The 72,089-nt window shown below is 41.9% G+C and overlaps 1 protein-coding gene across 1 annotated transcript; it reads left to right on the top strand.

Moving 5' to 3' along the window:
• The first annotated feature begins 12,069 nt into the window (after positions 1-12,069).
• On the top strand, positions 12,070-23,962 carry LOC146525589 (uncharacterized). The gene is made up of 4 exons (XM_085161205.1): positions 12,070-13,372; positions 13,853-14,440; positions 15,423-15,620; positions 23,957-23,962. The coding sequence occupies exons 1-4, from the start codon at positions 12,503-12,505 to the stop codon at positions 23,960-23,962; spliced, it is 1,662 nt and encodes a 553-aa protein (XP_085017331.1). The 5' UTR covers positions 12,070-12,502.
• The last annotated feature ends 48,127 nt before the right edge of the window (positions 23,963-72,089 follow it).

Raw genomic sequence — 72,089 nt, 5'->3', positions numbered from 1 at the left:
CTCTGTTTATCCATTAGCCTCCTCAGTCCAATCAGTTCACACTCCTGCTCCAGTCCAGCCTGTAGTCCAGTCTGCTCCAGTCCAGCCTCCTGCAGTCCAGCCTGCTCCAGTCCAGTCCCCTGTAGTTCAGTCTCCTCCAGTCCAGTCCCCTGTCCAGTCAGTCCAGTCTCCTCCCGTCCAGTCAGTCCAGTCGTCCCCTGTAGCTCAGTGTCCTGTTCTCCAGTCGCCTCCCGTCCACTCAGTCCAGTCGCCTCCCGTCCACTCAGTCCAGTCGCCTCCCGTCCACTCAGTCCAGTCGCCTCCCGTCCACTCAGTCCAGTCGTCCCCTGTAGCTCAGTGTCCTGTTCTCCAGTCGCCTCCCGTCCAGTCAGTCCAGTCGCCTCCCGTCCAGTCTGTAGCCCAGTCAAATTCAAATTCAAATTTTTTTATTTGTCACATACACAGTCATACACAGTACGATATGCAGTGAAATGCTTAGACAACTGCTCTTGACCTAAAGAAAAAAAAGAAAAGGCTATGAATAAGATAGGAAATAAATATGAAAATTAAAAAGGGTAAATTTAACCAGGAAGGAATAAAATAAAATATAAAAATTAAGTTAAGAATGAGATAACTGTACAACACAAATTAGAATGAAGGGTAAATTTAACTGGGAAAGAATAAGATAAAATATATAAATTAAAGTTGAAAATAAAATAACTGTACAACAAAATACACAGTATAGAAATATATAAGAATGTATGAAGAAATATAAATATAAATATATATATACACACAATAACAGCAGCTGTACAAGAATTAACTGGAAATGAGGAATATAATGTCCAGTGTTGTGCAATCCACATTATTTAGTGTCTTGTGCAGTGCAAATATGCTTAAGTGGTTTAAGTGATGAAGTGAAAACAATGTCCAGAATGTCCAGTGTGTGTGTAAGAACTATATGTGTGGGTCAGTACTGTTTGGTGGTGTGATTGAGAGACTGTATCGCCTGCGGGAAGAAGCTCCTCCTCAGTCTCTCTGTGTTGGTCTTCAGGGAGCGGAATCGCTTTCCTGACCTCAGCAGAGAGAACAGTCCGTTGTTGGGATGGCTGAGGTCCTTCACGATCTTCCTGGCCTTGGTCCAGCACCGCCTGCTGTAGATTGAGTGCAGGTCAGGGAGCTCTGAGCGGATGGTGCGCTCAGCTGATCGCACAACCCTCTGTAAAGCTCGTCTGTCCTGCATGGTGCTGTTCCCGAACCAGGTTAAGATGTTTCCCGTCAGGATGCTCTCTATGGTGCAGGAGTAAAAGTTCCTGAGCACCTTGGGGGGCAGTCGGAAGTCTCTCAAGCGTCTGAGGTGGTAGAGACGCTGACGGGCCTTTTTCACCACGGTGTTGATGTGACAGGACCATGACAGGTCCTGCGTGATGTGAACTCCGAGGTATTTGAAGCTGTCCACTCTCTCCACTGGGCACTCGTTGATGACAGGGGTCTGGTAGTTCCTCTCCTGCTTAGTGCTGAAGTCCACTATCATCTCCTTTGTCTTACTGACGTTTAGAAGGAGGTTGTTCCTCTGGCACCAGTTCTCCAGATTCCTAATCTCCTTCAGGTAGGGCGTCTCGTTGTTGTCAGAGATCAGACCCACTACGACGGTGTCGTCAGCAAACTTGATGATGGTGGTGGAGCTGGTAGTGGCCACACAGTCATATGTGTACAAGGAGTACAGCAGAGGGCTCAGAACACACCCCTGGGGGGCTCCAGTGCTGAGAGTGGTGGAGGCTGAGACATGTCCGCCCATCCTTACTGCCTGTGGTCTGCCAGTTAGGAAGTTGGAGATCCACTGACACATAGATGAGCTGAGTCCCAGATGCTCCAGCTTGGTGGTGAGTGTGGAGGGAATTATGGTATTAAATGCAGAGCTGTAGTCTATGAAGAGCATTTTAACATAATTCCCCCTTCTAGTGTCCAAGTGAGTGAGTGATGTGTGGAGGAGATGAGAGATGGCATCGTCTGTGGAACGATTTGGACGGTAAGCGAACTGTTGTGGGTCCAGTGTGTCTGGTAGTGAAGAAATGATAAAGTCTCTGACCAGGCGTTCAAAGCACTTCATCACTACTGCGGTGAGGGCTACAGGGCGATAGTCATTGAGAGAAGCAGGGTGGAGTTTCTTTGGGACAGGAACAATGATGGACTCTTTGAAGCATGTGGGGATCACCGACTGAGATAAAGAGATGTTGAATATCTCAGTGAACACAGGAGCTAGCTGGTATGCGCAGTCTCTGAGGATACGACCTGGGATGCCGTCTGGTCCTGCTGCTTTCCTGGTGTTCACTCTCTTGAAGGCTCTCCTTACTTCATGCTCGGAGATGACGAGCACGTTTCCGGTGCTGGCAGTATCTTCCTGTCTGCAGCCGTTAGCGCCGCTAGCACTAGCATCGTTGGAGTCCTTAGCTGCAGCCTCGAAGCGAGCATAGAAAGTGTTCAGCTCGTCTGCCAGAGTCACGGCCATGTTCGTCATACCGGTTGTTGGTGCTTTATAATCCGTTATTGTCCTTAGTCCCCGCCACAGGCTCCTAGAGTCCCTCTGTTGGAGTTGTGACTCTAGTTTCCTCCAGTAGCGCTGCTTCGCCTCTTTCACCGCCTTCCGCACGTTATATGACGCGGCTTTGTATGGGGCCATGTCCCCCGTCGTGAGTCCCGTGTTGTAGGCAGCGGTGCGGGATCTCAGAGCGTCGCGGATGGTTTTATCCACCCACGGCTTCTGGTTGGGAAACGTTGTGATAGTCTTTGTCTCCACGGTATCATCCGCTAGTTTCCCGATGAATCCCACAACCGCTTCCGTAAACACGTTGACATCATCGTCGGAGCTGTTTCTGAACATGTCCCAGTCTGCGTCGTCGAGTGTGTCCTGTAACGCGGCCACCGATTGATCCGTCCAGCGCGCGACCTTCCTCTGAACCGGAGCTTCCTGTTTCAGCCTTTGTTTGTATTTTGGCATGAGGAAGATGGCGGCGTGATCGGATTTGCCAAACGGAGGGTGGGATTGTGCCTTGTAGCCGTCCTTGACCGTAGTGTAGCAGTGGTCCAGTGTCCTTTCACCTCTGGTGGGGCAGGTGATATGTTGATAAAAGTTCGGCGCTACGCGTTTGAGGTTGGCACTATTAATTCAATTCAATTCAATTCAATTTTATTTATATAGCGCCAAATCACAACAAATGTCGCCTCAAGGCGCTTCATAGATACAGAGAAAAGCCCAACAATCATATGACCCCCTATGAGCAAGCACTTTGGCGACAGTGGGAAGGAAAAACTCCCTTTTAACAGGAAGAAACCTCCGGCAGAACCAGGCTCAGGGAGGGGCTAAGGGAGGATTCAGGGAGGATTCAGGGTCACCTGGTCCAGCCCTAACTATATGCTTTAGCAAAAAGGAAGGTTTTAAGCCTAATCTTAAAAGTAGAGATAGTGTCTGTCTCCTGAATCCAAACTGGAAGCTGGTTCCACAGAAGAGGGGCCTGAAAACTGAAGGCTCTCCCTCCCATTCTACTTTTAAATACTCTAGGAACAACAAGTAGGCCTGCAGAGCGGGAGCGAAGTGCTCTAATAGGGTGATATGGTACTACAAGGTCATTAAGATAAGATGGGGCCTGATTATTTAAGACCTTGTATGTGAGGAGCAGGATTTTGAATTCAATTCTGGATTTAACAGGAAGCCAATGAAGGGAAGCCAAAACAGGAGAAATATGCTCTCTCCTTCTAGTCCCTGTCAGTACTCTTGCTGCAGCATTTTGGATTAACTGAAGGCTTTTCAGTGAGTTTTTTGGACATCCTGATAATAATGAATTGCAGTAGTCTAGCCTGGAAGTAATAAATGCATGAACTAGTTTTTCAGCGTCACTCTGAGACAGGATATTTCTAATTTTAGAGATGTTGCGCAAATGGAAGAACGCAGTCTTACATATTTGTTTAATATGTGCGTTGAAGGACATATCCTGGTCAAAAATGACTCCAAGGTTCCTCACAGTGTTACTGGAGGCCAAGGTAATGCCATCCAGAGTAAGAATCTGGTTAGATACCATATTTCTAAGCTTTTCAGCGCCGAGTACAATGACCTCAGTTTTATCTGAGTTAAGAAGCAGAAAGTTAGTGGCCATCCAAGTCTTTATGTCTTTAAGACATTCCTGCAGTTTAACTAATTGGTGTATGTTATCTGGCTTCATGGACAGATAGAGCTGGGTGTCATCTGCATAGCAGTGAAAATGTATGCTATGTCTTCTAATGATGCTGCCTAGGGGAAGCATGTATAATGTAAACAGAATTGGTCCTAGCACCGAACCCTGTGGAACTCCATAATTAACCTCAGTGTGTGAAGAGGACTCTCCATTTACATGCACAAATTGGAGTCTATTAGATAGATATGATACAAACCACTGCAGTGCAATACCTGTAATACCTACAGCATGTTCTAATCGCTCTAATAGAATATTATGGTCAACAGTATCGAATGCTGCACTAAGGTCAAGAAGGACAAGCACAGAGATGAGTCCACTGTCAGAGGCCATAAGAAGATCATTTGTAACCTTCAATAAAGCTGTTTCTGTGCTGTGATGAACTCTGAAACCTGACTGAAACTCTTCAAATAAACCATTCCTCTGCAGATGATCTGTTAGCTGTTTGACAACTACTCTTTCAAGGATTTTTGATATGAAAGGTAGGTTGGAGATTGGCCTATAATTAGCTAAGACTGCTGGGTCTAGAGATGGCTTTTTGAGTAAAGGTTTAACTGCAGCCACCTTGAAGGCCTGTGGTACATAGCCGATTATTAGAGATAGGTTGATCATATATAAGATCGAAGAATTAATCAATGGCAGGACTTCTTTGAGCAGTTTTGTAGGAATGGGGTCTAAAAGACACGTTGATGGTTTGGAGGAAGTAATTATTGAAGTTAACTCAGAAAGATCGATTGGAAAAAAAGAGTCTAACTTAACATCAATGGAACTAAGAGTAGCTGTAGATAATATTACATCTGTGGGATGATTATTGGTAATTTTTTCTCTAATGATAAAAATTTTATTTGTGAAGAAGTTCATGAAGTCATCACTAGTTAACGTTAAAGGGATGGTTGGCTCAACAGAGCTCTGACTTTTTGTCAGCCTGGCTACAGTGCTGAAGAGAAACCTGGGGTTGTTCTTATTTTCTTCAATCAGTGATGAGTAGTAAGCTGTTCTGGCTTTGCGGAGGGCTTTCTTATAAAGCAACAAACTATTTCTCCAGGCTAAATGATGATCCTCTAAATTTGTGACACGCCATTTCCTCTCCAGATTACGAGTCATCTGCTTTAGGGTACGTGTTTGAGAATTATACCACGGGGTCAGGTACTTCTGATTAGAGACCTTAGTTTTCACTGGAGCTACAGTATCCAGAGTCGTACGTAGTGAGGAGGTGAAATTATTAACAAGATAATCGACCTCTGTTGGGGTAGCGTTCAGATAGCTGCTCTGCTCTGTGTTGGTACAGGGCATTGACGATGATAACAGTGGCTGGATTATATTCTTAAACTTAGTTACAGCGCTTTCAGAAAGACATCTACTTTGATAAAGTCCACTCTCCACTGCTGTGTAATCAATTATTGTAAATGTAAATGTTATCAAGAAATGATCAGACAGGAGAGGGTTTTCAGGAAACACTGTTAAATGTTCAGTTTCTATGCCATATGTTAAAACAAGATCTAGAGTGTGATTAAAGTGGTGGGTGGGTTCTTTTACATTCTGAGAGAAACCAATTGAGTCTAACAACAGATTAAATGCCATGTTGAGGCTGTCATTTTTAGCATCTACATGGATGTTAAAATCACCCACAATAATTATTTTATCTGAGCTCAGAACTAAATTAGATATAAAGTCTGAGAAATCAGACAGAAACTCTGTGTAAGGCCCAGGTGGACGATAGATGATAACAAGTAAGACTGGTTTCTGAGTTTCACAGCTGGGGTGGACAATGCTAAGCATCAGGCTTTCAAATGAATTAAAAGTCTGTCTTGGTCTTTCATTAATTAATAGACTGGTGTGAAAAATTGCTGCCACACCACCCCCTCGACCTGTGCTTCGAGATTTCTGGTAGTTAGAATGACTCGGGGGTGTTGATTCATTTAAACTAACATAATCATCCTGCTGCAACCAGGTTTCTGTAAGGCAGAGTAAATCAATTTGTTGATCAATTATTAAGTCATGTACTAACAGAGACTTGGAGGAGAGAGACCTAATATTTAATAATCCACATTTCACTGTTTTACTCTTTGGTTCAGATGTGGATACTGTATTGTTCTTTCTTTGTGATTGTTTAAGTTGTTTGTTGCTGGTTTTTAGTTTGTTTTTTGTCTTTTTGGAAGCAGACACAGTCTCTATGGAGATGGGTTTTTGGGGGGGGTAGCAGGAGGAGAGAAGCTGCAGAGAGGCGTGTAAGACTGCAACTCTGCTTCCTGGTCCCAACTCTGGATAGTCATGTTTTGAGGGGTTTAATAAATTTGTCGATATTTCTAGAAATGAGAGCTGCTCCATCCAAAGTGGGATGGATGCCATCTCTCCTAACAAGACCAGGTTTCCTCCAGAAGGTTTGCCAATTATCTATGAAGCCCACATCGTTTCTGGGACACCACTCAGACAGCCAGCAATTTAAGGAGAACATGCGGCTAAACATGTCACTCCTGGTCTGATTGGGGAGGGGACCAGAGAAAACTACAGAGTCCGACATTGTTTTGGCAAAGTTACACACCGATTCAATATTGATTTTAGTGACCTCCGATTGGCGTAACCGGGTGTCATTACTGCCGACGTGAATTATGATTTTATTGAATTTACGTTTACCCTTAGCCAGCAGTTTTAAATTTCCTTCAATGTCGCCTGCTCTGGCCCCTGGAAGACAATTGACTATGGTTGCCGGTGTCTCTAGCTTCACATGTCTGAGAACAGAATCACCAATTACCAGAGTTTGACCCCCAGCGGGTGTGTCACCGAGTGGGGAAAAACGGTTAGACACATGAACGGGTTGGTGGTGTACCTGGGGCTTCTGTTTCGGACTACGCTTCCTTCTCACCGTTACCCAGCCTTTCCCCAGCTGCTTGGGGTCTGCCGGGGAACAGCTAGCGGGGCCTACGCTATCTTCGGCTGCACCAGCTACAGGGGCCTGGCTAGCTAAGGGTGAGAGCAGGGTGCAAAGCCGAGTCTCCAATTCAGTAATCCTGGCCTCCAGAGCTGCAAATATGCTACATTTGTTACAGATATCATTACTGCTAAAGGAGGCCGAGGAGTAACTAAACATCTGACACAATGAGCAAGAAAGTGCAGAAGGGACAGGTGAAGTAGCCATGGTGCTAACGGGTCGGCTACGAGCTAAGCTAGCGAAACAGTACAGAGACAGTGAGTGAATACTATAAATTAGGTAGTGAGTACACAGAAAGTGTGCTTCGGATGAAGCACGTGAAGATTATACTGTGAAAAAAGAATGTATTTAAAAGTTGTTAATTAAACTGCTAAGCAAATAAGCTACTCAGAAACACCACTGTGTTTGAGCAGGAACAGGAAGCGATACTATACCACAGAGCGAGCGAGCGAACACCAAGTGACAGCGCCACCGACTATTAAAGTCCCCCGTTACAATAAGCGCAGCGTCCCGGTGTTGTGTCTGGTGCTGTGTGAGTGCCTCATGCAGCTCGCATAAGGCGGTGACCGTGTCCGCTTGTGGTTAGGGATGGGTATCGAAAACCGGTTCTTGTTGAGAACCGGTTCCCACTGTTTCAATTCCTTGGAATTGTTTGCCATTTTTGCAAACGATTCCCTTATCGATTCCAGTCGCCCCGAATGACGTCACCACGTTGCGGAGCGTCATTTACCTGGTAGGAAACATGGCGCGTAAGCGGCTCAAACGCTCAAAACTTTGGTTATACTTTACGAGAACGGATGACAACAGGGCAACTTGCAATACTTGTAAAGTAGATATTTCATTTAAGGAAGGAAACACTACGAATATGCAAAAGCATTTGCTCACAAAACACGCGATAACCTTAAATGAATGTCGTGTTTTTAATTCCGCTCCGGACTCGTGAATCTCAACCCAGCAGCAGCGGTAACGTTTGCACGTCCTCTCCCGTTAATGCGGCAGGTAAATAATCAACTAACAGTGCATATTATGTTAGCGCGATCTGCCTTATTACAAAACCTGCCATTACTGTGCGTTTAGGTGACCATGATGAGAGAGAGAGACAGAGTCTGGCTCAGATGCTGGCAGTTCTCGCTGCAGTCTACCGGTAGCGTCTCCTTTCAGGCCAGGATAGACGAATGTCCCCGAGCAGTGACTAAGTTTGTGGTCAAAGGCTTGCACCCATTTGCCACAGCAGATGATTTTCAGTAAGTGAATGTGTTTAATTGTAGGCAGGGACATTACTGGATATTCTTGTGTAATTGCTACTGAATAATTTATGTTATACTTTGTTATTGCTACAGAAGAATATTTATTTTATTATTTTACATTTACAATTTTTTTTTTCCTGGGGGCCCAGTGACACCCCATTGAAGAGCTGTAGGCTGTGGATCTCTTAAGATCTCACTGTTGGGTTTGTAAGGCCATGTTACTCCTAAATTTCTATCTTGTTCAAAGAGAAGATATAAAACAAAGTTCTAAGCTATTAGACCGTAGTGTTCTCCTTTTTTTTTTAAAAAGAATCGATAAGAGAATCGATAAAGAATCGAATCGTTAAACAGAATCGAAAATGGAATCGGAATCGTGAAAATCTTATCAATACCCATCCCTACTTGTGGTGGAATATAAACGGCACTTATAATGACCGATGTAAACTCTCGAGGTAGATAAAAAGGACGATACATGATGGACAGTAGTTCCAGATTTGGTGTGCAGGAGCGTGTGAGAGGAACAACGTTCGCACTGTTGCACCAATTGTTGTTCACCATTAAACACACGCCGCCTCCCCTTGACTTCCCCGAGTCCCGTGTCCTGTCCATGCGGTGAACCGAGAAGAACTCGGCCGGCTGGATGGCGTGGTCCGGCACCGCTGGGTTCAGCCATGTCTCGGTGAAGCAGAGGAGATTGCAGTCCTGAATGTCTCTCTGGAACTTTATCCTGGCCCTGAGGTCATCAAGCTTGTTCTCCAGTGACTGGACGTTGGCGAGCAGGATGCTAGGCAGAGGTGTGCGGTGTGCACAAGCTCTCAGCCTGTTCCTGACGCCGGCTCATTTCCCTCGAGGCCGCCGCTTCGCGTCGCGTCCTTTGTTCCCCCTCAAGATCTCACTCGGCCAGCTCGGATCCGGAGTTAAAAACTTCGAATTGTGAGTACATTGTATACCAATAGAAACAAGAGTGTCACTGTCATACCTAATGTACCCAATGGTGATGATTTTGCCGATTTAGAAACGCTGAAAACTAACTTAAAAAGCAAAAACAAAGAAAAGGTGGTCGGAGCAGTCGTGACGGCAGCCGACCTCACCGGCGCCATCTTTTCTTTTCGCCTCCCGTCCAGTCTGTAGCCCAGCCGCCTCCCGTCCAGTCTGTAGCCCAGTCACTCATCCACCACCCTGTTCAGTTCCCGGACCTGCAGCCACAGCACCCAGAGCCAGCTGTGAGCCCTCCTGCTCTCCAGCCAGGGGCTTCCGCGCCCGCTGGCCCGGCCTGTCTCCAGCCAGGGGCTTCCGCGCCCGCTGGCCCTACAGCTGTGGCTCCGTCACCCCCGGCTCCTGTGCCGTCGCCTGGTCCAGCCTCAGACTCAGCCTCAGCTTCAGCTTCTGTTTCGCCTGGTCCAGCCTCAGACTCAGCCTCAGCTTCTGCTTCGCCTGGGCCAGCCTCAGCCTCAGCCTCAGCCTCAGCCTCAGCCTCAGCTTGTGCTTCGCCTGGTCCTGCGGCTGCCGCGTCGTCGCCCCAGCCACGTTCTGGACATCATCGCCGGCGTGGCCGCCCACCGGACCTGCTCAGCGGCCGCCGCCGCCGCCTTTCTCGCGGCCCCCGCCGCCTTCCTCGCGGCCGCCCACCGGACCAGCTCAGCAGCCGCCGCTGCCTTCCTCGCGGCCGCCCACTGGACCAGCCTCGTCTCGGCCGCCTTCCTCGCGGCCGCCCACCTGACCAGGCTCGTCTCAGCCGCCGCCGCCTTCCTCGCGGCCGCCCACCGGACCAGCCTCGTCTCGGCCGCCTGTTTTTTTGTTTTTTTTTTCCCCGTGTCAGGGATCACACAAAGTGCGATCAAAAAGTTTCACAACTGTGAAAAATAAAAAGCAGAAACTATAGGTACATTTCATGAGTCCATTATCCCTCTTAAACAGATATTCTTATGAAGCGCGGCGTCTCCAGCACCCTTGTTATGTTTAGAATCGCACCCTGGATCGCACTGACCATTTGCACCTCAGCACTGAATTCTGAATGCCATCTGGTGAGTTAAGTAATAGTATAGACTGGGACAGTAACTGTAAAGTTACACAGGTTATCCAGATGAAATTCAACTTATCAGGGGGAACTTTTCTGTTGTAAATATATTCTTAATTACCCTTAAGGCACTTTATGTGTTTTTGTAAAAGTGCATTCAGAACATCTTTTTTTCTTATTATTTTTTGAGCCAGCACCATTTGGTGCACTGTGAATTTAAATGACAAGCACATTGCATTATATGCAGGAAAATGCATACATTCAATACCATCATTCATTTAAGTGCTGACTGCAAACATAAACTGGCACAAGAAGCTGCAATGCAACCAGAGTAAACCCACAGACTTCTACATTAACAGCTTCTCTTAAACACCACAGCAGTTACTACTTTTTTGTGTACCCAATTTAGTGACCTTGCACTTGCTTGACTACTCTTTTTTTTGTTTGTTTCCATGATGAAGAAATTCTGTCACGGCTGGCGGGGTGAGCCGTGTGGTGTGGAGGAAACGGAGGACCCAAAATGCAGACAGCCGATATGAGGATAAGAGTGAGGGTTTAATTTACAGTGTACAAATAACAGAACTGAGGGCAGGACAGAACATAAACCTAAAGTGGGTGAGCTAAATAACAAACCGGATCATACAAATGGGGTGGGAGGCAGAGAGACACAGACGAGGAACAGACACCATGAAACACAGACGAGCCGACGAGGAGCACAGGCAGACACGCACTATAAATACACACACCAGGTAACTAGGAAATGGCAGACAGGCGGGGACACAGCTGGAACCAATGGACATAACGAGATACAACCCTACAAAGTAAAACAGGAAACACACAGACTGTTTTACATAACAACACGGGGACATGAACAAAGCACCGAGGACAGACACAGGTAGGGCTGAATATACACCAAACTCCAACAACCAATACAAAATCAGAACAAACTAGAAAAATGATAATCATCAACTTAAAGCGCTGGGTCACCGACCCAGGACCATGACAAATTCCTTTTATTCACTCACTACATGCAATTTCAGTTTAACAGCACCTGGCACTCAGAGCATCTCTACTGTTTGCATTATAGGATAATTAGTGGTCCATGAGCAAAAGGGTAATCAACAAGATAAGGCACAAGGTGCACAGGGTGTGGTGACTATGTTAGGTATTTGTGTACCCAGAGGCATATGGCGCACCTGCGGCACAAGTGGTATTGTATTACTATCAATACAGTGTGGTGTTTACTGTTTGGTATCTAAATCAGGCTTGCATATTCACTTTAAAAGGACTCTTAGCAGTCCTTTGAAAAACTAAGTACACCCCACGATTCAGTAGATTGTACTAGTTTTAGCAATAGTAGCTTGATGTTTTCTGTTTACATTTATCTTTCTCTGATTTTGTTGTGGAGAAATTTTGGCCTCCTCTTCTTTATGATGTTTCAGTTCACTGAGGTTTGCAGGGGTTCATTTATGCACAGTTCTCTTAAGGTCCTGCTGCAGCATTTCAATCAGGTTGAGGTCTGGACTTTGACTGATCCATTGCAACACCTAGATGTCATGGTCCTGGGTCGGTGACCCAGCGCTTTCAGTTGATGATTATCACTTTCTAGTTTATTCTGATCTTGTATTGGTTGTTGGTGTTTGGTTGTGTTTATCTTCCCTACCTGCGTCTCTCTCGGTGCTCTGTTCATGTCCCCGTGTTGTTATGTAAAACAGTCTGTGTGTTTCCTGTTTTACTTTGTAGGGTTGTGTCTCGTTATGTCCATTAGTTCAAGCTGTGTCCCCTCCTGTGTGCCATTTCCTGATTACCTGGTGTGTGTATTTATAGTGGGTGTCGGTCTGTGTTCGTTGTCGGCTCGTCTGTGTTTCATGGTGTCTGTTCCTCGTCTGTGTCTCTCTGCCTCCCACCCCATTTGTATGATCCGGTTTGTTATTTAGCTCACCCAGTTTAGGTTATGTTCTGTCCTGCTTTCAGTTCTGTTATTTGTATACTGTAAATAAACCCTCACTCTCATCATCTTATCGGCTGTCTGCATTTTGGGTCCTCCGTTTCCTCCACACCACACGGCTCCCCCGCCAGCCGTGACAGTACGAGCCGACCAAACATGGACCCAGCAGCATCCGCACCCTCCCAGGAGTTTCGGGAGGAATTGGTTGACTCTGTTTCAAGGTTAGTCAACCTGTGGCTTGAGCATGAGGGGGAGGCATTTCACCGCGCCGTAGAAGCCAGGCTACAGCAGCTAATCCTTGCTCACTCCTGGCTATTGGACTCACTTCACCCACTCGCACAGAACTTCATTCTGAACGAGCTCCGTCTTCACCCCCCGGCTGCTACCACCCACCCTGCAACTCATGCTTCACTTTCGACAGAGGATGTTCTGCCCGGCCCGTCAACCCAGCCTTCAAGGGGGAAAAGGCGCTCACGCCGCCGACGCTCCTCGCCACAGTCGGACCTGGGGATTTCTGAGCGGCCGGCTGTGGTGAGTGGACAAGACACTCTTTTGGTTTCACCAGAACTTGTGACGGTTTATACCGGGGCGGTGTTTTTTGAGCCTGCTGCACAGCCGCAAGCTCGTTTAGCTGCACAGCCGCAAGCTCGTTTAGCTGCACAGCCGCAAGCTCGTTTAGCTGCACAGCAGCATTCAGCTCGGCCCCCGGTATCCCCACTAGCCCAGTCATCTATGCCATCTTCACCGACTCCCTCTGTACAGCAGGCTGCGTCTCTGCCTCCCGTTTTGGACTCTTTTTCTAGTACATATTTTTTGCAGAGAGACAAACCACACAATCCTGAAAACACTCCTCAAGAGCTGGCCAGTTCTGAGGTGCACTCCAGGGCCTCCCCAGAGGCTGGGTTTCAGCCCCCAGCAGACTCTGGACCCCTGGAGGTAAAGAAGCCAGCCGAGGACTGCACCCGGCTGTCGCTGCCTGAGCTGAGTCAATGCTCGGTGCAGCTGCAGTCAGCCTTGTGTTTGCCAGAGGCCCGTGCGCCTGCTGGTTCCGATCTGTTCCTGCCAGAGGCCCGTGCGCCTGCTGGTTCCGATCTGTTCCTGCCAGAGGCCCGTGCGCCTGCTGGTTCCGATCTGTTCCTGCCAGAGGCCCGTGCGCCTGCTGGTTCCGATCTGTTCCTGCCAGAGGCCCGTGCGCCTGCTGGTTCCGATCTGTTCCTGCCAGAGGCCCGTGCGCCTGCTGGTTCTGAATTGTTCCTGCCAGAGGCCCGTGCGCCTGCTGGTTCTGATTTGTTCCTACCAGAGGCCCGTGCGCCTGCTGGTTCTGATCCGTTCCTGCCAGAGGCCCGTGTGCCTGCTGGTTCTGATCCATCCCCGCCAGAGGTCTCCGCGCCTGCTGGTTCTGATCCGTTCCTGCCAGAGGCCCCCGCGCCTGCTGGTTCTGTTCTGCGCCCACCAGAGGTCTCCGCGCCTGCTGGTTCTGTTCTGCGCCTGCCAGAGGTCTCCGCGCCTGCTGGTTCTGTTCTGCGCCCGCCAGGGGCCCCTGTGCCCGCTGGTCCTGGGACTATTCTCGCTGGAGGGCCCGAGGAGCCCGTCCAGCCCCCTGTCCCGTCAGCTGGAGGGCCCGAGGAGCCCGTCCAGCCTCCTGTCCCGTCAGCTGGAGGGCCCGAGGAGCCCGTCCAGCCGCCTGTCTCGTCCGCTGGAGGGCCCGAGGAGCCCGTCCAGCCTCCTGTCTCGTCCGCTGGAGGGCCCGAGGAGTCCGTCCAGCCGCCTGTTCCGTCCGCTGGAGGGCCCGAGGAGCCCGTCCAGCCGCCTGTTCCGTCCGCTGGAGGGCCCGAGGAGCCCGTCCAGCCTCCTGTCTCGTCCGCTGGAGGGCCCGAGGAGCCCGTCCAGCCCCAAGACTCGTCCGCTGGAGGGCCCGAGGAGCCCGTCCAGCCCCAAGACTCGTCCGCTGGAGGGCCCGAGGAGCCCGTCCAGCCCCAAGACTCGTCCGCTGGAGGGCCCGAGGAGCCCGTCCAGCCCCAAGACTCGTCAGCTGGAGGTTCAGGAGAACCCAGCCAGCTTCCTGCCTCGTCAACTGGAGGGCCCGAGGAGCCCGTCCAGTCTTCTGCCTCGTCAGCTGGAGGGCCCGAGGAGCCCGTCCAGTCTTCTGCCTCGTCAGCTGGAGGGCCCGAGGAGCCCGTCCAGTCTTCTGCCTCGTCAGCTGGAGGGCCCGAGGAGCCCGTCCAGCCGCCAGCTGCAGCCTCATCATCCTCGCCGGCTGCCGCTTCATCCACACCGCCGGCAGCATCAGCGGCTTCATCCTCGCCAGCTGCAGCCTCCTCCGTGTCTTCATCCTCGCCAGCTGCAGCCTCCGTGTCTTCATCCTCGCCAGCTGCAGCCTCCGTGTCTTCATCCTCACCAGCTGCAGCCTCCGTGTCTTCATCCTCGCCAGCTGCAGCCTCCGTGTCTTCATCCACGCCGTCGCCTGGTCCAGCTCCGGCTTCCTCCGCCTCGCCTGGTCCAGCTCCGGCTTCCTCCGCCTCGCCTGGTCCAGCTCCGGCTTCATCCGCCTCGCCTGGTTTAGCTCCGGCTTCATCCGCCTCGCCTGGTCCAGCTCTGGCTTCATCCGCCTCGCCTGGTCCAGCTCTGGCTTCATCCGCCTCGCCTGGTCCAGCTCTGGCTTCATCCGACTCGCCTGGTCCAGCTCCGGCTTCATCCGACTCGCCTGGTCCAGCTCCGGCTTCATCGTCGCCTGGTCCAGCCTCTGCATCAGCTTCCGTTTCGCCTGGTCCAGCCTCTGCATCAGCTTCCGTTTCGCCTGGTCCGGCCTCTGCATCAGCTTCGCCTGGTCCGGCCTCTGCATCAGCTTCGCCTGGTCCGGCCTCTGCATCAGCTTCGCCTGGTCCGGCCTCTGCATCAGCTTCCGTTTCGCCTGGTCCGGCCTCTGCATCCGCCTCGCCTGGTCCAGCCTCTGCATCCGCCTCGCCTGGTCCAGCCTCTGCCTCCGCTTCGTCTGGTCCAGCCTCTGCCTCCGCTTCGTCTGGTCCAGCCTCTGCTTCCGCTTCGTCTGGTCCAGCCTCTGCTTCGTCTGGTCCAGCTTCTGCCTCAGCTTCGCCCGCTTCGCCTGGTCCAGCCTCAGCTCCTGCCTCGTCTGGTCCAGCGAAGGCCACGCAGCCTTCAGGTTCCCAACTGCCGCCTCAACATCGTCGGTCATCTGCCGGGCCGCATGTTGGGCATCTTCGCCGCCGCGGCCGGCCTCCGGAACGGTTTTCTCGCCGCCGCCGCCGTCCGCACGGTCGGCCGCCTGACCTGTTTCCCCGTCGCCGCCGTTGCCGTCCGCACGGTCGGCCGCCTGAACTGTTTCCCCGTCGTCGCCGCTGCCGTGTGCATGGCCGGCCTCCTGAACTGTTTCCCCGTCGTCGCCGCTGCCGTGTGCATGGCCGGCCTCCTGACCTATGTTTTGGGACCCTGTTCAGGAACTCCAGTATGTGTTGTGTTTTGGACAATTCGTTTGGCCCACTGGAGCTTGTTTTTTGTTTGGTTGTGGTCCCTCCGTCCTGGTCCCCCGCCACCCGCCCTGGTCGGGTCGTTTTTGGGTTTTGGGGGGGGGTTTTGTGTTTCTGTTGGGCTGTCTGGAGCCAGCCCTTGAGGGGGGGGTACTGTCATGGTCCTGGGTCGGTGACCCAGCGCTTTCAGTTGATGATTATCACTTTCTAGTTTATTCTGATCTTGTATTGGTTGTTGGTGTTTGGTTGTGTTTATCTTCCCTACCTGCGTCTCCCTCGGTGCTCTGTTCATGTCCCCGTGTTGTTATGTAAAACAGTCTGTGTGTTTCCTGTTTTACTTTGTAGGGTTGTGTCTCGTTATGTCCATTAGTTCCAGCTGTGTCCCCTCCTGTGTGCCATTTCCTGATTACCTGGTGTGTGTATTTATAGTGGGTGTCGGTCTGTGTTCGTTGTCGGCTCGTCTGTGTTTCATGGTGTCTGTTCCTCGTCTGTGTCTCTCTGCCTCCCACCCCATTTGTATGATCCGGTTTGTTATTTAGCTCACCCAGTTTAGGTTATGTTCTGTCCTGCTTTCAGTTCTGTTATTTGTATACTGTAAATAAACCCTCACTCTCATCATCTTATCGGCTGTCTGCATTTTGGGTCCTCCGTTTCCTCCACACCACACGGCTCCCCCGCCAGCCGTGACAGTAGATTCAGATGACATAGGTGACTCTAGAATACTTTGTTATGCAGAGGAGTTCTTAGAGACATCTTAGAGCCACATCTGGCGAGTTGGGTAATGGTGTAGATTAGGACAGTCATTGTTCTAGTCTATACCAAATTACTGTATTCAAGGGAAAACTCCAACAATCAGACAACATCCTAAGAGCAAGCGGTTTGCAGTGGTGGGAAAGTCCATCCATCCACAATATGAAGCTTGTCATTAATATACTGCAACAACATGGGAATAGAGCAGCTTTGAGAGAATTCAACATTAATGAATCAATGGTACAAAGAATGAGTTGAGTAAAGTTTGACTTATCTGACTTTTGTTTCGTTTTGTTTCGCTTAATGCGCCTTATAATCCGGTGCGCCTTATGGTCCAAAAAGTAAATAACATGTTGGAGTAGTATATAAACATGTGGAGAGTGAAAAGACACACATGGAGAAAAAGTGCTCAATGAACAAGTCCACAGCAGTCTGAGCCAATACCAACACAACTAAGAAATAGGTTAGGGTCACCTGATCCAATCCTAGTAAAAAACTTAATGAAAAAGGAAAGAATCTGGAGATGATGTGTATCTCCTGAATCTAAAATGGAAGCTGGTTCCACAGGAGAGGGGCCTGAAAGCTGAAGCACCCTTGTTACCCTTGTTAGAGTTTCTACTTTTAGAAACTCTAAGAACCACAAGTAAGCCAGCGGTCTAAGAGTGAAGTGCTCTGTTAGGATTATAAGCTACTATGAGGTCTTTAAGATATGATGGGGCCTGATTATTCAAGATTCTGTATGTGGGGAAAAGGATTTTACATTAAATTCTGGATTTAGTAGAGAGCTAAGGAAGAGAAGGTGATAGAGAAGAAACATGGCCACTCTTTCTCGTTCTTGTTAGCAGGCTCAGTACGGTGTTTTGAATCAACTGAAGCTTTTCACAGAACTTTTACAACAATCTGATAATAATGAATTAAAGTCGTCCAGCCAAGAAGTAATGAGCTCATAAACTAGTTTTACAACATCAATCTGAGACAGGAGGTAAATTTAAAGATATTGTGCAGATGATAGAACAGCCCTACATATTTGTTTGATATGGGCTCTGATGGACAAATCCTGATCAAAAATGACTAAAAGATTTCTCACAGTGTTGCTGGAGGCCAAAATAATTCCATCAGAATTAAGTATCTGATTAGAAAACATGTTTCAAATAAATTTAGGGTCAAATATAATAACCTCAGTTTTGTTGAATTTAGAAGAAAAAAATTACAGGAATTCCAGGTATTTATGTCTTTAAGTCAGGCTCGTAGTTCACCTAATTGATTTGTGTCATCTAGCTTGATGGATAAATAAAGCTGGGTATCATCTGCACAGCAGTGAAAATATGCACAGGGTTTTCTAATAATCTTGCTGAAGGGAAGCAGGTATAGTGTAAAAAAGAGTGATCCCAACACAGAACACGATGTAACTCCATGACTAACTTTTGTGTGTGAAGAAGACTTCCCATTTTCTAGAACAAATTGGAATCTATCTGATAGATATGGCTCAAACATGACAGCTTAGTAACAACAGTGTATTCTCTTCTCTGTATTAAAAGGTTATCATTAGTGGTACTGAATGCTGCACTGAGGTCTAACAGGACAAGCACAAAGACTTCACTGTCAAAGGTTATAAGAAGATGATTCAGAACTTCAGTAGTGCAGTTTCACTGCCATGGTGAACATCTGGATTTAGGACACTGATCCAAGAGTCTTGTGGTTTGCTCAGATCCAGCTTTGCAAACCTAATCCATGCTTATATCTTCTTTTTAGAGAGAAGAGTTTGGCATGCTAACCAAGGCCTCTAGAGTCTGAGATGTAGCTCTTTGGTTTATTTGCAGTTTCTCTGTACATTGCACAGCCTGACCTTGGTGTCAGTTTGCTGGGGCATTCACTTCTGGGAATATTGTGGCATTGTATAAATGCATACCTGAATCCTCCAGACCAGCAGACACTTATTGATAATCAGTTAATCAAGTGAATTTGATTAGCAGCACTACCCTCCAATTCCTATGGAAGCACGAAGGGCGTACTGTAATTTTTGTTGTTGTTGTTGTTTTGACTATCCTTTTTTCAGGACTGCAGATTCCTGTGAAAATGTTTTGTTTTTTTTCAGGTGATTATATAGGAAGCTATGGACCTCACAAAGATTAACTTCACCTGAAGCTGCAACTTTATGAGCAATGTATTTTCTATTGAATTTGTGAAAAAGTGATTATTTAACATCTGCACACTGTAATTACAGGCTAAGTTCTCATGCATGGTATCTAATTGACTAAGAAATTAGGCTGAAGGTCAAAACACACTTAATTTACTTCTAGACTAAGGTTATTAATTTTAGGCAGTGCTGCAGAGAGTACACTTTTCAATGTGTACTTTTCTTTTGTTCTAATACTTCCCGAGGACATTGCAGGAGGAGGCCTGAATTCTAGTATTATGTTCATTAATATGACATTAAAAAATAATGTGCGGAAGTGTAACTGTAAACAATATTACTGAATAGGAGCACTATTTACTGAGAGTTTGCAGAAAGAAACATTGAGATCTGCATTTATTTTATACGTCCACACAGTAGAAGTCCATGTACTATGACATTTCAGTCCAAGCAAAGAGAGGTGAGCTGAAAGTGCATATTATTTTTATAATCTTTTCTTTATCAATGTATTTGTGGGTGTAGCCGAATTCTTATGAAGAGAAACACTACCCCACAGTGGTTAGAGTTTCTCAGTGCTCCAAACTGTTCCTGTCTCACACTAGTGGAAAGACTTTTGCCCACCGCAGAAGGATTCAGTAAAAGGCAAAAGTGCATTTTTATATACATCATTTGAGCGGTTTAAATTAAGCTATATGTGTAATAAATGTAACCTCCACTGCCAGAAAAGATCTCATCTGTCTTTAAAAAGAAAATAAACAATGCAAGAGGGAAAAGAATGCTTTCATTTTTAACAGCACACAGCCAGGATAAACAACAACAAAAAAGATCTAATAAAACAGTTGATCAAATGAGCTATAACAATAAATGAATTAGCTAATTGCAGTGCTGAAAGTACATTTACCTACTACAAGTTTTAGTGCATTCTTTAACTATATGTCATATAATTACTACATTACACACATTTAAAGTGACTGTTCATGATGAAAACCCACAAAAAATCACAATCACAATGCCGTCAGTTCCCCTAAGCTCTACACAGCTTTATAGCTTCTCATCAACACTCTCATCAGCACAGTTTTCAACCACAGGAGGCAGCAGATACAGTAAATGACTAGCTGGTAAACACAATAGAGCATTTAAGAGCTGAAGAGAGCCACATATTTCCCTCAGGAGTTACTGTTGACAAAATCAAACCCACAAATGACAGTGAATAAATATTGAACCTGCATTGATTTGGCTGTCTGAAATATGACTGCAAATAAAGGCCAATGTTTCCTTTGTGTGTGCTGGATGTGTAAAACTGCAACTTTCACCATATTAACTTCCCAAGGTAATATGTCAGCAGTCTGTTTACAGCTTGGGGCATCCCCAAAGTGTCAAAAACTAACAATTACAGCTGTTTAACATGAGCCGATGTTTCATTTGAAAATGAAACCATGTGATTAACATGAGGTTGGCTAGTTACTCTAAGAAAAAGACTAGATTAAGTGAAAATATACATGCATTTAATTTTATTTTAATTTTCATTGTTTTCTTTGTTAAAATAGAAGTGTTTCTGTTTAATGAGGGGGTTATGTGTTATGTCTCTTTAACACTGTGGATCAAAACTGAAAAGCTGTTTTCACAAATAAACTTTGTTCTTCTTCTTTAGCCTAAGGCTAAAGGGCTAGACACCCCATATGGAAAAGAAATAGGAAAAACTATATGAAGCAAGCTTTAGCTTTTACTAACTTTTACTATAAAGGCAAAGGATCTGCATTTCCAGCTTGTCCACACTTTTCACAGCTCAGCAAGCAATTTGTGAGTGTTTGCAGATAAATCTCCATTTTCCATTCAATCTGCAGGTGACTACAGCACCCTTCTATCGCCCTTGCAACGAGTTTTTCTGTACAGCATATATATCTCTTTGCAACTGATTTTACCCAGTTACTGGAAGCAACCTCTAGCAACCACCAACCAGTTGGAAACCAGTCTTTTCCTATCATGGCCCTGACCAGTCTCTAGGCCAGTGCAACTGGTTTTTAGTAACCCCCAACAATCACTATTTGGCGTGTCTGGTCAATTTGGATGGAGGACATATTGTTTTGTCTCTGTTTTCCATTTGAACAGGCACTGTGCAGAACATCCAGTTCCCTATTATGGCTTTCACATTACTAAGATTCCAGTATCAAATGATTATATAATCCTGATTTGTTGTTCCTGCACTCCATAACCTTGGATTTGATTCAGGGTTATCTTTTTCTGCTGAGGTTAAGTAGAACTTATTTGTTCCATTATCATACAAGATATGTAGCTTCACTGTATGCTGTGAAAAGTGTCAGTGATTTTCACTTTTTGTGTCTCTTGGCTACCCTCTATCTTTTAGCTCTGATGCTCAATATAAAAAAATGGCCAGCCCTAAGGGGCAATTTGATGCTAAGGCTTGAACTGTCATTAGGAAGTCAGAGATAGTGTGACCATAACGCCAGATGACAATGTCCATCTGCCCTCAGAAAAGTGTCAGTAGTCACAATAGTCACCTTCTTCTAAAGCAGCTTTATATATCCGATGTTCGTCATTCCCAAGCTATTATAATGCATCTTTTGTCTTCTGGCCAAAGCTGAGACTAAAGAGCATCTCAGACAAGGGGTCATAGAAACAGCGAATGAAAGTAAAGCCTTCATCGGCCTTTCAAGGTAATAAAACACTTGTCATTTTGTTCCAACAGTATTATAAATAAATTTGTGACACTGCTGTTTTCAAGCCTTGAAAAGGGTTTCTGAGGACATACACAACTCCAGTCATTTATGGTGTTGTGTTGTTGCTTCTAAGTGTCGACAACACCAATTTTATATTGTCCAACCAAGACCTACTACATTTACTGCAAAACTGTGGTCATGGAACTAAACAGAAAGCTGGCTGAACTGACTCAGAGGAGGCTTGTGTTTATGATGACCTAGAATTTTTAACTATTAAGGCTTTCAGCTAACAGTCTTATATTAAAGGTTACTCATGGATATAATTCCTTCGCAGCAATGGAGGACAGCCTGCTCTAAAGAAGCATCTAAGTATTAAGGCCTAAAGCACCTGCCCTCATTAAAAGGTTACCCATGGATATAGTGCCTCACAAGCAAAAGAGGGCAAAATGTTCCAGGTTTTTATATATATAAAAACAATTTGTATACCTTAATACAAGCACCTTCGTGGATTAGTGCATATTTCCTAGTTGTCACTCTGTTGAAAGGCTGTTAGTGAAGGAACACTGGGATACAAATTATCTGTAAGTTAAATGTTTTATCTCCAAAATTCCCTTTGAAATCTTCCAGAGTGCATGCCCTGTGATCGCATTTTTGCACGATCAGCCTATGTGGTCTTGTCATTCATCCCTTTTATCTGTATAAATGCTCATTGTGATACCATCCCCTCAAGCTATATTCTAGTATCTAAGTATGCTAGCATCAGCACAGTGCTCACTGTTGTCTGTGACAAGTGGCATATGTCTGATATAGAGTATTCTCGCAAAAGAACAAGAATGGTCTTCATCAGACTGAAATCTGTAGATGTTCAAAAGTGGCAGTATAATCCACGATCCCATTTACTGGCACTATAATGCCCTCAAATATAATTATAAATATATTTTCCATCACTTAACTTAATTGACTTACAATTTCCACTTTCATTAATAAGTTGTTTTTATTGTCTCAGCATGGCACCTGGCAGTTGTTTGAGATGTGGTGGGGTTTTTTTATATACCTAATTATCTGTGCTTGAAATCAATTAGCTTTTATTCTCTTTAGATTTGGCAGTAGGATAGAATATATTTTCAGTATAGTCCTGGTATACAGCAAGAAAAACAGCCAGCTGGTGAGGGAATAAATGTGGATCCTTTTAGCCACAAAGACTAGCCCTGTGTGAAACTCTACCTCAAACAGTCCCCAAACATAATAATTGAAAACCACAGAGGCAAGAGAAACATAGAAACACATATTAGCCTATGTGTGTCCTGTAGCTGCAGGCCATCTTTTGAAAGCACGCTGTCAAATTAATTTTCAACCTCTCAATCTGAAAGTCCTGCTGATGGCGAGGTTTGGTTTATCCTGCCTGTTCATTGTGGAACTACATTTGCAACTGATAGAGCACCAGAAATCCATGCTGTTTTCCTTTTGTATGCCCACAAAGTCTACTGGGTGTGGACAATGAAGAGAAATGGTGGTGTAGTTTAAACAGTGTGATATGTAGGAGGCAGTGAATGAAAATCAGTTAAAAGGTTGTTACATGTTTAGGCTAAAGCAACTGACAAATAAATACCATCTTAGTCAGCTGTTAACTATTGATGGAAAGAGTTATAAAGCAGTGCTGCCTAACAGACTGATTATATTCTGTTATACTCTCTGGAGGATTTCCTGCTTTTTCTGGGAACACATGAATTGGGCTCATTAAGATTCATGTTGGGATTGGTGTCTGCTTTTCTTACTCAATATCTAACGACTTTTCAGCAATGACTTGTCATCTCTCTGACTCTTAGAGTGACCGTAATTGACAAAATGGATCAGATGTTCTATTCGATATGACCTGAAACTAGTCACTAGGCCCATAAAGTCATCATCAAAGTATTTACTGAGATCACAGAAAAGGGAGCTGACGGCTGTTTTCCCATTGACTTCTGTACAGTCTGAAGTATTGTTGTCACCCATGTTGGTCTTTAGAAAGAATTCATGTTTTAGCACTTAATTAACATACCAGACCCAGAAACTGCGTCCCTATCATACACCGTTTCTCCTAGAAATACTGGTTAACAGAACAGGCTTGCTAGCTGCTATTCTAGAGACAAATGACTAGCAATGTCAGGTAAGCATTTGAAATGATAATATTCTGAAACTCTGATAAGTCCATTTTAGTCATTATAATTTTTCAGGATATGTACTGGATTGCCAGATTTTCAATCTATTTAGTGGATGTGGTCGTATTATAGTGTGGACCAAAGAGCAACCAAGTGAATGTCACATCGACATCCATAAAGCAATTACACAACCATGTTCAAATATGCTGCGCCTCTGACCTGTAAATGGCACTGCTAGTGATCCTGGTTCTGCTGGTGAAATTATGCAGTTGATATAATGCAATTGAGCAAAAGGAAGCACAATGTGATGCACATGATGCACCAAAATTCTATCATCATTCCTAAATGACCGTGACACACATTGCATAAGACAATTCCTTCTTGTTTCTCAGATCACCCTCTTTCTTTTTTTGTCCTTGCAGAGTTAACAAACTCCCCAGTGAGAGAAAACAAATGATTTTCTATTAGTTTTCAAGATTCAAACGGTGAGTGTGACTCACCATTGGCTTATACAACACAAACCTTCGTAGTTCTCAAAGCTCTCCTATCCTATCCTCCTCCTTCTGTCACTCCTCTCATTCTGTCTTTCTCTCTCCATTTTCTTCACCATCATGCTTAGTCTCAAGGGTAGACGAATGTCCTCTTCCATTTGGCTGCTATTTTGGTCTCCATGTCAACAAGATATGAGTCACCACACCCTCCAAAAATGTGGACACAATCACTGAAACAAGCTACTAATAATACAGCAATCAACCAGTTACTTCACTGCTCACACATGACCGTGCGTCACTCAAGCTCCATCTGAACAGCTGGCCCAGTGATAAGAAGATGAATAAAACCATGTGAACATTTGAACAAAGCATCGCACTGTAAGCATTTTACTTATGAGCCTATTTTTACATGCTGCAGTTAAAGCACTTTCTACCAAAAAAAAAACACAGGACCACAGACTCTCTGTGCATGTGTCTATCTATCTATCTATCTATCTATCTATCTATCTATCTGTTGCCTACTGGCAAGTAGCATTCCAGATTAACCCAATTTAGTATAATTAAGGCCATTTAAATTTGTTTAAGGTAGCTGATTTGATGTAATTCATCTACTAATCAGTATTAGCTCTGCATATTAGCTTAGCAGTCTCACCTAATTTATAAATCATCAGAAGTATGCACAATGTGTCAGCTTTGTTTGGTTGCAGAATGCAGTTAAACATTCTGATTAATACATTATGATAATGATTGCGTGCGTGCTAAGCAGTCAGCTATTTAATATTACAGAGGGAAGCCTCAGGGGTTTAGTCAGCAGATGATGCCTTTTGTGTGCGTTTAAAAAAAATTCCTGGTTTTCCCTCTGTGACAAAATACAGTGATGTTCAAGAAAATAGCGGGTAAGCCATTTCACTCATGAACTGCTTGAGAATATTGGGAGCTGTCCAGAGTTGTCCTTTGTTATTCTGAGGATGAAGTCTAAATGATATATAAATGGTACATAGCAATTTAAATGATAAAAAGGTTTCATTTGGACTTTTTTACTTTATTTTGATGGCTACACATTTGGTATTTACTTTTGACCAAAACCTACAAATAATGACAACTAAATAAGACATGTCTCAAGATGGTTTTTCTAAAAATACAATTCCAATATTAACCCCACTGAGCTAATCTGTTAACCAAAAGACCAGAGATATGATGACAGAGGAATCTAATTTTTATAATAAAATGCAGTCACCAGCCATTTTATTACACACAACTTGGTAGCAACAGGTTGGACCCCCTTTAATTATTCATGGCATAGATTCAACAAGGTACTGAAAATATTTCTCTGAGATTTTGGTCCATCGCATGGCTGTCTCATCACAGAAACTAATGGACAAACTCTCCTTTCCAGCACCCTGGCATAGACTTTCCCAGGGAGGCTGAGGAGTGTGATTCCCCTGTAGTTGGAACACACCCTCCAGTCCCCTTTCTTAAAGATGGGGACCACCACCTAGGTCTGCCAGTCCAGGGGTACTGCCCCTGATCTCCATGCAACATTACCATTCAGTCCTTATATGACCATTGCAAGAGCTTGGTACGCTTAGCCGGCAATAAGTCGGACTCGTTCCTGGTGGGTGATGGGCTCCGCCAGGGCTGCCCTTTGTCACAGATTCTGTTCATAATTTTTATGGACAGAATTTCTAGGTGTAGCCAAGTGGCGGAAGGCTTTCACTTTGGTGGTCTCAGGATCTCATCTCTGCTTTTCGCAGATGATGTGGTCCTGTTGGCTTCATTGGGTGATGGGCTCCAGCTCGCCTTGGAACGGTTCACAGCCCAGTGTGAAGCGGTGGGAATGAGAATAAGCACCTCCAAATCTGAGGCCATGGTCCTCAGCCGGAAAAGGGTGGAGTGCCCACTCCGGGTCAGGGACGAGACCCTGCCCTAAGTGGAGGAGTTTAAGTATCTAAGGGGCTTGTTCAGGAGTGATGGGAGAAGGGAGCCAGAGATCAACAGATGGATTGGTGCAGTGGCTACAGTGATGTGGACGCTGTACCGCTCTGTTGTGGTGAAGAGAGAGAGCTGAGTGTAAAAGCGAAGCTCTCAATTTACCGGTCGATCTATGCCCCTACCCTCATCTATGGTCACGAGCTGTGGGTAGTGACCAAAAGAACCAGAGATCGTGAATACAAGCGGCGGAAATGGGTTTCCTCTGAAGGGTGTCTGGCCTCTCCCTTAGAGATAGGGTGAGAAGTTCGGCCATTCGGGAGGGGCTCAGAGTAGAGCCGCTGCTCCTCCACATCGAAAGGAGCCAGTTGAGGTGGTTCAGGCATCTGACAAGGATGCCCACTGGGCGCCTCATGGGCGAGGTTTTACGGGCATGTCCCACCAGGAGGAGGCCCCGGGGCAGGCCCAGGACACGCTGGAGAGAGTATATCTCTCGACTGGCCTGGGAATGCCTTGATGTTCCCCCGGATAAGCTGGAGGAGGTGTCTGGGGAGAGGGAGGTCTGGGCTTCTCTGCTTGGGCTGCTGCGCCAGATAAGCGGAAGAAAATGGATGGATGGATGGATGGATGGATGGATGGATGGATGGAGGGACATTCTTTTTCCTTTTTTTTTTTTTTTTTTGCCTGTCCATTTGGTTCTTTAGCCGTCAGAATTGTTGTCTGAAGACCAACAAGGATACCCAATGGATTTACTTTGCCAAATGGATCATCACGGACTTACCGTATTGGTCCATTTGATCGACCTTTGTTGTTTAACTATTAAAATTTATTTTATTTTATTTTATTTTCAGTTGTTACAGATGGGACAGATATGACCTAGGGATAGGAAAGGGAGAAAGAAAGATGAAAGAAAAGAAAAACAGAAGGGAAGAGGGACAGTGAGAAAGGGCACTTAAAATGAGAAAGAAGAAAAAAAAATCTCCTGGATCACCTGTTGAGAGAAAAAGAAGAGAAAACAAGCAAAAAAACAAAAACAGAGCAACATACTAAACACAACACCATCACATTAATCTAGCTAAGTGTAAACAGCAGTAAATACTAAATATTGAATGTTGTTGTGTAGCAAGCAGGACCGACAGCGCACAATGTGCTTGGAAATAGCAGCCAATAAAGGCCTAGTTTGTCTAGGAACAGTGAACACCCGTGTGCACACCTGTGTGGATCAGCGTGCTTGTATTCAAAAGGTTTCCCCATGTAACGGTCTGCTAGAGGGTGTAGAGAGCCATAGCCCCATCCCCCAGGGCATGAAGCAGGCATGGAGGAGATCCAGGCTCCAGACATCCAGAGGCCCCAGAGTGCGAGAGCCCAAGGAGGACCACCGGAGGGGCATCCGTGCCACCCTCCTGGGAAGAGCTGAGGAGAGCCCCAGATGAGGGGTCACCCAGTAGCCACGGAGCAGAAGCCAGAGGGGGCTGCAGTGGCGTGCCCGCCGGCTCTGCCGGCAGCCAGCTGTGCCAGAGTGAACCGAGCCGCAGGCCAGGATGCCAGAGGCCCGAGGGCCCCCTTTGCCCCGGAAGAGGCCTGACCGAGCAACAGGCACCAAGCCCCGTCAAGTAGTCACCGGGAGTGAGCTGGTACATACCTGAGCGCCCAGCCCCGGACACCAAGAACCACCAACGCTCCGACCCCTGAGGGCATCAACTACCGGCAGGGAGTGTGGTGAGGGGAGATAGGCCTTTGGAGGGCCTGGGAGTTCCCAGAGAGGTGGAGTGTAAGACCCGACCTGACATATAGACACAGACAAACAGGCACACACAGACACAAACATGCATTCCCACCCTCATGCACCCATATACAAATACTCACACTCCCCAAACAAACTCCAGGTACCCTCGCCCCTGGAGGGGGAAACGGCACCTAGACCCAGGAGATGTTACCCTTTCCCCCGGGATTGAGGCAAGCAGACCGCCCCAGGCTCCGCGGCAGCAGGGAGGCCCTGCATCCCAGATCCCAATCCGACGGCCAACACCTCCTTTCAGCCCCCCCGCCCCAATGGCCAGCAGAGAACAGGGGTATGTGAAGACCCCAAACCTCCCTCCTCTCACTCATGTGTAGTGTTGCTGTGTGTTGTTCTAAGGTGCATTTAAAACACGGGAGAGCATGGTGCTGCTGCCAGAGAGCAGCAGGTGTTATCACGGCCCCTCCCGAGAACCCTCAATGTCTACATGGATTTAAAATTGAGAGGTGGGCACTGGCGCCAGAGGTGGGGTTGAATACACAGACCATCCACTGGACGCCGTTAACCGTCTCAGGCTCAAATTAAACTTTTTGTTGCTAATGCACAACCAAGTCCTGCAGTGGTACTTCTGAGTAACTCATAAAATATGTATGTGGGGTTATCAGGTTGTTAGTTCTTAACTGTTGCAAATCGGCAACGCCTGCCTCGGCAATGTGCCCACCCTCAAGGCCCTATATGTATGTGTTATGAGAGTGTGAGTAATATGGATGTCTAAGATATGGAATAAAATTGAGGCACAGGTGGCCAGAAGGGGACGGGGGGGATGCCTCCTCTGCACAAAAATGCACATAAATGTCCACAGCACAACAGTATGGAACACGTGACAAGCCACAGGGTCGGGTGGGGGGTGAGGAGTAATCCGAAGCAAACACAGCAGCCATCCTGCCCAGCGCTACCATTCCAGCGCGGGCTCAGATCCGCCGTGTTCCCGGGAGGGAACAAGTATCGAAGGCGTTTGGAAAGGGAGGGGGGATGAGTGTGTGCATATCAGTGTATATGTGTGTGCGTGTCCAGAGTTCAGCTGAGACAGTGTCCTTCGCCCTGCTAGGTAGTAAGTAAACAGTCTTCCAGCCAACCCAGGGGGCCTTGCATGGAATGGGAAGGAGCACACTAAACACAGTCGTTATCAGGGTGTTTTTGTTTGACTCCAGCCTTGCGACCGCAGCTGGCGCCGAAAGGGTATCCGCATGAAGTGATGGTGCTTTTTACTTTAGTGCGAACAGCTCATATGAATTTCAAAGCACTTCTACAGTCCAACACTGGTCTCTCAATCTCCCGTTGGAGAGCCGCGAGCTTCGCCATACTTGCGCTCTGTGATGTTGTCATTCTTGTGATCAAAGAGCTGATTCTGAGAACTCACGACAGTGTGCCTCCCCAAGATGTCATCCAATTTGCGCTCAGAGATGTTATTCCGAGCGAGCCCTTTCGAGATGTAATCCAGAGATCTTATTCTGAGTATTCACGGCAGCCGTCAGCCTTTCCAAGATTTTATCCGTGCTGCACTCAATGAGCCCATTTTGAGAAACTCACGCCTCTTCCCATCGTTTCAATCCCAGCGGGCAGCCTTGTGGGGGTTTGAACAGCCGGTTCCGCTTTTTTAATTCTTCGATAAGTCAGGGCCAAGCCAGCTCCAGAACCCTGTTACCATGGTTCCAAATAGGTAGATATCTTCAGCACTCAGGGTCACCCAAGCCCAAACTTCTCATTGAGAAAGTGGTGTCAATTGCATTTAGGCACCAGTTGATCAAATCAATATCATTTTTCTCAGAAACAAAAATTAGGTTAAAAAAAATAAAAATCTGGTAATTCTTTGTTTTTACATTCATCAGGTGCCAAGCAGCCCAAATATCAAAGATAAATTTAAAATGCATACCATGGAAGAGTTCGGGTCTTAGCAGGTTAATGGATGCTTGCACTGTGTGGGATTTTGGCAGAATCACCATGGCAGCCAAAGTGCGAGGACTGTCACCATTGGCTTTTGTTTTGTGTTTTTCATCACTGTAATTAAACTCACTGTCTGCATCGTAAGAGTCCTGCGTTTGGGTCCTACTTCAGCCAGACCCTGACAGGTGTGTGCCTTTTTAAATCATGTCCAATCAACTGACTTTATCACAGGTGAACTCAAATTGAGCTGTAGAAACATCTGACAGATGATCAGTGGATGTACCTGACCTTAAACTGTTTTAACTTTGTTATTATGATGTGTTGTGTGTTGAATTTTGAGGAGAAAAATGAATGTAATCCATTTTGGAATAATGCTGTAACACAACAAAATGTGAAACAAGTCAAGCGCTGTGAGTACATTCTGGATGAAGTTATTCGAGCACAAAATATGGACTAATTTTTACCTTTGGTTATTTGGCTCATTTACCTACCTTGTCTGAGGTTAATATCCTTTATCGTTAGTTGTTATTTTGTCTCATAGTAACACTTTAATGTTACACCAATATAATGGATGTATATATACAGTTTAAATATAAATCATGTAAACAAGCCACACTGTGTACCAAGGAAAAACATAACACTGTATAGAAGCCAAAGTTTATAGCCCTAAGTATAGAAGATAGTATTTCTAGCTCACCACTCATGTGCAAAACTAATTAATAATTTCTCAGCTGATGTCCTTCATGAGAGACATCAGAGGATTGAATCACGTCACTGGGTCTCTCTTGCGTGGATATTTCTGCCAGCACAGTTAAGCAAGGCTTTCCCAAAGACCTCTAGGCATTTCTGTGATGAGATTCTGTTAACAAAGCAGCTGTGAAGCAAAGAAATGGAGACTGCAGACAGACTGCAGCAGTATGAACCTTGTTAAATAGGGAGAAATGATGAATAATGTGACATATTTTACATGTTAGATTAGTCAACTGTACATCAACAATAAGAGAGAGCAGAAATGCTTTAATCCATATAATTTCAGCTATCAGTCACAAGGAATCCTGTTTTTTCTTATTTCCACAACATTGCTTGAAGTTGCTTCACAACTGATGATCTGCATCATTCAATACAAAATACATTCAATGCAGAGTGGCCTTTGAAGACACAAATCACAATTTTGGGGTGACTGTGGCTCAGGAGATAGAGCAGGTCATCTCCTAACAGGAAGGTTAGGGGTTTGATCCCTGACTGCTCCAGTCTACAAGTATCCTTGGGCAAGATACTGAACCCCAAGTAGCCCTAAATTCATCTGCGTTAGAATGTATGTGAATGTTAGACATAAAGTAGTTAGATGTAGAGAAAATTACTTGTATGTGTTGCATATGTATACGTGGGTGAATGGGGCAGTTTAAGAAGCAGTCCATTTACAATTTTCTGTGGGTTTGTCTATGCACTACCAACTCTTTTCACATTTATAGATTTATGATCCATTGAGAAATATCGATTATTTCCTGTTTTAAAAGTGACCTGTTTCTGAAGGTAATGCTGAACATCAAAGACAGCTAGTAACTGATTATGAATGAGATCGCTTTATGTGAACCAGTGAGAGATTGAAACATTTTACTGTGCTGAAAATATCAAACAGTGAAGCTTGCAGCACTTTGCTATCGTAAAAAAAGAAAGAAAGAATTAAAGAGATTTTGATTGTGATCACAAAAAACTAATAGATATATTATACAGTAGTCTCCTGCTTCTTGTTTCTGCTGTCCTTTTCAGCTCAAACTGTTCTTTACTGCCACTAATATTTGTGACTTAAATTCTGAGATCTTATTCAAATGAACTTGGATGGGATTAAAATTGAAAAGCTTCAATTCCCACATGGCTGACATTACAAGCAACAAATAATGAAGAGTGCAAAGTTAGAAGTCACAGCATACAAACAACAGATGTAACAAGTCCCAGTGTCCCCAGAACAGGCATAAGCAAGCTGGTAAGCTAGATCTGGCCTGCTAACATTTCTTTCTTACCCAAGCTTAGCATGGTTTGTATAACTCCTGAAAATATATGCACAATTAAAACCACTAAAATCAATGAAGAAAATATGAATATTTTGATAAATGAATATCATTCATAATCTTGCATCTAAGAAGAGAAGGAACATAAGGTCACACTAGTACCATGTGTGACCTTATGTTCCAAATGTCGAAGGCATTAAATACGATATAAACAGACTCAATTAAAAAAACAACAACTGAATTTTCACATGAATGCGATGGCTAGCAGACATTTTAAGAATAAAAAGTTTGACTCAAAGATCATGATAAAATGAATGGACGTGAATGGATGAAATTAATTTTATTCATAATCTCTTCCAAATCACACAGATGACACCGTCTGCCCTCCTCTGGGACTTAATGGAAGCGTCCAGTTTCCACAGCTAGAGGCAGGATGCCAGGTTTTAGCTGAGCACAAACAGACCACTGAGCTCTGCCCAGGTTCAGGGTGACATATTGCTCAGGATGGTAAATGTGTGGAATAAACACAATATGTTCTCAGTTTGCTTAGTATTTCTTCTGAACATCTTTCCTAATAAACACTACAAATACTGCTAATATGAATCCCTTTCACTTCTATAGATACTGAAGCAATCACTAAACTTTTGCTTAGTGAGTAACTTTATTGTCATGCAGTAAATAACAACATTAAGTCACCCTTCACATGGTTCCCAGATCACTGTATACAAACTCAAAGTTTGTTCAGCTATCACCTTCCAGCTGCAAGGATCTTTACAGAGCTAACCCTTAACAAAAAAAACAAACAAAACAAAACACTATACACCCATAAAAACAGTTACAAACCAAGGTAAAGCCTAAATATTTAAAATGACCCACTGAAATGCAATTTGTTGTCTAGAATGCATGATCTGACCCATTTACTAGCAGGAAGTAAACTGTTAAATTATTTACATGAAATCCAAAGAGTGTAGGGGAAAGCGCAGCCAGTCTTTACTCATTAATTTGCTTGATAGCTTTTGCAGCTTTATAAAGTATCCAATCAATACCAGATTTCTGTAGATTGAATGTCATGATTTACACTGTCAATAACCTTCAAATCCATAAAGCAAAAAGTCGAAGTCCCTTCCTGCATTCTTGCATGAATGATTGTGCAGAGAAAGTATAAACTGATGAGGTAACAGTACACTACGGATGATCTGATATCCTCGTGTTGGTGTTGTTCCCAGATCATCATGAAAATGTTGTTCCAGGTTCAACATTGCAAGTGACCAATCACATTATTGTGACGTTATTCTTTTGCGCACCAACCCATTCGTGCATTTATGAAATTCCAATGTTGCAAGGACAATATCAATTCTGCTTAGCGTTTATTAAAGGGTTAGGGTTAGGGTCAGGGTCCGTTGATCGGCGGACAAAGGCGGTTTCTCGCAGCTTAAGTACAGTTTTTTGTTTTACGCTGGTTTTTCCCGAAGTCGCAAAAGTATGACATCACAACATTCTGATTGGTCACTTGCAATGTTGATCCTGGAACAACCTTTACTATGATGATCTGGGAACAACACCAACACGAGGATATCAGATCGTGCATACACTACCTGCTTAAGAGTGTGTTGTCTAGCATCAGTTAATGCATGCAGAAAAATGTGAATAGGTTGGAAATTATTCTGGGAAAAAGCTCAGCCGCAGTGTTCAAACGACCAAAATGAATGAGAGAAAAGATTGTTGCTTTGTCAAACTCCCAAGTTACAGACAGCCCTGATGGCAATACCAGTGCTAGTTAGCATTTTTATCTGTCCCTTTCCAAAACTGATGATACAATTTAAGGAAAGAAAGAAAAACATAAAAGTGTATCTTTTTATGTTTGTTACTCTGATAGGTTAAAATGTTTATTCTATAAATCAATGTACCAAGAAAAAAGTTTTTAAAGGCAATTTAATTTATATAAAAATGAAAAAATTAAAATTGCATCAAATATGTGTACTCAACAAGCTAACTACAATGTAAAACCTGAACTGTTGTCATCATCTCTATTAATTTAACTGTAATAAGAAAGAATAAAAGTCGACTCACTCTCTTTTGCTTATCCAGTTTAGTTGTTGCTGGAGACCATCTCAGCTGCCACAGCGTGGTGATACACCCTGAACAGATCACCAGTCTGTCCAAGGCCAACAAAGAGAGACAGACAACCATTCACACTCACACCTATGGACAATTTCACTCGCTGGGCCCATGTCCTCATTTTAGGTTTGACAGTGTTTTAGTAGATGAAGGTGTACGGCTTAAACATAGAGCTGCGATTTGGGAAAGGCCTCAAAGGGGACTGGCGGCAGCTCCTAGGCCTGGCAGATCCCAAAGAAGGCATCCCTTAGAAGCAGAAATTACTCTGCGTTATGAAGGTCAAAGACTTCTGCAGTAATAATAATAATACAATCACATGACCCCCTATGAGCAAGCACTTTGGCGACAGTGGAAAAGAAAAACTCCCTTTAAACAGGAAGAAATCTCAGACAGTACCAGTCTCAGGGAGGGGCAGCCATCTGCCACGACCGGTTGGGGTGAGAGAAGGAAAACAAAACAAAACACATTTGCAGAGAGAGCAAACGCCAAGTGACATCACCACCCAAAGGAGAGGGATATAACTGGTAGGCAGGCTAGCGAAGATAAACAGCCCATGGACTCAATAAGGTGGTCAAGGATTCCATAGAGTGGAGTGGATGAGCTCGGAAAATTAGGAAGGAACGGCGGGAGAAGAGATCAAGGGAAATTCGAACAATGAAAAACCTTAATAGATGAATGAGGGGAATCCTTAGTCAGGTAGCAATGTGGCTCGACTCTGAACTGAGCTCTGACAGTGACGCATGCCGGGATTTTAAGACAGCTCATAAAAGCTTACGTAAGCTTGTCTTTCAGTAGAAGATGTAGAGGGGGTGTCTAGCTGGTTAATTCACTTTGGGTAAGGTAGCGATAATTACTGTGCCGATTTCTGAAACGAACAGAGGTGATGGTGAGCAGTTTTGGAAGGGTTGGTTGAATTGAAAAACTGATTAGAGAAGAAACGCCTTTTATAATGATAACCCCCATAACCGGCAGAGAACAGAGTATGATTCCACCGAACCTCATAGAACACGTGTCAAACTGCTAATGTGGCTGTAATTAAGGAATTTAATTTAAGACGGCACTCCGAGACAAAACATCAGGATACGCTGAAAAGCTTAAATGCAGAGCAGAAGCTACAGAAAGTAGAAGAGGTAAAGAAGAATCTAACATTTCAGCAGACATTTGTCACCAGAGCAAAATCACAAAATGAAGCTGGTGTGAAAGCAAGTTTTATTGTAGCAGAGGAGATAGCCAAATCAGCCCAGCCATTTACAGAGGGAGAGTTTCTGAAGAGCTGCATGATGAAGGTGTGTTATACCTATACCCCAGTGTACACATGCGAATGCTTTGGGAAAGGGAAACCACCACACGTGCCTAGCCTCCCACAAACAGCCGGACCTTCTCCAAAGAAAAGGACAAAAGAATTACACAAAACATACAACTCAAATAAACAACAAACACGGACTCTATCCTAGAGTCTCCTTTAAACATCACCATCAAGCGTAAAATACCATCACACTAGGGGCAAATAAATGACGACCCTAGTTAGGTATAAACCCAATTAAAGATAGCAACAGGACAAATCAGTGACAATACAAAACAGGGGTTCACAAAACAGCAGTAAAAAAGACCACAAGACAAGACAGCAGCAGTGTGGCACAATCCTGTAACGAAACAGAAGCAGTCATCAGGGTCCACTCTAATATAAGCCAGATTTTAACAAACCCGTAAGAGTCCCACTTACCACTCTTTAAGGGTGATACTAAATAAGCAGCTTTCCTGAAGAAATAAAACTGCTCTGCTGTGCTTAGCCGCCTAACGCTCTCGGCCACCTTGGATGGGGAAAGAATGCCAAATGCCTCTGTATGGTAGTGAAGCACAGCTGTTTCTTAAAATGGCCTCTAATTATCAGCAGGGGAGGAGTGGATGTTCGCGCTGCATTTGTGGACATCATGTAAAAACCAGCCAACCCAAAATCTAAATCACTACACTAGGGAAGCAAGAACCTGGCATCCCGGTGCAAAAAGCTTTTTTCTGCATTTGCAAATGAGGGACAGAGACAGAGAACCTCGCATCTTAGTGCTGAATGTCTGCTGCCTAGCATTTGAGGGATAGATGCAAAGAAACTGGCATCCCAGTGGTAGAGAAAACATTCTCCTGCATTTTGCGAATGAGAACCTGGCATCCCGATGTCAGGAGATTTGCTGCTTCATATAGGAAAAGGATGGATAGTAGAGCTTTTTTTTTTTAATTTACAAATGATAGATGGCAGAGAACTAACAGCCTGAAGGCAGAATGGTTCCCTGCTGCATTTTGCAATGATAGATGCAGAGAAGCTAGTTGTTGCTGCATTTTGTGAATGATGGCAAGAAAAATTATCTGGCATCCCTGTGCCAGAAGGGTTCACTTCTGTTTTGCATAACAAGGACCAATGCAGAAAAATAAGTCAGTGGCAGAAAATTTGCTGCTGCATTTGCAAAGGAGGGAAAGAGGAAGAGAAACTGGCATCCCGGTGCCGAAAGCTTGCTACTGCATTTGCAAAAGAGGAATAGAGAAAGAGAACCTGGCATCCCAGTGCCAAAAGCATGCTGCTGCATTTCCCAAAGGGGGACAGAGGAAAGGGAAACTGGCAACTCGTTGGTAGAAAAGCTTGTTGCTGCATTTGTGAATGAGGGAAGAGAACCTGGAATCCCAGTGCCAAAGTTTGCTGCTGCATTTGTAAAAGAGGGATAGAGGGAAGGGGAACTGGCAACCCGGTGCCTTTTTCCCCACATCTATATAGAGATAGTGGCAACTCTGTGGTAGAAAAGCTTGCTGTTGCGTTTGCGAATGAGGGATAAAGAAAGAACCTGGCATCCCAGTGCCAGAAGGGTACAAAGCTGCTTTTTGCAATGATAGATCCATAGAAACTGGCAACTCGGTCATAGGAAGCTTGTTGCTTTTTGCAAGTGACAGATAGAGAAGAGCCTGGCATCCCAAAGCCAAACATACTTGTGCACTTTGCAGAAGGACGAATAGAAAACATCAAAACTGGCATCCCATGGCTAGCCAAGGTAAACGGCAATGGAGGAGCAGCAGAGCAGTAGCTTTTGCTGTTGGAGCTGCAAATTTGTTTCTGCATGGAAGAAGATTTTGAACTGACATTTAGATGTGCGAAGTTAAGAAGCTACGAGTGTTAGAATGCTGGTGAATGGAAGCTGTTGAACCCGGGCTATGGTTCAGTCTTAATTCTTAATGAAAGGAAATTGAGAAGACTTTATGGAAGCGTGGGTATGGCGTGCCTTCTTGGTCTGGCACTGGTGTCTGTCAGCTTTTTGGCAAACTCGCCCAGTCTGTGGGCCTGTTTCAAAGCAACATAAGTTGAGCTGTTAGCTTTGCTGGTGGGTGATCTTGCTTAATTTCTTGGAGGTGGTGAGCAGCCGGAGTTACTTCATAACTGGATTTAGTGGAGAGAAGATGACTGAATGGATCAACGTAGCAGACCAGATTGTCAGCTGGCAAGAAAACTGCTAGAAAGTTCCCCGGGGCAGCCAGCAGCATTTGGTCTCTCTGAAGCGCCGCCTTGACATTCAGTGTGTTTGAGTTTCTTGGATTGCCTGGAGGGAAAGCGATGAATCAGAGCTGAGAAGTTCTTCATCTTGTGTGTTGACAGATGAGAGGGCGATTGCAAGCAAATAAAAGGGTGAGTAAAATTATGTTACCCTTGTAAAATAAGCTGTGTTAAAGACCTTGTCGAAATGTGTTCGCATGAAAACGGGAACAAACAGCTTGTAGAACTGTGGGATCATATATAGATAAGAACCGGAAGGAGCATGTATGGAGGCGTGGTCCCGGTCCTGAAATTTAGATACTTTCGCTGTGTCCCAATTCATAGGCCGCATTCTTCGAAGGACCCGGCCTTCGTGATCTACGGGGGTGTCCAAATTCGTAGGCTGCAACTTCCTGAGGCCGCATTTGTTGGCCGGTTACCTCACAACGACGCGTTGAAGGCTGTCCAAATTCGTGGACTCCTCCAAATGTGCGTCCTCCTTTTCCCCAGATTTGAAGAATGGGTCGGGTGTATCCTTCGTTGCCCACCATATCCCAGGATTGATAGCGCAGACCAGCCAATTCCAGTTTCCAGCAATGGCGGCAGCTACTTAGTTTTAATATTACTCTTATTACTCTTTCTGGGTCACAAAATAAACTTTTAAGATATTTTCAGATGAGAATATAGCTGTGTAAACTTCAAATATCTGCTCTGTTTATCAAGACATCACATGTTTGCAGAAGTGCTCCAATGTTTTCAGAGATGTCTGTTATCCAACAGCCTCATAGCTAACCGAAAGGTCGAGGCTCACTAGAGCGGGCGAGAACACCGGACTCCCGGCACATCATTTTCTTTCGCTACTTAAGTTAAACATGAACTTATCAAATTTACATAAATCTTCGATCTATTGCAGTGTGACTCTGAAGTGTGTACTGTATGTTTGTAAGTTTTCTCCCCAACAAACACAACAATGTCGACGAAACGTTTTGCACCATCAAAGACACCTGCGGTAGCATCCAAAATGCAGTTGAAGATGCTAACCATCGCACAAAAAGTTGGACTTCTGGACATGCTAAAGGAAGGTAGAAGTTACCGTATTTTTCAGGCCATAAGCCGCACCGGATTATAAGGCGCATTAAGCAAAATAAAACAGTCAGATAAGTCAAACTTTACTCAGCTCATTCTTCTAGCTTCCTGTACTTCCGTACCATTGATTCATTAATGTTGCTCAAATAGCAGCTATATTCCCATGTTCTGGACCTGAAAATAGGGTTTGATCTTTGGTTTCATTCTATAATACTGGACTTATTTTTCTACTAAGGTTTGAACTTTGAGGGTGTTTAAACAAGAGAGAAAAGTGTGAAAATGTTCATGCCTGTCTGAGAAAAGTGTATAAAGTGTGTAGTTGGCTACTTCACAGATTTCACCTATCACGGGTTATTTTTTGAACGTAACTCCCGCGATAAATGAGGGACCACTGTACTTTTAAAAGTTTACTCTTTGGCTTCCCCGCTTGAGCCATTCCCCATTTTCTTAAAAAAAAAAAAAAAATGGCGCACTATGAATCCTGGGATAGGTTGGGCCACGAAGGATACACCTGACCAATCCTTCAAATCCAGGGAAAAGGAGGACGCATTTGTGGGCCGCATTTGGAGCAGCCTACATTGCCTGGCTTTGACGTAATCGGCCTTTAAGTGGGGCCTCCGAAGGATGTGGCCTATAAATTGGGACACAGCTTTTATCTCCAATTAGAATCACTAATCACTAAGTGCATGTCTTTTGGCTGTGAGAGGAAGGTGGAGTACCCAGATGGTGCATTTGAACCCAGGACCTTCTTACTGTAACAGTGCTAACCATCACACTGTAGCCTGGAGATATTTAAAGGGGCTACGTTTTATTTCTAATGTACATGTACATGTATATAGAATAGAATAGAATAGAATAGAATAGAATAGAATAATCCTTTAATTGTCCCACAAGGGGAAATTTGGTTGTAACAGCAGCTAAAAAGACAAATATACAAACAAACAGTACACAGGACACAGATCAGAAACATACACAATTTTCTTACATATTTACAGTAAGGACAATGGTTACTATAAACAGAGAGTACTGTACAGTTATTAAATTAAATAAAAATAATTGCAGGTAAGAGGCAAACCAGGTTGTAGTGCGAATTGGTTAAATTAACTAACTTATTGCAGTTACAGCATTGATGTAAACATCTATGATTGTTGGGAGCAGTTCAGATTGTACAGTCTGACAGCTGCAGGGAGGAAGGACCTGCGGAAACGCTCCTTCATGCATCTAGGATGCAGCAGTCTGTCACCGAAGCTCTGCAGTTCAGCAACATCTACATGCATGGGGTGGGAGACTCTGTCCATCAGAGATGTTATTTTGGCCAGAGTCCTTCTGTCTCCCACCACCTGCACTGGGTCCAGGGTGCATCCCAGAACAGAGCTGGCCTTCCTGATGAGTTTATCCAGCCTCTTCCTCTCAGCTGCCGATAAACTGCTGCTCCAACATACAACACTGTAAAAAATGACAGATGCCACCACAGAGTCATAAAAGGTCTTTAAAAGCGCTCCCTGGACTCCAAATGACCTCAGCCGCCTCAGCAGGTAGAGTCTGCTCTGACCCTTCCAGTCTGCAGTGTAGAGGGTGAAGAGCACAGTTCCCTGTGGGGCCCCCATACTGCAGACCAGCGTGTCAGAGACACAGCCCTGACTAGTATATATGACTAGTTCTATTTGTTCATTTTTGTATATCCATATTAGTGGAAATTAAGTTTGAGGTATGGGGTCTTAACACACCCCCGTTCTCTGCTAGCCATCGGGGCGGGGGGGCTGGGAAGAGATGCTGGCTGTCCGATTGGCCTCCCTGCTGCTGCGGAGCCTGGGGCGGTCTGCTTGCCTCCACCCCGGAGGGAAGGGTAACATCTCTTGGGTCTGGGTGCCGTTTCCCCCTCTGGGGGCGAGGATACCTGGACCCGGGGTATAGAGTATGTTTGGGAGTGTGATTGTGTGTACATGTCCATTTACGTTTATTCCTACGTTGGGTGAGTGCTGAGTGTTTGTATATGTGTACATGAAGGTGAGAATGCATGTCTGTGTCTGTGTGTGCCTGTTTGTCTGTGTCTATATGTCAGGTCGGGTCTTAGACTCCACCTCTCTGGGAACTCCAAGGCCCTCCAAGTGTGGAGGCCTATCTCCCCTCACCACACTCCCTGCCGGTGACTGATGCCCTCAGGGGTCGGTGCATTGTTGGTTCTTGGTGTCCGGGGCTGGGCGCTCAGGTCATGTGCCAGCTCACTCCCAGTGGCTACTTGGCGGGGCCTGGCGCCTGCTGCTCGGTCAGGCCTCTTCCGGGGCGCGGAGGGCCCTCGGGCCTCCGGCCTCTGTGCCTGCGGCTCGGTTCACTCTGGCACAGCTGGCTGCCGGCGGAGCCGGCGGGCACGCCGGTGCAGCCCCCTCTAGCTTCTGCTCGGTGGCTACTGGGTGACCCCTCGTCTGGGGATCCTCAGCCCTTGCCATGAAGGTGGCACGGATGCCCCTCCGGTGGTCCTCCTTAGGCTCTTGCACTCTGGGGCCTCTGGATGTCTGGGGCCTGGATCTCCTCCATGCCTGCTTCATGCCCTGGGGGACAGGGCTATGGCTCTCTACATCCTCTTGCAGACCATTACATGGGGAAACCATTTGAATACAAGTGCGCCGATCCACACAGGTGTGCACACGGGTGTTCACTGTTCGTAGACTTAAATCACACCTTTCTTGGCTGCTACTTCAAAGCACATTGTGCGCTGTCTGTCCTGCGTGCTGCACAACAACATTCAATATTTAGTATTTACTGCTGTTTACACTTAGCTAGATTAATGCGATGGTGTTGTGTATAGTATGTTGCTTTGTTTTGTTTTTTTTGCTTGTTTTCTGTTCTTTTTCTCTCAACAGGTGATCCCGGAGATATTTTTTTCCCCCCTTTCTCACTGTCCCTCTCCCCTTCTGTTTTTCTTTTCCTTCCTCTTTCTTTCTCCCTTTCCTATCCCTCACTCACGTCTGTCCCGTCTGTAACAACTGAAAATAAAATAAAATAAATAATAAAAACAAAGGTCGATCAAATGGACCAATACGGCAATATGGCAATGCCATGATGATCCATTTGGCAAAATAAATCCATTGGGTATCCTTATTGGTCTTCAGACAACAATTCTGACGGCTAAAGAACCAAATGGGACAGGCAAAAAAAAGAAAAAAAAAAAAAAAAAAAAAAGGAAATTAAGTTTGTTGTTAAGGGGCTTTTATTTTGGAAGAAGAGGTCAAGTGGAAGAGGAAGCAGAGACAATAGGCCGCAAAAAAGGAGAGAGAGCGAGGAAAGAGCGGAGCCACGAGGGACCGGAGTGAGATGGAAGAGCCTGTGGTTGGATGCCACTAGCATCAACTAGGACACTTGTGAGGGATAGTGAGGATAACCCATCTCACGTCTACAGCCAAGGAACAGAATAAGGCAGAATGTGAGTTAGTGCAGCTTGGACTACCTTTGTATTTTTGCCCAGTAAACCAGTTAGCGGCTAGCTGGCTAGGCTAACCTAACCGACCGCTGTTGACATCATCATTTGCAGTAAGATCGTAACATGCTGTGTTTCAATTGAGAGAATACAACCCTGTCACAATTTACTCATGCTAAAGTAATTTTTTTGTTTGGATTTATCTTCAGGCCATGAAGAACCGGAGGTATTTCAGTAGGGAAAGCAATAATGATGGTCAAAGATGCAGATAGAATACTGGTATAATTTATAGAGGCTACTGCAAACTATAACATAAGTGAAATAAGCTGTTGAACTCTGTTGAGTTATCACGAGTGTTTTAGTGAGCAAGCTGCTCTCATGAAGTGAAGACTTGTTCGCAGCGCGTCTGCTCTGGACCCAGAACTCTTTTTGCCCTCTAATGATGAGAAGAGCAGAGGATGTTTAAAAAGCAAACCCTGCCAAGTGAACCCACATAAAATATTTAATCATTTTAATTCCCACCTCTGTATGAGCAACCCATTACCTTCAGTTATGGGGCAGAACATGAGGTTTTATGAGCGTAAGGCCAGAAGCAGCAGATATATGCAGAGGTGCGTGTTTCATATGAGGAGGCCAGGTCTAATAAAGAACTACAGAACTACAATAAAGAATTTCAGTGACTCTGGCCAATTGCACATGTTTTCACGTCGAGCTATAGGTGGCCCATGATGAATTGGATGAGATGGTGGAGTAAGTTATCACCCTACTCTTGCGAGCTCAGTTAGTAAACTGCTCGCATAAACTGTGCATACAACATACAGACACATATGGCGTAATAAGTGCTCAGTAAAAGACTATTAGATATTAGAATTTCACCTACCAAACTGATTTATTCTGTACAAAGCAACAATATTTGTCAGATATTACATTTAAAATGCTCTGAAAGGCACCAACTGCCCAAATATGGTGGAAAGATTCAGATCATTAACTCACATCAGCAGGGGTGAGGTCAGCAGACATTTATCAATTGCAGCTGCCTCCGTTAGGATACCACTTTTCTTTTTTAAATCATGGCTCTAAATACCCCCTTTTCATGCTGTAAAGTTGGAAATTTTAACAGGGAACTCTATGAAAATGGACTCACTTTTGGGGCTAGCCCAACATGGCAATTTGAGCAATTTGATTGTGTTTTTGTGTTTAAAAAAAAAAAAAAAAATCTAATTTTTAAAGGGCAAAAGAGGTAAGCATTCCGAGGTTCAAGCAATTAGTAGTGGAGCAGATTATTTTGATGCTCAAGCTAGAGGTCAAGGTTTGAGACCAACATGTCAGATTTTTACAGATGACTCGTCATCATTTTTAAATGCGTTAATTATTCAAACATGCTGCTTTGTTACATTTAGACTTTAAAAGCAACTTGGTTAGGTTTAAGCTCTAAAAAGTAGTTGATTGAGGCTAGGATTTAAAACTGTTGGATTATATTCATGTTAGGGTTAGTATATTCAAGAGTAGGTCATCTACTTATTGAAAGGTTGGTGGTTTGATCCTTAGCTGTTTGAGTCTGCGTGCCTTGTATCCTTGGGCAAGACACTGAAGGACACAACTTTGTGTTCACCAGTGGAAAAAATATCAGTTTCATCAAGTCCCTTTTTATTTTTTGTATTTGTATTTTTTTATTTTTTGGAAGGTGTCATAATTTTTCTTAACATACTCTGGGATTTTTTGATTTAAGGACCTGAAATCTACACAGATTATTTTTCCTGCTTTACAAACCTCTCGAAAGCTGAATGTGACACTTAAATGGGTGATTAAGACGGATGTGTTTGGAGCAACGTGTATACGTTGAAATAACATTCAGCGCTAGATATTGAAGTTACAGGAGGATCAGCGTCACTACATCTCCTAAAGCTCAATTATTTTTCAGCCGCCTCTCTCACACACTGAACCCTGTCTCTCACCCTCATTTCTTCTGTCCATCATTCAGCACCTATGCGTCATCCTCTCTTTCTTTGAAATTCAGCTCACAGGCAGTCCATGTCAAAATGACTTATCATACATGATAACTAATATTGGATGCATAATTAACTGGAATTCATATGTTTTTGCACCATTTTTAAGTAAAAATAGTGTTTGAAGCTTCACACCAGCTACATTTCACATGATGCATATCAATTTTCAAACATCTGCTACGTGCAGACACCTGTGAACACTGGCTGCATGGACAGAAATATAGAACAAACCATTCTGTCTACTTTAAAATGAGTAAGCATCACCTTTGTGTTCTTCCTACTAATAAGTGCAAGAAATCTGGCCTGTAGGGTGGTTGCCACTAATAAGTACAAAGTAACAAAATCCAGTGACATTGTACACTCTTTCTTTACCCTGAAATGTGTGGACTGAGTGAAAAGGAGGCTCTTGCTGTCAGTGTGAACAAGAGAACAAGAGAAAATCTGCGTCACAGTGATGCAGCACTTCTGTAAACTTATTTAAGCCTTCATTTGAGTCAGAAAGAAAGTCATAAAAAGATGAAAAAAACTGTGGGTTGATTAGGAAGCTTGAATTCTTAGAAAACAGAAGATTTGCTTTAGTAAATTAATAGTTTAGCACTTTGACAAACTCTTCACTCTCTAGATTTGATGATCAGCACCGTGTCTATACACCAAAAATTAAACCAAAGGCAGGAGCTGATTAGCTTAACTTAGCATGAAAGCTGTTAACAGGGGAAACGGCTAGCCAAACACGTGTCCAAACACGAGCTAGCAGCACTATTAAAGCTCACTAATTAACATGTTAAATAATTTGTTTAATGTGTTCACAACCGTGATCTGTTCCCATCAGTTTGACACTGCCAAGCAAACACACCACAGGAAGTCACAATAATCAGCCAAGAACTTGTTGCCACATGTTACTCACAGTGAAACCCTGGCTTTTCATTTTCACATTTCCCTTTGTAGATTAATCCAACACATTCTCACAATTCCCAGTTGTTCGCATACTGATACTTAGTCAGGATGTTTTAGCACTGTTTTAATGCATGGGTATCCCATTTACAATTACATATTAATAGACTGTAGTATGTGGCTGGATGAGGACATATAGAAAGCGCTCACAGTGGAACGCAGACAGGATGGGAATAGCATGGACCACACTACTTTCAGAATGCATTATCTTGTTTAGGACCACCCCTTTTTCTACTTTGACTTCACAGTCACTATTTGGTTACGTTTAAGAAAAGAGGTTAAAATACATGTTAGACCCACAAAGCATCTGCAAAAAGTTTTATCATTAACATGGTGTTGACTATATCCACAGTACCAACAGAAAACCTGTGGCTACAATCTCATTGCATCTGTCTCAAAAGTCAGTCTATCCACTATTCTTTGAGCATTCCTGTTTTCACTCTTAACCTCCTAGTACCTGGCATCCACATATGTGGACATCACATTTTGGGTTGTCTAGACCACAACACCAAATTTTGCTCTACAAGGGCCTGATATCCTCTTCTCAGAAACTACATCAGGTAAAAAGATAATTCTTTGTTTTTCCATTCATTCATCAGGTCCCAATCAGCCCAAACAGCAAAGAGAAATTAAAAATGCATGCCATGAAAGAGTTCGGGTCTTAGGAGGTTAATGCTAAGTTGGGCTACAGCCTTAGTCACACAGGTCTAGAAATCGGTTGACCATTCCCTGGTTGCCAGTAAAAATGCGTATTGATTGACCAGTTGGCAAGTTGCTTGAGGTTGCTGGCTGTCAGTCAGTGAAATCAGACACAAAGACGATTCTGCACCAAAAACCTCCTTGTGATTTTTTTTGTTACTAGTAGATTGCCACAGTTACCTTTAGTTTACATAGAAGTTGCAGACTTGTCTCCAAACACTTGCCACCTGACTGCCCCTTCCTCAGCCTGCTTCTTCTGGAAGTTTCTTCCTGTTGAAAGGGAGTTTGTCCATCCCACTGTTGCCAAGTGCTTGCTTATAGGGGGTCTTGCACCCTATTATTGTAGGGTTTTTGCTTTATAATACAAAACACCTTGAGGCGACTGTTGTGATTTGGTGCTATATAAATAAAACTAAATTGAACTGAAAAGCAGTCATGCATAACTTTTATTTTGAAGTTTCACTACAACTTGGCGAGTAGATCCCACATAGCCGCATTCTCAGCCTGTGAGAATGCGGCTATGTGGGATCTTCCCATTTGACAAAAAAGAAAAAAAGTGGTATTTCCAAAAAGTCCTTGAATCCCAGAGCCTGGGATACACACCAGGCTACAAAATATCAATATGAAGGCCAATGAACTTTTTCTTAAGAACACTTCTTCACAGGAGACATTTGGAGTTGCCACTGAATAAGAAGAAAGTGTCTTAAATTTTGTCAGGTGCCTGGTTCATTCCACACAAGCATTCTGAAACGAGTATTTTCAGTCATGCCTTTGCCTTTTCTCCCATGCCAAGTCAAAATAACTAATGACAAACTAACATTTTACAGTTTACATTAAATACTGAAGTTAATCTGTAAAATATTTGGAAAGTTTTGCATAGTAGTAACACAACAGTTCTTACTGATAGCATTAATGATACCGACTGGACTGTTAAACTGAGGCAGCTAAATAGAACAAACAGCTAAACTGCTAGTCTTTATACACACACACACACACACACACATATATATATATATATATATATATATATATATATATATATATAGATATATCTAGATAGATAGATATCGATCTATATCTATGTAGATATACTTTGTGTTTTTCCAACCTTTTTTAAAAAGAAAAAAGGTCTGCTATTTTGAAATCACGTTAAGATATATTAGGATGAAGTGGACTTTTTTTTCATTCAGTAAGAAATGAGTACAAAGTTCCCATAAATCCTATTTTAGGATCCTATTTTAAGGGACCACTTTGTGTCTCTTTCTTATGGACATTATTTTCTTTCTTTCTTTCTATGCAATTTAAGAAAATTGCATAGAAAACCTTTAAATGAGAGTGAAATATAAAAATAATCTTTTGTAAGCCCTCATGGCTGAAGGATGTGTCCTAATATATTTGGTTTCTTTAGCTAAATAACAGGAACAGGAATAGCTTAAGTGTTATGAATGAAAATTCCACACTGTCTAAACGGTGGTGTGTCATACCCAAACAATGTCACTAGATGCTTCTAGCAGTGAAAATACAGTCAGCTATTAAGTGGGTGCCATAATTAACAGTACATTTATTGTACTATTCGGAAATAAAGACCTCGGGCCTTGGAGTAAACACAGGCATGGAAAGCGCTCCAACCCTGGTGTTAGGTGGAATATGGAAGGAATGCTTCATCTGTCTCCTCAGTCAGGTTGAAAGGAGGTATTTAAGTGTGTCTAACATTGTTTTGCATCCTGAATGAAACATTTCAGCGACATTTACGTTTATGTTATCCTCGCCGAGTACAGCCAGCACTGAACTGGTCTAACCCGGACTACTGATTAAGGAAAGGCATCCTTGGACTGGAAACTGATCTATGTAAGGAACACATCCGCACATTTCAAATGTTAAACATTTCAAGGAGGACTATTAATGAGGTGTTCAGGGAGGTAACAGTCCTTTCACATTGCAGCTGCATAACTTCGAGAGAGAGAGAGAGGAAGAGAGAGAGAGAAAAAAAACTGTTTCCAAATTCAGTTTTATTCACAATGGTATCTCTCATTCCTTGTCTTCCTTTCTGGTTATGTTTTCTTTCTGTCCCTGCCTTCCTCCTCCCCTCCGTGTTATTCTCACCTCCAGCTCCCAAAACTGCAGCCTGGCTGACTCATCACTGGCCTTGCTATTAGGCTCCTGCCAACACTCACTGATTAAATCATAAAGGAAGAGAAAAATGAGCGTTATTGAACACACTGGGCCCTATGCATGTGCCAGTGATAAATAAAGAGAATACAGTAAACAAGGTAATAAAGCCAGCACAGGCAGTGGGGAGTGGTATGTTTAAAGCATATTTGACAACTTAAATTCTCTCATGTCCGACCGGTACATAACACACATAACAGATGTACAGCGAGAGGATGGCAGAGTATAGACATGAGTTTCATCTGTGTTATTTAAATTGTGAGCTCTACAGTTTAAGTTATAATAATATATTTATTTTCCATTAGAGGGCAGAAGAGTTCCAAAACGAGCTGAGAGACACACAGAGACCTCAAAATGTTCTCACCTTGTAAATATGGCAAAGCGTAGCTGACTCGTGTTGAAAGATTAGACATCTACCAAACACTGGACAACATTACGATCCCATCATAGTGCTTTTTCTGGCTCATGGCCTTCAAATGGAAACACAATTACTGATGTGACACCCCCTAGTGGCAGCGCACCCTAATTTGTAAAAAAAAAAAAAAAGTTTGTTGGGAATCTGTTTTGCAGCAGTATAGTTAAAGAGGAAGGAACGACTCTTTTATGTATCAGATGAGGTTGTGTAATCTGCACTCACACGACGTCGGTTGCTACCTCAGCCTCCAACAATTTAAGGAAGGATTACCACCTCTCTTGGTCTCAAAAAATATGTCTGTTAAACTATGGGATAAGTGAAACCTAGAAAACGTGATTTTGTGAAGGACTTAGGTGTTTTGTGTATTTTATTTTATTAATCTGTAAAATGTATGGATGGCAGAGGATAACACATCATGCTAGTTCTGTTAGTTACCTTGTAAACATGAACTGTTCTCTGAAAATAAAGAATTAGAAAAAAGCACACTGATAATACAGATACAAATACAGAAATCTGTCAGTAAAAAAATAAATTAACATAATTTAACAAAACAAACAAAAAGGAAAAGCAGCACACGATAACAAATGACAAGTAGATATTAGCTGAGGTGTATCCTGCAAGTGAAGTTCAACATAGCCAGGTTTTCTTTGAGTTAGCTGGCTTGAGAAAACCTAAAAACCTCAGTCAGAGATAACAGATATCACAATGGTGGTTATCAGCTTTCTTTGTTAGCCCAGGCTTTCTGCTTCAGCTTCTGAATAAAATCTATCAATTGAGCATCACCTACTCCAATCAGAGACATTTTCAGATAAGGACAGGCCGGAGATGTATAAGCGCATAGAAAAATGGTTAAACAGTAAAATGTGATGCTGGTACTCCAAATAAAGCAATGCTGCAGAAAACAGTTAATCTTCGTAATTTGTTTCATTTATTTTACTAGCATAAGGCATGATCATTGGTGAAATAGATGCATTAATCTCACTTGGTGCTGCTATTTAGTTCTAATGTGACAGCTTCACTTTCCAGCTCTGAAACTTCGAACGTGTTCACTTCTGACTCTGTCCCACAGCCTAATGAAGCAGATGTAGAAATCACATTATAGTGTGTCGCCAAATCATAGGGAAATTGATTTTATCGATTCAATCTTGTCAGTGATCAATAGCCTACAAATGCAACTAATTCATTTTTCAGCTCTGTGTTCTATTAGCTGCAATTTCAGCAGTGTGACGGAGACTTCAGTGACATCAGATTGGCACCGAGCACAACGCAACGTTTGTGATTCTGTAACTTTGCAGTAATGTCTCATTCAGTGCACAGTAAACAAAAGCATAATGAAAATGTGACACATATCCTGCTCCGAATCAGCATAGGTACTATGGTAATCTAGGTAGAAAGGTAAAAACACAAAACTCAGACTTTAAAACTTTGACTTTCAGGTCATTGTACCTTCCTAGCCTAATAATCTTGCTTCCTAATAGTTTAGGATTTAGAAGTGGTGAACATGAGATGATTTTCCTCTTTTTGAACTTTCCCATATTAACTAAAAAACAGATGCTGTGATCAAATTATATCTTTTTATGTCTCTGGTGATTCATAAAGCATAAAGTGTGTGCCTTCAAAACCATTTACTTTCAGTTTAAAGTCTGTTCCACTTTGTCTCCGAAGACGTCGCTCTAATGTTGCCTGACCTTCTTCTTTCTTCCTGTCTTCATAAATATAGCTGTCAAATCATCTTTTCTCCTCAAGACCAACATATATGAATATATCTTCAGGCCACTTGATGAATTCCTCCTGTTTTTTAACTCCGGTTTGGTCTCTACCGATGTTTTAAAAAAAATCTGGGTCTCCAGGAAATGCCAGTTTCTATCTTATAGACAAGAATCTGAAAATAACATAGAATCATGTCATGAGCTCGCTGAGTAAACATATTTCATAAAGACTTATTGAGACCTATGACGCCAGTGTGACGTAAACAGAGGGTGTGTCTCAAAGTGGGAGACACTTTGATTCTGGGAACACCTCTGGCTCCTCACATCTTTGCGTCTCAGTTATGATCTGAGTAACATAATCAACAGCCCCAAAATAGCAGCTCCCACCTCTTTCCAGGGTTTTCTGGAGCACTGATCCAACAACCTGCTTTAGCAGGATTTAGATACATTATTCTTCACATCATCTGTGTGCTATGTTAAGGATATCTTTGCCGCAAGGAAACTGCACCTAACAGGTCGTCTCTTCCTGACACAAGACACTGACAAAGATCTTTTGGGCGCATAAACAGGAGCAGTTTTTAATCAATCCTTCTACCTTTTGCAGTGACGTACCCATTTCATTATAAGGTGTGTGCAGTAAAGTAATCTGGTAGTCCGACGACGGAGAGTGAGTGCTGCTCTCTGTAATAAGGCAGTGGGGATGAGTCATCAGCGGAAGTGAAGCTGGGAAATAAGGAATGTGAAGACTGTGGCCTCTGGCTGAGATGAAAACCTCTGGTTCTAAAAGACAGACACACTTTACTCCTGTGCAGCAAATGTGACCCACAAAGTCCATATCAGTGAGTCTCTATTCACTTACAATAAGTCAATACAGTTAAAATAAAATAAAATACAGTCCGACTTTTAAATCATGGATGCAGAAGTGCAGATGACACTTTACTGACACTTATTTTCGCTGTTCATTGATAGGCTCTGTATGCTGTGTAGTTTTCAAAAATATAAATGGAAATAAAAACTGCCAGCACAGCTGATGTGAAGTGAAATTCTTTGTTATATTTTCCACTATATGTATCTTTATTTGTTTTACCATTAGAAATTATTTTTGATTGAACTCAAGGTGACAGGTACTATAATGAAGAAAATGAAACTGTGTAACAAATAAAATGTCTCGTTACGAACATGGCCATCTTACATTTGAAGAAGCAAAACCAAATAAACTTGGATTCAGTATATAAAACACATGATTAAATAAATAAAATCTGGCTTAAATTTTCATTTTACCAAAAAAAAAAGTCCCATAACTGAAACTGTATATACAGCTGATTTTCAGTTAAATTCTTTTAAAACAGTGGTTTGCACCCGATTGTTAATGACGGTCAACATGCATAGTGAAAATGGGCTAATGCATTAACATAATAATAATTAAAAATAATCATATTTTACAAATCACCAAGGTACACAAAAAGGTACAGGAAACAACTATGGATTAAAAACAAAGGTTGAAGGTGTGGTTAAAACCCAGTCATAGCTTTAATGGTGACCAGTGCCTCCTGGAATTAACAATGGTAACGTAAGGAGCTAATTAATGTCTCTTTTCATCAGATGAGGCCGCCTACTAAACCAAGCCATAGTAATCATGCTTGATAAACTCCCATCTTACATGGGTTGTTGCATACTTAGAAATGATATACACTGTATACATACATTATACATTATTATATACATTAATTAAATTCTAAAGATACGGATTATGCCTACATGTACAAATTATTTTAGTGTTTCAACACACCTAGATATGTTGTAATTTGTTTTCTGGCAGATTTTCTCTGCATCCTTGTTACCATTAATACAACCCCTAAATAATTAGCCTTTCCTGTCCATCTTTGATGTTTTCATTATCCTTCATTTCTTACAATAATATGTCAATTCTCTGTCAATCTGTGTGTTTGTTTGCTTCTTTGTCCAAAAATTCCCTCTAGACCATTGTGAGTTGAATGACCAAACTTGGCACACAGGCACATCTCAGATCCCTGATGGTTCATATCTATATCAGATGTTATGATATCATCGTGTTGCTTAGCAACCACCTAGCAACACCCATTTTAAACCTTTATGCATGTACAATAACTTAGGAATACCTAATACCGTATCCTATCATTTTAATTTCATGATTATAACATCATTTATATCCACAAAAGTTGAATGATACATGTCTGGCTTTACTTTTATCACAGAGATTAAGTATATAATTTTGCCAATAGCACACGGGGCATGTATTTGTTGTAATAATTTATGGAGGCATTTTTTCCTAAATATACCTTTCAGAGATTACAAACAAGCATTATTTACTAACCGTGCTACACTATTGTTTATGTCGTTTCAACAGAAAAGCCAAGACAAAGTCATTGTGTTGTTAAATCCCATCTCATATGGCAATAACTACATGTAGACAGAAGCAGGTTTGTATTGATGTTATAAAATATTTACAAAGCAAGTAAATCATTAACTAAATAAGCAATCTCTAAAACTGTAGAATATGTTTGTATAATCTGCATCTTTCTGTTCATTTTTTATCCTTGTATTATCCTGTTTAACTAATAGCCTTAAAAATAGTCTGAATAGTAGTTTGAGAAGTTTGACAAAAGCTGAAATAACTACACCAATGAAAATGTACAGCTGTTCATCCAGAAGTGAAGCTCGACCTTAAGATTAGACCCTATGACCTTAAGCATAAAATTCACATTATTCTTTCCCCTTATCCTTGTTGTGGGTCAGGGTCCTCACTTATATAAAAAGGCATTCACTAATAAATTAGAATTTGCAGTACATACATAGACTTTCCCTCTAAAGCATTTTTGTGCACAGACATACCAGTTCTCTGACAAAATGTTGCTCCATTCATACTCAATAGTGTGACGTCAGTCTCTAAACATGCCTGCGCTCTGTCTCGGAGTGACTTCAATCGACACCACAGCCCCAGCGAATATAAATAAAATTGAACTGGTTCTTTTCATACATCATGTTTGGAGTATCCATACTATGCACAGTATTTTGCCAATGAACAGGCTCCAAGTCCTGTGAATGTCATTTATAAGAAGAGAGTGAAATGATAAACAAAGAGTGGCCGGGGGTTCGCCCTCCAACCTTTCAACATGACGATCAAGGTAATGTGATAAAGGTTTACTATGAGGATAGAGGGCCTGGTGAGTCATAGGTCAACAGTAGGTGAGAACATCGCAAAACCTCGGGCGTTTAGGGAGATAATGAGGCCTCATGCATCTCCCAGCTGACCAACATTAAGAGTTATTACTTCCTATCCTGCTGTAGCTTCAAGCCTCTCGTTTCATTCACCGTCTTGGTGCAACTGCTGTAATTGCATACACGCGTGCAAAACGTGCATGTCAACAAAATCAAACACACATGCACCAGGCTTTACGCACAACCTGTTAAAACAGCCTGTAGTATTTACTTTGGTCTAATTTGATAAAGGGATTATTATTTTGTAACGTCAGTTCACTAAATCGCTCATGTCTCACGTTTATAAGCTTTATCCAAATGCAGGTCAAAGCAAAGCATGCTCTCGCGTTTCACAATCTGCCCTTCAGCCTGTTCGTTTTCACAGCTCCATGTGCTGCAAATAGTGTTTTAAAAAGATCTGAGCCAGAACAACCTTCTGCTTATCTGTATCTGACATTATACCAGCAATTAAAGAAACATAGAAGACCAGTCAGTACGTACGTCATTACTCTGATGTAAGTTGCATACAAGGCCATCTTTGCAATGAGGTGGTCCTTTAAAGGCGTCAGTGCACCACCCACTATTTCTTTGCTTCTGTTGCACTGCTGCAGCTCATATCATTTAGCATTTTATGAATATCACTTTTGTCTCAATTAGGAATACTGAGTTTTGTTTTGTGTTTTGTTTTTCATGATATCAGTGTCCTTAGAGTGTTTTAGTGGATTAGTGTTTTAGCTGTAGTGTTAGGTTTCAGTCTTTTACAGTAAAGGTCAAAGGCTGGTTAAAGTTAAATCAATTTCATGAATTATATTATAATGTTACATTTATCCATACTTTTGGAAATAATATTAATTTCTTTCCCTGTCTTTTTTTATGCTATGTTTTATACTATTTATATTCATCGGAGTTTTGTATTTATAGTGTAACTGAATGTTGTAAATCTTGCTTGTGTATTGTGAATGTAAGAACCCAACAAGGGACAAGAGTTGAAGTTCAGCAATAATTATAACCTCTATGAATTACATTTAAGAGTTTCACACTCCACATCAGAACTGTGTTGAAATTCATTGTCCCTTTTAAATAATTAAATCTAAATTTAAATTTAAATTTGACCTTTTTGTACTTGGTTTATGCATCTTTCCTGTCAGCTTGATCTGTTCACTAGACAATTTGGGATATCTAAAAAGGGTGGAGTGATACATTAATCAGCTAATGCTGGCTTGCATGGTCAGCAAGGTGCATCCAGCAGGTAAATGGGTGCACCACACTGAGTTGTGCAGACACAGATGCTTGCTCATAAGAATCTATGTAGCAGAAATAGCAGAATTTCACTCACCAAAACTAGTACGCAAACTGCAAAAGGCACCAACACCACAAACATGGTCAAATAGTCCAGTTCAGTGACTCATATTAGCTGAAGTCAGCACTCACATAACACTCATAATATCCTGCATAACTTTAAGCTCAAATACAAATAAATTGAGTGAGTAACATTAGATTTTCTGAACTGTGCAGCTGCAGTTCATGATTGTTGATTCTTCCACCAGGTTGTAAATGTGTTTATTTCTCCTTTTAAAGTGGGCAATGTAGCATGGGGGCCAGCGTTGTCTGACTCACTTTTGCAGCCAGCCTCAAGTGGCGCCTCCAGAGCACTGCAGTTTACTTCTGCCTTGGCTTCATTTTCTAGCCTGCTGCTTAAAGACATCACAAAGAAACAGCAGAAAAATACCACAAAAGAAATATGACCAGCAGTCGTAGGATGAGCACGCAGTCTTAGGTGGGAGTGGGTGTGCTTGACATTTAGTGAGGCTTGTAAAACAAAACTTACTTACTTACTTACTGAAACTCGTCTGGCTTACAGTTTTATTGAAGTCAGTGAAATGCTCCACCGAGCACACTCCGCTGTGATGTGTCCTTTTGACCCCGCTGATGTAAGATATTTATGTGAGAGTCACACGGAGATATGTTTCCAACAATCAAAATATGTAAACTGCCATTTACCATTGGTTTTGACTCCTGTTCCCACAGCAGTTCCTGACAAGTTTCAATATTTACATTTTTCTATGGCGTCAAAATGCAGCAGACTGAACAAAGGGAGGATGAATACGGTGCAGAGCTCTTGCTTTGTTCTTCAAAGGGAAACAGTTCCTCATCCCCAAAATATCTGAAGCGCTGTCACATGGACTCAACAGAATTTGAAGCATTTACAGGCTCCATCTTGTAACTGTCAAAATGCTAAGTGTTGAGGGTAAGTGTCGTTATTGTTTTGGAATGCCTGTTCTGCCATCACTGTCTCTTCCTGTATTTTCATTTACGTAAAAAGTTAAATAAAATACATTCAGGTGAATGGTGCTGCTCAACTGATCTAATTTCATATCCAGTCATTTCATTCAAAGCCTTCTGAAAGTGTATTTTAATAATTGTTTGGTGCCTGTCCTGGTTTGGTGAAAAATAAAAGCATCTTAGTTGATCTTAACGGAAAAACAGAGTCTGATGGCACTTGGGGGACTATTCAAGTGGCTGCAGGAAAAAAAAAAGAAAAATAAAATGGCTTGAAAAAAATAAATATAATTTTTTTTTCAGCATATATGAAGCAGATTTGCCTGCAGGGAAACTGGATATCGTGGGTCACAGAGAATTGTGTAATAATGTGCTGGCAGGCTGAAGCAAATGTTTTCGAGATTTCAAAATTGGTCTTACTTGATGGATGGTTGATAAATATTTAAGCAAGGGGCTTGTCTTTCCTCTTTTTGTAAGGCATACCCTCCCACAAATATTATATTTCACAGGTCTTTCTCTAACTTTTGTAAAGTGTATCCACAGCTGGGAACTTCAGTCTTTTAGTAACAACTGTCACAACGACAGCGCAACTTTGTATATGTCACCACTTTTTTGTTGCTGGTCTTGTTATTATTATTATTATTATTATTATTATTATTATTATTATTATTATTATTATTAAAAGATGTTGTTTAAAAGCAGGCATAAATAAAACATTCTGTGAGGGATTTAAAAGGCACACTTTAATAAACCTCTGTATTTTTTTAACTTTGAATCATTTACTAATAAAAACGGGTTGAGATTGTATTTACCTACACCCACTTTATGCTGCATATGCACACAGATGTTTTCACGCCCAAACCACCACCATAGCAAGCTACATGAAAAGCCATGTAGCTTTTCATGTAGCTTTTCAGGTCGCTCGGGTATAGCTGTGTGACTTCATCATTCCATTACTTCATCACATCATATCACACCTAAAGTAATACAGACATTTTTTTTCTTTAGTTGCTGCAGAAGGCCAAAGTGAAAGCAGGTCTATGTAAAAGTTTTAGACTCGCTAGATGTTTTGGGTTTTTTGCACAGTACCATCAGGGAGGTCAGTGTGGTTCCAGATTAATTCTGCAGCATGACAACTACCCCAAACATGCAGCCAAAGTCATAAAAAACTGTCTTCATCCACAAGGAAAACAAATAGTCCTGCAGCAGATGGTATGGCCCCAAAGAGCCCTGATTCTGAACATCACTGAGTGAGCCTGGGCTTGCATTAAGAGATAGAAATCCACAAACAACAGTGGCTAGTTGTCTTAATTTTTTTTTTTTTGAAGAACTTGTGTGCAGATTATCTGGCAAACTGTGTGTAAATGTATTTTATATAACTTATTTTATGTGGGATTTTTTTTCTGTTTACTACCTATTGTATTATGTTAATAGATAAATAAAAAACAATTAAAACTATTAGTTTTGAAATCACACCAAGACTAAGTTCCAGAAAGATTTTTAAAAACCCATAAAATATAAAACTTGGAACAAACATGTTTTACTCTTCAGTTGTGTGGAAAGCAACTAATACCTAACTTTAGATTCGTTTTCCTCTCCGTGCTTTGTTTTGATTAGTTGTGAATTTCCGTGCCTTATGGGTGTCCTGGTGGATGCTGATTCCTGGAGTGAAGTTTCAACAAGAAACAGGCCATGAGTGGAATCATGTCCAAAGGCTGAGGATCACATCCTCTTGCTACAGGGAGGTATGACCTAATCTCTGTGGGTTTACTGCAGAGAGATTCCTTGGAAGTTGGGGGGCAGGACAGCAGAGACAAGATGAGGTTCAGATATGAAGTTTGAGACACTGAAGGACTATTGTTGCATTAGAAATGTTAACTACACTTCCAGTTATCTTTTCAAACACCAAAAGAGAGTTTTGTTATAATATCCCCAGGGGAAGAATGAATCAAACAACTCTCAAAAAATAAACTCAAATAATAGTCTTGGTGCAAGTTGCTGAAAAAAGAAAACACACCCACACCCACCGAGGACAGTTAATTTACCTGAAGCCAACTACAACATGAAAAATGTACTAAGAACAGAGTGATAACAGAAGCATGTTAAAATCACCAGTGTGCTCTGTGTCTTACTTCAGTCATTTATCCTTTCTTCGTCTCCTGATCAAGTTACCATTCACAAGACTCAACACTTAAAAGCCTGTAAGTGAAATTTGGTATGAAAATTGAGACGAATCGAGATTAACACTGTAATTAAATGGTTTGCACTGGTGTTGTCAGCCTCTGGGGTTTCGCTTGTCTTTCACCAGTTTCACTCAGTGTGAGAAAAAAACTCCATTTATCTATCTGACTATCTATCTATCTATTCTAAGATGCATTTAAAATTAATGAAATTATTAACATGAATTAAATAATAAATACAAACTTAATTAATAAAAAGATGGATAAATGATTTTTATGTTCTGTACATTTATTTAAACAAAACATTTTAAAATAAATTAGTGTTGTGTTCATAAGTGAAATAGAATTTTTAATCCACTCATTAATTTGCAGAATACAAATATAAAAACAAATGACTTCAAACACATTCATCAATAAAATATGTTTTTAATGATCCCTTTGGCATAACTCGGTCTCCATCACTAAAACTACATTTTATGTTGTGAAAAACATGTTATGTGATTAGATGTGCTGTGACTTTGTAAGCGAGGAGTTGTGTCGTGTGATGTGAATGAAAACCTTCCCTGATCTGTGTCACTGTTCGAATCAGTCTGCCTTTGCGTCATCTCTTTTCCAGCTCCACTCACAGCTTTATTCACTATTCTGTAGTATGTATTAAAAGTATCCAAATATTTTCTTTAATTAGTACCTCATTATCGGTCCACAGTTATTCATCCAGCAATTGAAGACGTTTGTTTTTGTGGTAATAAAGAGTCAGTGTGTTAATGTGCTCTCCTACCATTCTAGACTATGACTCATATCTAATCCTCACTGCAGAGAGTTATATGTGAGGTGAATACTTATGAAGGCAACAATCCTAAACTTGTTTCTACACTTCAGCCTTGTAAACCTGTATGTCAGCAGCATGTACTGTTTGCCTTTCATATGTATATGAACAAATGCGCACAATGCTACATATAACAGTTTAACGACACTGTCTTTAAAAGAAACAAAATCTGTTTAAAGAGAAATTAAACGGTTATTGGAAATGCTTTTTTTGGTCATGTCCATTTGGTTCTTATTTTTGCTGCATTTAAAATTGTATATTTACATAACTCCTTATGCACGGCAGGATTGTTAATATGAGGAACCATATTACATATTAATCTTATGTGTTTCTTGTTTGCTAAGAAATATCTTAATGCTTAATTTTTTTAAGCCTAAAAGTTATTGAGTGTGTTTTGAGAGGGGAGGGGGAGTGATAACTGACCAACTGAAATAACTGTTGTTTGACGTCATGATTTTATTTTTAGAAGGTAATATATGGGTGTGGAAGTGCCTTTTCATGTTAGAATGAAAATACAAACACGTAACATACACACGCTGATGTACCCATGTGCAGAGGGCAGACAGTGTGTGTGTGTGTGTGTGTGTGTGTGTGTGTGTGTGTGTGTGTGTGTGTGTGTGTGTGTATGCATTTGCATGAGAGTTTTGCTGCTAATACCAGAAATATGTATTCACACCTGCTGATGAGCTATTTTTGTTTGCACATGTACTGGTCTGCACTGGCTCAAAAGTTTGTGTTTGGACACGTGCAATCTAACATGGTAAAAGAAAAACAACAACAACAACAAACAAACAGTAAAGGTAAAGTATGTGCAACAAGAACAACTAAAAAAATGTGGATGAAGGTGGATAGAATAATATTGGACAAATACTATAACTGTGTAAAAATTTAAATCAGCAAAATCAAAATATGGTATATATAAATGAATAAAAATGAAAATATACCTATCAATAAGGCTACAAATGAAATTTCAAATAGTTTATTTCAATTTATTTACTTTTTAAGTTGTTTTTTTGACAATTCAAGACATTTTTCATTGTTTCTTATGCAACCTGCATTTAGGATTTGATCAAATTGCCTTTCATTGAATGCTTTGAAGTAAAATATTTCAAGAATGCATTCTGAAATTTTAAAGATTTTTTTTAAATGACACAGTCATAAAATAAAGTAGGTAAAATAAAACATTTTTAAAAAAACTGTGTCCACAAACACAAGAAGGAAACTGAGAAAACCCACAATGGTAAATTATTATTAGCTTTACTTGGTTTTAAACTGTAAGGTTTTTGGAACTGTTCAGTCTAGGAATATTCATAACCTTAGTTTTAATAATTGTAATGTATTTAATAAAACCCTAAGCTAATATAGTCACTTTGATTTATAGCTGAGTTTAGTGGTTAAGAAAACATTTAAGCTGAAAAACAAGGACCCTTTAAATATATATTCTTCTTCTTGTTGTTGTACATTAAATTAATATTAATATTAAATCATGCAATATCCTCACAGTGGGTGAGGATATTGCATGCATATACTTTGCCTCGTATCTTCAGACTTATCCAAACTGCCATTAAATTGTTTGTACTTTAAAATAAAGTTAAATGTAATTAGTTAAATGTCAGCATAAACTACTTGTTTTTTGAATGATATACAAGAAATTTTAATTTACAAATGTGACTATTTTTCAAATTGCATCAGTTTCCCCATAAATGTTTAGGTAGTCATAGGCCTTTTTTTAAAAAAAAACCAAACAAACAAACAAACTTATATACATCAACTGGGTCCAGTTAAACTCCCTACAAAGAAAAGCTTTTCAGGTTAATAGTTTTAAATTAAGACCTCAAATAGTTGGAGTGAGTAACTAGAAAAGGTTAATAGGATAAACCTACTTTTTGTTCCAGCACCTGCATTACTTAGCTACAAGCATGCTAGCAAGTCTAAAACTGTCCTAAAAACTGCAGCACCTAAATAAGCTAAATAAAATCTTGCTAGCCTCCTGCCTGTTTCTGCTCCTCAGTTCACTTGTCACCTGCCTGTTCCTAGTGTTGGGGAGTAACGGAATATATGTACCGCCGTTACGTATTTAAAATACAAAATATGAGTAACTGTATTCCGTTACAGTTACTGTTTAAAAAGGTGGTATTTAGAATACAGTTACTTTGTTGAAATAAATGGATTTTCCTGTTTCATATTGTCGCGGCTCAGGACTGTTTGGGTTTTGTTTGACAGCTATGTTCTGTTGTTCCAGGCGGCAGCGTTACGGTTGCCATGGTTACAGGTTGACGCGCTCTCTCTGCGACTGTGTGTTTCCTGGGTGAGAGAGCGCCTTTTTGCTGTTGTGCTAAGCTAATAGGCAGAATGCTACAGGCATAGCCCTAAAGAATGTAGCCTTATGGGCAGTGTAGTCCGTGCTGCAGGGAGAATGGACTGCCATACCCATTATGTGTCTGTGAGCACGAGGAGGGAGAAAAAGGAGAGTGGAAAACTACGAGTTGTCATCGAGCAGAAACGGGAGATGGAAGCATGTAAATATAATAATAACCACTGCAGAGTGCCTGACGAGCCCGGTTGTAAGTACGCTATTAAGACTCGACTTCGTGTTTTCCTCCGAAACAATAAGTTCCATTGGAGCAGCCTTTCAACGCCTCTCTCTGTGTCTCTGTCTCAAACTTGACCCAGACAACAAAGTAAAGCTATTTTTCGGCTACTAGCCCGACACGGAACCCGGCGTATTAGCCAGAGGTCCCTTTACTATGTTTCGGAGCCGCGGACCTTCAGTAATAGTAATAAATCACATTCATGTAGTTGTAAACAGCATGATAATGTATTAAGTAATCCAAAGTATTCAGAATACGTTACTCTCATTGAGTAACGTAACGGAATACGTTACAAAATACATTTTGGGGCATGTATTCTGTAATCTGTAGTGGAATACATTTTAAAAGTAACCTTCCCAACACTGCCTGTTACTGATAACCACAGGCCTGCTTGCAATGGTCCTAACAGCCTCTAGCGACTTCTTGTTCCTGAGTGCCTCGTGCCTGGTTCCACCCTCAACGACTCCCACCCATCAACTATCCCAGGAACCCTGCTAGCACTTAAAATGACTCTCAGAGCATCTGAATGACATTGAAGGTCTTGCTTTTTCCTGCTGTCTGTCATCTAGCTCCTGGTCCTTTTTCGAGCTCTTGATGCATTTAGCTGCCAGCTAACCAGTACTCGTAATCTATTGGTCTGTCTGTCTCCAGCCTGAATCAGTTTCTATGCCGGACAGGATGCTTCTCTCTGGTTGGCCAGTGCAATAGCACACAATCAGTGAACTTCCTGGTCCACCTATGGGATTCCTTTCAGAGTAGCCCTCCAGAAGGTTATATAGCTTCCAGACTATAATCTGTTCAGATCCTCATTGATACTAGTCCCTAATGTCAAGGAAATCAGTCTCAACACAAAAGCCAATGGTGTGGCTAGTGGCCCAGCCCATGTCTGGTTCATGCTTCCTGATCAAGAGTCTGCTGTCTCTCTTAAACTCATTTGCCCTGGTACCATGTTAGTGTCTGGATGATTTGCACTGTGCTGCATGCTTTTTTGCTTATGGGCCATTGTCTTTAGCTGCCTCATTGTCAACACAGCCTCTGGGTTGCTCTCTTGAGCAGTCCTGGCCAGGGACCAGAGGGTTTTCAGCACTTTCCCAGACTGTTGATCTTGCTTACTTGGTTCTTGTTGATGTTTCAGAACAGAAAAAACATAATTACTAAAACCAATTTTTGTCATGTCTTTGTTTTTCATTAAAAGCGTCATGTCTGATAACAGCAAAACAAAAAGAAATAATGAACTCATTTTATCCCAAAATGTTTCCTTCCAAATTAAGTGTATGCATTTTACTCCTTAGACTTCCCCTAAACACAATATGTTTAATTTTGTTAATGTAATAGGGGGTTAAAATGGCAACAACTGTTGCCGGTGGGGTTAAATGGGTTAATAAATCAATTTTTAGTTTAAAAGTGCAAATATGCATGAATGCTGGTCTTTGGAAACATGTGAATCTACGCGAATTTCCTCTGAAAATATCAGAGCTTTTCAGTCAGCAGGGGGAGAAAACACTTCATCCCACTCTCAGTATTTCAAATCTTGGTCTCTCTCTTTCTCTCTCTCTCTCTCTGCCGACTGAGTCTCCCTCCCCCACTGTAGGCAACACCATGAGTCAGAGAATGGCACACTGGCATGAGTGCCATGTCCAGCTTCAAATATACTCAAAGATACACCTTGGACTTTTTTTCATTGTCCACATCCTGTGAAAATATGTCCTTCGTAAGCCTAAGTTATCTTGTTTGCAAGCAAAAGCTGGATGCCATCAAAGTCTACGACAACAGCCTCAGGGACTTGATCGAGGCCACAAACTGAAAGATTTTCAGGTCAGATGAGCAATGTTTTGATTCTTTTGTTAAGTACTAAGAATCAAACAAGGGTCATATAGGTCACAGAGCTTACACATGTTTTCTTCTGAGTCTATTTACATCTGTGTGGACAGAGCAAAGTGACATATTACACAGATTACTGACTAAAATTAGTTGCAACAGTGAAACAGGGATGGTTTGTCAACTAATTAAAGGTCGGGTTTCGTTAAAAGTCAGCTGAAAGTGAATATAATTAATTCTGACTAACTAACTATGCGTCAATCCAAATATATTTTATTCATGGGAAGAAATGTGCTAAATTCTAAAATAGATGGATACACCTGAACCTAATTACATGCCAAGCACTGAATAGTTTGGAACCAATTTCTAAACTGCTGCTGCAACTTCTGTGCAGTACTAACATGTTGCAAAAGAAGTAATACTATACAACATAATTTCTAGGTGATAATTAACACAAACCTGCTTTAAATTAATTTATCGCTTGCAAGTCCTGGTCTGACTAAGGTATGGAGCATCACATTTAAACTAATAGATTTATATTTTTGTATATTATATACACTTTGTCTCATTATTCCTATTGTAAGCCAGTTCTCTTTTACATAAAGGTTAGTCCCAGATTCTAACCATAATATATAACATGCACTTACCCCTCTCAAAGAGTACTCAGAAGTATCCTGGGAGGTCCAAAGGCTAAAGGCCATGATGCAGCAACTGGCAAAGACATTGCTGAGGTCAGGTTAGGTCAGTGGCAGGCCAGCACGCAGGGTAAAAAGGGAAAACAGAGGGCACGCTTGGCAAGTTAATGAAGCCAACATTCATATTGCTTTGATGGTTCAAGGGTTTGCACTCATTAAAAACACCTAAAAGATTTCCCAGTATATGTCAGTTTTTTAATTTGTCATGGCCAGAAGTGATAGCTATGGTTGCTGCTGTCATTTGATATGTGTTAGTTTACAAATGAGCAGTGTTTTCATGTTTTTTTGTGGTTGCTCTTGGTCCCCCAGTGGGCCAGAGGCCATCACTATGAGCTCTCCAGGCACATCCATCATGGACTAGTGTCTCTAGCTGTCCTCAGATATTCACAAATGCACATAGGATGTGCTAGAAATCCATCATGAGCATCATTGGTATAGTTTATCATCACCAGCAGTTGTTTTAGTCACTGTCAAATGTCTTGATGCTGTTAATGATCTCATCACCAAATCTGAATAACATTAAAGAGGAAGGTACTGAGGAAATTATGGATTTTCTTGCCAATCTGAACTGTAATGTTTTGCACCGCTTTCTTATTTACAGTGCTTCTAAAGGGGTTTTCAGAAAAGACATGGCATGTGCCAAGCAGTGTTACACACTGACAAAAAAATCTGCTTTACCTCCATTTTGCCTGCCTTGCTAACAGCTGGATATTTCATTGGCCACGCAGGCATTCATCACAGTGCTAGCGCTTTGCTTGGTACAATGCACGAAACTGGAAATAACAGGCGTCATAGTGCAAGGGTGCTGTTACTGTGTCCAATCTGAAAGAGTCTTTAGATGTTCAAAGATCTCTGTCCTGTTAGTGCTCAAGATAATGAAGACTCTGGTGATAGTGATCAATGGGGGCTCGCTCTTCCCCCTGTGGATGTTGAGGTCAAAGACTGTTTAAGTTTTGGCTCATTGAATTACAAGCAGAAAAATATTGCAATCTTTAAAGGATTTTGGAGAATGAGAACAGTTTTAAAGAATTCTGGGGAATATCCTCATTTGCTTTATTGCTGTCTAAATATAAAACTACTGTTAGCATCTTACTTAGCTTAGTTTAGCATAAAGATGGGTGAACAACTGTTCAAAAGTAACAAAATCTTCTTAGCAGCGCCAAGCAGTGATTCCAAAGTTTGTTGGGTCCCTTGGCAAAAAAATTCCAAGAGGCGTCTCCAGCAGGTATTCATCATAATTATGTTATAAATAATCTGACACCAACAAAAAAACTGGGTACTCAACTTACATCATGGCTAGCAGAGCTTGACACTTTGCTTGGTAGGTTACTTAATGTTAAACAGAATATAGAATACAAATTAAAAAATGGCATTATAGTTAGCCATTTTTTAATATTCTCCACCCTCCACTGTATAGCTTTTTTTCTTATTTTCACTCCCAGTGTGATATTTCCTCTATATTTTTATGGATGGCTTCTTTTGTTGTCATTACATTTCTTTAAACTGGATCATGCTGACACTTACTGTACGAGTGAGTAGAGTCAGGTGGTTAGGACCCTGTAAAGAGGTCAGTCACTCCTTGGGGCTTGGGGCACCAAACAGTTGCCTGCTTTGCCTGGTGGCAAGTGATGCCTCTGCCAGCACCACTCACTGATTAATACGTTAGAAGTAATTTGTTTAATTTGTATTATAGACATTTTATTCATCACTGCAGGTCAAAGAAATCATTTTTATCAATATGGTTTGGGGTTGGGTTTTTTTAGTTTATTGTTTGGTTTGGACTAAAGACTTGTTTAATTTTATTTAACTGGCAAACTTTACAAATGCTGAGAGAAATAGGAAAGGAAATTCTTGATGCTAGAATAGCAGTCTAACCTAACCTGCTGCCTACAGCTGCATAATTACGCTACAGATTTCCACATCTCTCTCTATAGATCTACCTATTAACAACATGGGATATAAAAAGTGGAAGATTTTATACAGACACAGATATATAAAATGAGAAAAAATTAATAAGGTAAGGAGTAGTTTAATATTTTTTAAATAGTAATACCAATAGATAGATATAAGGAGTGAAACATTTAAAAAAACAAAAAGGCTAATGTTAATTTTAAAAGGTAATGAAAGGCAATACATACAATAAAACACATGTTACAAAATGTTATTGTTATGTTCACTTATTATCAATATATAATCAGCTTATTTTTAGGACTACAGTGACTTCTTTTTTCTCTATCTATAATACACAAAGGCACAGAAAGAGTCACTTTCCAGATGAAGACCTGATCTTAACATCTGGGATCTGTGTATAGTATGCTGAGCATGTTTGCTGTGATTAGTTATTTGGTCAATAAGAATGAATATTAACGACGGCACAAGCTTACAAGCTTAGATCGTTTGACTTTTTATGATAAATAAATGTATGAAACTAAAGCTATCTTCTGCTTTACTCTTATCAATAGCTGTTTGTTTGTTTTTTGTGATTTACATGAATTCAAAAACATAACAAAAATGTGAATATTGTTAGCATTGGGGAACAGCAATAAATGAAAGAGAAATGAGGCAGTTGTCATGTTAAAGAATGATAGATGGGAAAATACAATAGCTGAATGCACCTCATAACCAATCAGAAAGAAAGGGCAGATGAGTAGGATTTTTTTAAAGAAATGAGTCACGATTTGTATCCCTGTCTTCACCGTATATTGGGAAATGCACCCTAAATAACATAGAAGCTATATATAGCAAATGTGTAAATCGCATCACACGCAGATACACACACACAGACAGACACGTTGTGCATTTTAATTGTCTCACCGTTTGAAGTAACTCAAAGTGAATATGTGATTTGTCAATTGATTCTTTTTCTCCCAGGCTATGAATAAAATGCTTTAATTATTGATGTACTGACGTCAGATGTTCGCTTGAATGTTGTATGTGGTGCAGACCTCTTTCTCCGGGCAAGCTACTTCCACCCACCCTGTTCTCAACCGAACAGCACCCCACCACCACCTCTGCCACCACCCCTCTCCAAGCAGACACCCTCATGCTCCCCCTAGCTGATGCCTCTACCTGGCAAGAGTGAAACTTGAACACGTTGCAGGCAGCTCGCAGACAGGTGTCAACCAATACAAAAAATTAAGTCAGCATCTCTATATCTGCCAGCCCTCCCCTGAATCTACTGCAGTCTTACCCACGAGAGGTTTGTGTGTGTGTGTGCCATGCAATCAGAGCACTGCTGCTCTGTAGAGCAACTGGTATATCTGGAAAACTGCATCCAAAAAGTGGAGGTGGACATGTGTGGAAATGTGGGTTGGAGAGGCTTAAAAAAGCTATTGTAAAAGTTAAAAATAAGTAAATACATAAATAGATCCAGACGAAATTCTGACAGTTGCTGATGTCATAAATTAAGATCTCCGGACCTTTTCCGAGTGTTTTTTCCTTCAGCAAAGAAACTCCAATGATTTAACTCGGCTGGTTTTCCACACACCATCGAAAAAAATAAACAGCAGTAGCTGTATCAATATTTTTTTTCTTTTCTGCCCTACAGTGTCAGGTGTATTTGTTTTTAAAAAACAGTAAGTATACAGGCAAAATGTACACCCTTTAATTAAGAGAATTTATTTAAGGTGATTGTTGACAAATGAAAGGGATTAGAGTTGAAACTATTTTTTTCTTCATCAAATAAATTATCTGATTTAGTAAACATAAGAAAAAGATATCCCATCATGCCTGAATTGACATCTTCAAAATAACAAAGTCCATATAAACAAAAGAAAACTGTATTAGATTTAAAAAAAAAAAATAGAACTAGAATGTCTGTTATTTTATAATTTATTGATTATTGATTAATTGACTGAGAGTTTTAGCTTTGTTGTGACCTGGGACCTTTCTATGCTTGCCTGTTAAATAAAAGCAGCCATTGGAAAACGCAATCGCTATGGCAATACAAGCATTGTCATTTGTACTCATTTACAGACAATTATTTATTGTACGATATTATTTTTTCCTGTTAGCTTTCATATTGTGACCTTTACGTGTAATATCTAACGTGCCATTTAATGTCAGAGAAAGGTTCTAGCTTAAATGCTACTGAAGTGAACCTAGAGGCATTAATGATCTAATGTCTTGATGCATGCTCAATCATCCAGGTAAGTAAAGCCCCCAAAGTTGATTCTGTTCATATGGACGTAGTTTTCAGTGGGAGAATAATAATCTAATGTTTTTTTGTTTGTTTGTTTGTTTGTTTGTTTGTTTGTTTGTTTGTTTGTTTGTTTGTTTGTTTGTTTTGGGGGGGTTGTTTAAATCTATTTTTACATTTATTCTTACATTTTACCTCCACTCAGCGATCCCTCGCCAACTTCTGTTAAGAAAGAGCTCGAGAGGTTTGTATCTTTGTATCTGGGCAGTTCAACGAAAATATTTTAAGTGTTTTTCTGCAAGTGATGGGTGAATCATCCCAGCTCTGATGTAGCAGCTCCTGTTCATCACAAACAGTCTTTTTTCTGCTTTAATGAACTCCTTATAAGCATAAATCTTCACTGCAGAGCTACAAAAGCATTTGCTCTCTTAACCTGAACATTGTTAGGTCTGAAAGATATTACAGGCTGCTGGCCTGTTGTGCTGTTCTTTGTCTAGCAGTGCAGAGAAAAGGTGTGACTCACTGCGTTTCCACCACCAAACTGTGTTATTGTCTGAATATTATCAATACAAAGATATCACTTTCACATTGTCAAGATATCTAAAAGAAAAAGCAAATCCCTTTGTACACAGCACAGGATGACAAAGCCTGGAACTTCTCTTGAACGTCAACTCTTTTATTTGTTATCCTGCATTTTTGACTATATTTTTTTTTTTTTAAAAAAAGCTTTTATCATAATTAGAAATAAAACATTTCATGCTTGATGAGCACCCACCCCAAAGGTGTGGAGAGAGACAAAGATAGACAAGCATAGCTAGGACTGGCGTATGCCATGGATGTGAAGAGATCCTCTTGAGGAGGCGGAGGGATGGAGGGAGGCAGAGGCACATTGAAGCAGATGCAGAGAAATGTGAGAGGGTGTCAGTGAGACTGGTGATGACGCGCTCATGGCTGCGGAGAGCTGGCGAGGCCGCGGCCCTGGCTCTGACTCACCTCATCCCCACGGGGCCTCCTGGTTGACGTCACTCAGTGTGCGCTGTGGCATTTCTCTGCTTCAACTTCTTTGTGTGCAGCAGCCACACTTGAGCCTTTCTCACATCTGAGAGAGTCTGAAAATCTGCATTTGTCTACGTTTACAGCATCCATCTATCTATTTATCTAGCTATCTATCTTTCTATCACTCTTTCTGTCTGTCTGTCTATCTATCTCTTTATCTATCTAAATACTCTGCAAAATCTTTTAATTTTGGGCAGTTTATTATCCGTTAGTAAAGCTGAAAAACAGTAGCACACAATACTTTATTAGCACCATTGATACTGCTACTTTTTACATATGCTAGAAATATTCAAGAGGCATCATAGGATTGTTGATATAACAGAAAGTCCCATTGGTAATCTCTTCCTACAATCTACGAACCATGTGAGTGTTCCTGGATACCTACTGCAGTGTTTGTACTTTGAAAAGAGTAAAATAGAAAAAAAATCCTCACTAGGAGGAAGGTGGGGTGATGGAGACAATACTTGCTGTTTACTTTTGTTTTCACCTGCTATTTGTGTATAATTAGACACAAAGAGACAAGGTTACTAATGTGCTGATTTCAGCCCCAATAATATGGACCACATTCTACATGCACTGATTAACATGGGCGTTAAAGATCCGTTTACTTTAAAAAATAAGTATGGGCTATAATAACAGCATTTGTTTCATACAAACATCCATGTTTGCTCACTCCTGTCCTCCAGCATCGATCTACCTTTTTTCAACCCCCCTTATTAATCTCTCTCGCTCTCTTTCTTACCTTTTAATAGTGGCATGGCCATCCTCTGGTTCGCACACACTGCCGACTGACACACCTGCAACCAATCTCCACTCATCTCCTGCTCTTAAGCACCAGCTCATCATCTTCTTCTCCATCACATCGTTCCATCTACTTGTGTGAAAATCTCACTCACACTCACAGTTACACTTAGTAAAACTCTAATTCTTGTTACCTCAATGATCCTGCCTCAGACTTACCTTTGTCTCTCTCTCTTTTCACTGTTGCAGAGCCTTCCCTTATATTTGAGCCAGCATCTCAGTTCTCAAAGGCGGCTTTTTGGAGTCACTCTCACATACCTGTAAAGTGCTTACCTGAGTGCCTTTTTTTGGAGGCTTACCGCATGTATGCGTTAATACATCTGCACTTTATATGCTAATTGTTTTCCAGTTGTCACATCCTCATTTAAGGAGAAAAACAAATAAGTGACAAGAAGAAATTAAGCTAAAATTGTGAGGAAAGCAATGTGGCCTTTGAATTGCTTTCAGGCTTGGCTAGGTTTCACTAATACTGTGTGAACATTGAGTTTCATTCTGTTAAGAAGAGCACACTGAATGCTCTTCTGGACCACTTTTATGCATCCAAGTCAAAGTATAGCATCAGCATGAACTTCAAGCTGATTTATTAAATGAATGAGCCTCAATTAAGCTGCCCTGAAGACAGAACAACAGCACCTTGGGTTTGTACAGCCACGGTGCTAAATTGGCTTGTGTCATTTTAACTATGTACAATATAACAAGCAGGAGATTTTTTATTTAAAACAAAATATATAGATAGTTATCATCGGCATAGCAAGGGTATATATTTTCCTGAAGACTTTGTGGCTAAATCTGTATATTAAAACAAGACGTGCAATTTTGGGGCCGTTACTCAACAAATCAGTATCCTAATGAGAACACACAAGATCTTTCTTTTGGTATTTAAATTTTAATACAAAGCCGACAACACAAAGCATAGTTTAAAACCAGTCCAAAGGTACCTCAAAGGGATTGCCACACAGATTGTACTGTAGAAACATGTACAGGTAGAATTGGATGCTACAAATCACAGCTTTTGTTTCCTGCTATATATTGAGCTCTGGCTGATGGGCTTGGGTTGGTATACACTTAGGTTTAACATCACTCTAGGCTCTTAGTTAGTTTCGTGTTATTGTTGCATGTTGTTTGTGCAGATGTGTTAACTTTATAATGCAGCTGTTTCTGTCCTGGCCACATTTTGCACTTTTCCATCGCACTCTGGTTCTTTCCTGCAATAAAAATAAAAATAATGCCCATATATCCACTCCTCAAAAGTTCTAGACCACACTGCTGTTTTACTCCTCTCTACATATTAACTGAAATCAGATGATTGTAGTCTAAGCGTGCAGGGGGAAAAAATGCATGTTTGATGTTTTTTCTTTCTTTCTGTCCTTATCTTGCAGATAAAGAAGCTTTGTTTGTAACTGTAATGTAATTACGGTAATTAGTACACGAATACATTACATCACTGGATTAGCAAGAAATGTGAAGTGATTTAGAAAATGTTACAACCAACACTGGGTATTTGTAAACTGAATTTAGTCAAATGAAGCATCAGCCCTTGTTAGACAAGAACATGTTTTTCCCCCAACAGTTCCCCTGGCAACCATGTTTTTACTGCTTTAAAGGTGCACAAGATAAAATCGTTGAAGGTGGGTGATGTGATTTAAAAATTGCCATCAGGTCCAAACTAAATTTTTTTCAGCCATGTTGATGTTGTGATAAATCACAAGTTTTTTGACTTGACCTGAGGTTTTGACTTTTCAGTGTACATGCAACCATCGCTGAATATTCACAGTTGATACAAATTGCACTCTTGTCCTTGTTCATACACACAGATGTAAAGTTAACACAGTAATATGAGAATTACAACATGTTTGATTTGAAGGTAAGGAAAAGCTTTATTTTTTATTTTTTTGTATGTAAGATTAAATTGAGCCTAACAAGTAAATAATGTATTGCAGCTTTTCAGGCATGAGGCCACATAAGAATGAATAATTATGATGTCTTTAAGATGCTGGAGCAGGTTATAATGGTAATTAATGTCAACATGTAGAGGTTGAACCTTTAGCTACAAATGTTGCACAAAACTAAATGTCATCCAGACAATTTGAAAAAGAAGAACACTGCAAGAGTCACTTCAGCAACTGCTCCAAAACTATATATTTGTGTTCAAATACAAAGAGAGAAGGAAGAGTTAGCATGGGTCAAATACATGACTTTAAAAATGACCTTCTTTCATAACTTTAAACTTTTACAGGTAGTTCACTAACCTTTCTGAGTAGACACTTTTAGCTTTTTCATTTATGTATTGTTGCTTCTTTGGTGGTTTTTGTTTATTTGTTCACATAAAGGAAGTGTTTTGGGGAACAATCAGCTTGTTAAATCTGACATCATTAGTAATGTCTGGGTCCAGATGCTACTTTGGTTTCCAAAATCAAAGAAACAAAAAAGCACCACTGAGAGTCCAAATGATGTCAGCTCCAATAAAAAGATCAACGAAAAAGAGGATTTACAGGGCTCTAGACTAACTTTTTGCCATGGGCATACCGGTACGCCTAACTTTAAAAAGTTAGGCGTACCGGCACAAAAGTTAGGCGCACACAAATTTTATAATAATTTATATAATATAATGTGTTTTTCTGGATACACTGTGCTTTTTCAGCATTCAAAGATTGATGACACCGTGTCAGAGCACTGGCTATGAATTTCAGAAGGATCAGGCCTTAACTTAACAGAAAAGTTAGCAATAGTTCTTTTCCTATTACAG

Source organism: Neolamprologus multifasciatus, chromosome 1 (assembly GCF_963576455.1).
Source record: "Neolamprologus multifasciatus chromosome 1, fNeoMul1.2, whole genome shotgun sequence".
Lineage (NCBI taxonomy): Eukaryota > Metazoa > Chordata > Actinopteri > Cichliformes > Cichlidae > Neolamprologus > Neolamprologus multifasciatus.
The sequence above is the reverse complement of the archived record's forward strand: the minus strand, read 5'-3'. Positions and strand labels throughout refer to the sequence as shown.

What these genes read in the sequence shown, in the direction of transcription:
- LOC146525589 (XM_085161205.1), top strand. Translation starts at nt 12,503, where the DNA reads ATGGACCCAGCAGCATCCGCACCCTCCCAGGAGTTTCGGGAGGAATTG. An exon ending in AGTCAGCCTTGTGTTTGCCA is followed by an intron (nt 13,373 to 13,852) that starts GAGGCCCGTGCG and finishes GAGGTCTCCGCG; the next exon opens with CCTGCTGGTTCTGTTCTGCG. An exon ending in CTGGAGGGCCCGAGGAGCCC is followed by an intron (nt 14,441 to 15,422) that starts GTCCAGTCTTCT and finishes CGTCTGGTCCAG; the next exon opens with CTTCTGCCTCAGCTTCGCCC.